This window comes from Equus przewalskii, chromosome 8 (genome assembly GCF_037783145.1).
Source record: "Equus przewalskii isolate Varuska chromosome 8, EquPr2, whole genome shotgun sequence".
In the NCBI taxonomy this organism is placed as follows: domain Eukaryota; kingdom Metazoa; phylum Chordata; class Mammalia; order Perissodactyla; family Equidae; genus Equus; species Equus przewalskii.
Window position 1 is genome coordinate 34,618,048 of NC_091838.1, and position 72,089 is coordinate 34,690,136.

The following is a 72,089-nucleotide window of genomic DNA, read 5'->3' on the forward strand; positions in this document are numbered from 1 at the left end:
TCATTGATGATGAAAACTCTCAGGAAATTTGGAATAGAAGACAACTTCCTAATATGATATAGCTTACATCATATTTAATGGTGAAATATCGGGTATGTTCCCTCCAACATAGGAAACAAAGCAAGGACTTCTACTTTTACCACTTCTCTTCAGCATTACACTGAAAGTGGTAAAAACGCAAATTCTTGCTTTGTTCCCTGTGTTGGAGGGAATGTGCCCAATATTTCACCATTGAAGGAAGATAAAGAAAAAAAAAGCATACAGATTGGGAAAGAAGAAAGAAAACTGCCTTTATTTGTAGAAAACATGATCATCAATGTAGAAAATCTTAAGTAATCTACGAAAAAATATCTAATAGAAGTAAACATGAGTTTAGCATGATTCCAGGATACAAGATCAATATACACAAATATCAAATACATTTTATGTACTATCAAAGAACAATTGCAATATTAAACCTTGCATTCATATTAGCATCAAAAATACTTATGAATACATGTAACAAAACATGCTCTGACGTGCATGCTTAAAACCTCAAAACAATGCTAAGAGAAACTAATGAAGACCTAAATAAATAGAGAGATATATCATGTCTATGGATCAGAAAAATCAATACTGTTAAGATGTCAATTCCACCCAAATTGCTTTATAGGTGTGATGAAATCCCAATCAAAATCTCACCAGGATTTTTTTTTCGGAAATTAACAAACTGATTCTAAAATTCATATGAAATGAAAAGGTTGTTAATCAAAACAATTTTGTAAAAGAACAGTTAAAAACTTACTATCTGATTTGAAGACTCGCTATAAAATTACAGAAATCAGCACAGTCTGATATTGATGTAAGGATAGATATAGTGATCAATGGAATGGAATAGAGTTCAAAACTAAACCCAAACATATAACAATTTGACAGAAATGCCAAGGTAATTCAATGGAAAATGGGTAGTCTTTTATATAAGTTGAATATCCTTATGAAAAACAATGAACATTAACCCTTATCTCACACATATACAAAAATTATCTGAAAGAACCAGAGGGCTAAATGTAAAAGATAAAACCATTGATCATGTAAAAAATAAAGAAAAAAATCTTTGTGGCTTTGTGTTAGGCAAAAACTTTTAGACAGGACACAAAAGCATGAGCCATAAAATTAAAATTTGATAAATTGGACTTTATCAAAATTTAAAACTTTTGCTTCTAAAAAGCCACTACTAACTAAGAGAATGAAAGTCACAGACTTGTATCTGATAAAGGTATTCCATCCATAATATATGAAGAATACTTACAACCCAATATTACAAAGATATACAATCCACCAGTTAATAGAGAAATACAAATTTAAACCACAATGAGATATCACTACATACCCAGTAGAATGACCAAAATTAAGAAGACTGGCAATACCAGGTTGGTGAGGATTGGGAGCAAATGGAAGTCTTATATATTTCTGGTTTGAATGCAAAATGGTATGGCCATGATGAAAATCAGTTAGTAGTTCCTCACATAGTTTAATCTATACTTATCATATGACCCAGCAATCCCTCGCCTAGGTATTTACCCAAGAGAAATAAATACATATAATCTCACAGATTCACACTTGAATGTCCATAGCAGCTTTATTAGTAATAGCCAAAAACTAGAAACAGTGCTCACATCACCAATGGTGAGCCCTGATGAAGGTGGTGCATCCATACAATGAAACACTGCTCAGCAGTAAAATAAACAACTGATATATGCAACAGCATGAATGAATCTCAAAAGCATTTATGCTCAGTGAAAGAAGCCAGATACAAAACCATAAGATGCGATTTATAGTACACTTTAGAAAAAACAAAGGGATAACATGCAGATCAGTGGTTGCCAGGGTGGTAGGGGAGAGGAGCAGGTGAGAGGGGAGCATTCTATAGCATGGTCATTGCAGACAGTCACACGAATGGATGCATTTCAAAACTCATCAAATTATATACCTACAATTGGTGATCTTTATTTTATGTAAAGTATATCTCAATAAAACTTTTAAATATTTATTTGGGATTTGGATGTTTATTGTTATTATAATGCAAGTTGAAGTTAAATAAATTTGAAAATGATAGTGTATTTATTTTCTATTGTTATGTTATAAATTACTACAAATTTAGCAGCTTAAAATAGACTCACAAAGTTCTGGCAGGCTTGACTGGGTTCTGTGTTCTGCATCTCACAGGTCAAAATGAAAGTGTCAGCCATCTGGAGGCTCTTGGGGAGAATCTACTTCCAGGCTCATTCAGGTCGTTGGTAGAATTAATTTCCTCATGGTTGTAAGACTGAGGTTCTCATTTCCCTGACATGTAGCCCCCTCCACCTTCAAGCCAGAAATGGTATACACAGTCCTTGTGCTTTGAATTTCTCTGCTTTACCCTCTATCTTCCTCTCTGCTTTTAAGGGCTCTTGTGATTATACTAGACCCACCTGGATAATCCAGGATACTCTCCCTCTTTTAGAGTCAACTGATTAGTAACCTTAATGACATCTGCAATGCTTCTTTTGCCATCTAAAGTAACATATTCACAGTCCCAGGGATTGTTGTGTGAATCTTGGGGACCATAATGTTGTCCCCACAGACAGCCCACTACCACTGATCAAGATAAAAGTTAACTAACAGGCATTCAGGGCAGCCTACTTGAGCCAGACTGGGCTAAATGCCTCAAAGTCATCACTGCAGTTTATCTTCCCAGCTGCCTTACAAGTTGGGCACTATTTCTTTGGTCACTTTCCAGCGTGGAAAATGAGCATGGAAAGGTTTGCAAGTTACCAAGATCATTCAGCTAGTTAATAACAAGGCAGACATTAGATTTAGATCTATGTGGTTGCAAAACACTAAACTGATGGCGGCTGTATTTTGGTCACTATGTCATTCTTGCTAGCTCAATTTTATTTTAATAAAAAGTAACCACAGCCTCTCACCAATCCCTCATTCAGAATTGCTTGCATTTTTCCTTCACAATACCTTGTACAGCATGCAGTATTTTTTTGTTTGTTTTCTGGGTTTTTTATTTTTGGCAAGGAAGACTGGCCCTGAGCTAACATCTGTTGCCAATCTTCCTCTTTTTGCTTGAGAAAGAGTGGCCCTGAGCTAACACATGCACCAATCTTCCTCTATTTCGTATGTGGGATGCTGCCACAGCATGGCTTCACAACTGAGAGGAGTGTCATAATATCTGGCTTTGCTAGCTACTAACTACAACGGGGAACAACCCTAGAAAACCTATTGCACATAAGTGGAAAAAAAGTGAGCTCTTAAACGGCCCACACACAAACTTACCTGTTTCAAAAGCAGCATAAACGGTATGTAGTTCCACACCCGGGATCTGAAACTGTGATCCCCAGGCTGCCAAAGTGGAGGGCGTGAACTTAACCATTATGTCACCAGGCCAGCCCATTATCTATTTTTTAAAATAATTTAATCAGCACCTGTCTTTTCAGCCAGCCCTAGCTGTCTAGTGGTTAAGATTCAGTGCTCTTACCACTGCAGCCTAGGTTCGTTTCTTGGTCAGGGAACCACATCACCCCTCTGTCAGTTGTCATACTGTGAGAACTGCATGTTGCTGTGATGCTGAAAGCTGTGACACCATTACTTGAAATACTAGAAGGGTCACCCATGGTGGACAGTTTTCAGTGGAGCTTCCAGACTAAGACATCTAAAAAGGGGGACTTGCCATGCACTTCTGAAAAAACTGGCCAAGAAAACCCTATAAATAGCACTTGAGCATTGTCTGATACAGCACCAGAAGGTGAGAGGATGGCCCAAAGACCAGGCAGGGTTCCGCTGTGCTGTACACAGGGTCACTAGGAGCTAGAATTGACTTGATGATGCTACCAACAACAAAAATCTGTCTTTTCACTAAGTGACAATTGTCCTGATGGGGACCATATCTGCCTGATTAGTATCATATCTCCATGTCCCAGTTGTTGCTTTGTTCATGGTAAAGGGCTCAATACATAGTTATTGAATGACTGACTGAATAAACGAATGAGCAAGTGATTAGCATATAAGTATACACCCCTCTTCTGTTATCCTCTCCAAATGTTGACCATTACCACCTGCCTTTAAGATGATGAGAGAGAACAATGACAGTATGAGTCAAGCTAAAGGCATGTACTTACGTCCCAGGCCTGCTCCCTCAAAAATTAATTGCAACATCCTACCAGTGCATCTCTGGAAAGGATTGCTAGGACCTGTCACCTGTCTGTTCTTCTCACTTCTGAAGAGAGCCCATTATTTTATATTAATACAGGTCATATCTTATCTCACCACTAGATTTAAATGAGTGAACAAACTGAGCTCACCCTTACTCTAGATTTTAGGAAGCATTGCCTGGACTAGCATGTCCCAGAGCTGAATTTCTTATGGCACCACACAGCACAGAGTATGGTCTGCTGGCACTAGCACACATACCAGTTTACCATGTGATTTTACAACAGAGATGGTCAAAAGCCAGGAGGTAGGAACCAGGATAATTCATGAGTACATAATTTGATGCACTGGGCACACAGTGGGCACCCAAAATATTGGCTAAATGAATGAATTCAACAAGTGCACCACATGGAATCTGATCCCATCATAAAAAAAGTCTTTCTCCCTGAAAAAGAGTAAAGGCATATCCATAAATAAAGGGACAATGAGAAGTTGGCGTCAAGATGGAGGTGTAGGCAAATTCTAAACTCACCTCCTCCCATGAACACAACCAAGTTACAACTATTCTTGGAACAATTACCCCTGAGAGAGAACTGAAAACTGGATAAAAAGAACCCCCACAAGAAGGGACAGTCCTGACTGAGGCAGAAGAGGCAGAAATTCCTTTCTGGACAGAAAAAAGCCACCTTCACAAGCTGTGGCACTTCTTAGCCAGCCAGGAGCAATCCTAAGTTACGCAGCCTTTCCTGGAGGAGCAGGGGATCTGAGTAGGGGAACGTTACTGCCATAAGGATCCTTCAGATTTAGCACAACTGAGAGGAGTGTCATAATATCTGGCTTTGCTAGCTACTAACTACAACGGGGAACAACCCTAGAAAACCTATTGCACATAAGTGGAAAAAAAGTGAGCTCTTAAACGGCCCACACACAAACTTACCTGTTTCGAAAAAAGCAGCCTAAATTCACCAGAAAGGAAGGTGCACAGTCCTTTGGTGAAAAGAGACTCACCAGATGGGCTCTGGGTGCATCTTGGTAAGAGATGAGACCTCTCCAGGGACTGAGACATTTGTGGCAACCATTATTGTGACCTACTATGGGAATGCTGATACAGATGTTGGCAGATGCCATTGAAGCTCCCCACCCAGGCCTGTTAGCCCAGGGTCTGCTCCACCCAATAGAGTCCCAATTTAATACAGCTTGGCCAGGGCAGGCTGCCTAGGAACTGGCCCCATCCAACAGCAAGCCCTCAGGCAACTTTCCAGCATGCATAGGCTGGGCGCCTGGATCCTCTGCAGGCCGGTGAGGGGGCAAGCATCTGCGGGGCAGGGTGTGCATGAAGAGCGGGTGAAGTGGGTGGGGCATTGGTGGAATGTGAGGGCCCCTGGAGTGGGGCAAGTGGGTATGCTCCAGGGGGTCGGGATATGTGCATGGGCCAGGACTGTGTTGATGGTGTGTGTGGACCTGTGGACCATGAGGTTTATCAGCAGCAGAGGCCTGTGCTTCTATTTGAGAAATAGCCACATAGGGGATCAGCCCTGCCTTCCAAAGCCTGAAACAATTGAGTGTTCCGGTGCCTGGGGCCAGCCCCACTCAGCTGCAATCCTGAGAGAGTTGACAACAGCCTTGTAGGCTGGAAGCCTACATCAGTTGTAAGCCCTTGAGCCTAGCAGCCAGCCACACTGGGGGCCTACTCACTTAACAGAAAAACTGTAGCAGGAATGTGCTACTAGCCCTTGCAGACAACTGTACTGGGGCTCTCCAAACCCGATAAAGTGACTGAAGGGTCCACAGCAGCCACACACAGCTGTAGCACAACAATTAGCTGGCCAGGGGGATTGCCTAGACTCCCAGGGCACCTACAACAAAAGAAACCCTTCCACAACAGAAGGACACATGAAGCCCACATAGGGATCACTCCTGGAACATTTGGTACTGGTGACGAGAAAGCAGCACACTGTTGTGACTGAAAAGGCATCTCTTATGTAAGTCCACGTCTCCAACATCAGGAGACATAGCTGACCCACCCAATACACAGATATAAGCACAGAGAAAGAGGCAAAAGGAGGAGGCAAAGGAGTATGTTCCAAGCAAGGGAACAGGACAAAACCCCAGAAAAAGAACTAAATGAAACAAATAAACAATCTACCTGACAAAGAGTTCAAACAAAAAGTCATAAGGATGCTCACTGATCTTGGGAGAAGAATGGATGAACACAGTGAGAACATCAACAAAGAATTGGAAAATATAAAGAAGAACCAATTCAATACTACAAATGAAAACTTCACTACAGGGACTCAATAACAGAGTAGATGACACAAAAGAACAGATCAGTGAGGTGGACAAAAGACTAGAGGAAATCACTCAAGCTGAACAGATAAAAGAAAAAAGAATTAAAGAGAAAGAGAACAGTCTCAGGGAACTCTGGGACAACATCAAGCACACTAACATTTGCATTATAGATGGCCCAGAAGGAGACAAGAAAGACATAGGGACAGAGAATTCTTTTGAAGAAATAATAGCTGAAAAAGTTCCTAAGCTAAGGAAGGAAACAGATATCCAGCTACAGGAAGCACAGAGAGCACCAAACAAGACAAACCCTGAGAAGCCCACACCAAGACACATTATAATTAAAATATCAAGAATTAAAGATAAAGAGGGAATCCTAAAAGCCACAAGAGAAAGGCAACATACAAAGGAAACCCAATAAGGTTATCAGATGACTTCTCAGCAGAAACCTTAAAGGCTAGAAGGGAGTGATACAATATGTTTAAAGTGCTGAAAGGAAAAACCTACAGCCAAGAATACACTACCTAGTAAGGTTATCCTTCAGAATGGAAGGAGAGAGAAAGAGTTTCCCAGACACACAAAAACTAAAGGAGTCTACTGCCAAGAAACCAGTCTTACAAGAAATGTTAAAGGGACTTATTTAAGTGAGAAAGAGAAGACCACAAATATGAATAAGAAAATTATCACAGCAAAGAAAGAGGAGGATTGGCAATAGTTAACTCAGGGCTAATCTTCTTCAAAAAAAATTATCAAAAAAAGCAATAAAATCACTGGTACAAGCAAAAATACAGTAAAGGTAGCAGATCAAACACCTATGAAGATAATATGGAGGTCAAAAGGTAAAAGTACTAAAATTACCTATTTCAATGATAAGAGGGTAGTAGATACACACACAAACAAAAAGAGGTTAGATGTGATATAAAAAACATAAAATGTGGGAGCAGGGGAGCAAAAGAGTAGAGCTTAGAGAAATAGGTCCAACTAAAGAGACTATCAACTCAATATAGATCGCTATATACGTAGATTATTATACATGAATTTCACGGTAATACAAACCAAAAACCTATAATAAATACACAAATAATTAAGAGAAAGGAACTCAAGCATAACACTAAATAAAGGCATCAAACCACAAGGGAAGGGAGCAAGAGAAAAAGAAAGGAACAAAGAACTACAAAAACATCCAGAAAAAAGTAACAAAATGGCAATAAGTACATATTTATCAATAGCTACTTTAAATTTCAATGGACTGCCTCCTCAAATCAAAGGGCATAGGGTGGTCAATTGGTTAAAGAAAACGACCCACATATATGCTGCATACAAGAGATATACTTCAGATCTAAAATCACTCACAAACCGAAAGTAAAGGAATGGAAAAAGATACTCCATGCAAATGGCAAAGAAAAGAAAGCTGGAGTAGCAATACTTATATCAGACAAAATAGACTTTAAAAACAAGAAACAGGGCCAGCCCCATGGCTGAGTGGTTAAGTTTGCGCGCGCTGCTTTGGCAGCTTGGGGTTTCACTGGTTCAGATTCCAGGAATGGCCATGGCACTGCTCGTCAGGCCATGGTGAGGTGGCATCCGCATAGCACAATCTGAGACACTCACAACTAGAATATACAATTATGTACAGGGGGGCTTTGGGGAGAAGAAGGGAAAAAAAGGATTGGCAACAGATGTTAGCTCAGGAGCCAATCTAAAAAGAACACAAGAAACAAAGAAGGGGACTATATAATGATAAAGGGAACAATCCAACAAGAGGATATAACACTTGTAAATATCTATGCATCCAAAATAGGAGCACCTACATATACAAAGCAATTATTAACAGACATAAAAGGAGAAATAGACAGTAAAACAATAACAGGAGGGGACTTGGACACTCCACGTACACCAATGAATAGATATCATCCAAACAGCAGACCAATAAGGAAACATTAGCCTTAAATGACACATTAGACTAGATGGACTTAGTGAATATATACAGAACATTCCATCCCCAAACTGCAGAATACACTTTCTTTTCAAATACACATGGAACATTCTCCAGGACTGATCACATATTAGGCCACAAAACAAGTCTCAATAAATTTAAGAAGACTGAAATAATACCAAACATCTTTTCTGACCACAACAGTATGAAACTAGAAATCAATCACAGGAAGAAAACCTGAAAAGCCACAAATAGGTGGACATTAAACAAAATGCTACTGAACAATGATTGGGTCAATGAAGAAACCGAAAGAGATATCAAAAAGTACCTGGAGACAAATGAAAATGAAAATACGACATGTCAAAAGCTATGGAATACAGCAAAAGTGGTTCTAAGAGAGAAGTTTCAGGCTTACCTCAACAAATAAGAAAAATACCACATAAACAATCTAATAGTGCACCTAAAGGAACTGGAAAAAGAAGAACAAACAAAGCCCAAAATCAGCAGAAGGAAGGAAATAATAAAAATCAAAGCAGAAATAAATGAAATAGAGACTGAAAAAAAAATAGGAAAAACTCAATGAAACCAAGGGCTTGTTCTTTGAAAAGATAAACAAAATTGACAAACCTTTAGCTAGACTCACAAGGAAAAAAGAGAGAAAGCTCAAATAAATAAAATCAGAAATGAAAGATGAGAAATTACAATGGATAACTCAGAAATACAAAAGATTATAAGCAAATACTATGAAAAGTTATATGCCAACAAATTGGATAATCGAGAAGAAATGGATAAATTCTTAGAATCATAGAACCTTCCAAAACTGAATAAAGAAGAAATAGAGAATTTGAATAGACCAATCACCCGTAAGGAGACTGAAACAATAATCAAAAACCTCCCCCAAAAGAAAAGTCCAGGACCAGATGGCTTCCCTGATGAATTCTACCAAACATTCAAAGAAGAGTAATACCTATCCTTCTCAAACTGTTCCACAAAATGGAAGAGGAGGGGAAGATTCCTAACTCATTCTACAAAGCCAACATTACCCTGATACCAAAACCAGACAAGGACCACACAAAAAAAGAAAATTACAGGCCAATATCACTAATGAACATCAATGCAAACATCCTCAACAAAATACTAGCAAATCAAATACAACAATACATTAAAAAGATCACACACCATGATCAAGTGGGATTTATTCCATGGATGCAGGGATGATTCAACATCCACAAATCAATCAACGTGATGCACCACATTAACAAAATGAAGAATGAAAATCACATGATCATCTCAATAGATGCAGAGAAAGCATTTGAGAAGTTACAGCATCCATTTATGATAAAAACTCTAAATAAAATGGGTATAGAAGAAAAGTACCTCAACATAATAAAGGCCATATATGACAAACCCACAGTTAATATAATTCTCAATGGAGAAAAACTGAAAGCTATCCCTCTAAGAACAGAAACCAGACAAGGATGCCCACTTTCATTGCTCTTATTTAACATAGTATTGGCAGTCTTAGCCAGAGCAATCAGGCAAGAAAAAGAAATAAAAAGGAGCCAAATTGGAAAGGAAGAAGTGAAACTGTCACTATTTGCAGATGACATGATCTTATATATAGAAAACCCTAAAGAATCCACTAAAAAACTTTTAGAAATAATAAATAAATATGGTAAAGTTGTAGGATACAAAATCAACATACAAAAATCAGTTGTGTTTCTATACACTAACAACGAAGTAGCAGAAAGAAAAATTAAGAATATAATCCAATTTACAACTGCAACAAAAAGAATAAAATATCTAGGAATAAACTTAACCAAGGAGGTGAAAGATCTCTACACTGAAAACTATACAACATTGTTGAAAGAAATTGAAGATACAAAGAAATCGAAAGATATTCCATGGTCTTGGATTGGAAGAATTAACATAGTTAAAATGTCCATACTTCCTCAAGCAACATACAAATTCAATGCAATCTCTATCAAAGTTTCAACAACGTTTTTCACAGAAATAGACCAAAAAATCCTAAAATTTCTATGGAACAACAAAAGACCCCGAATAGTCAAAGCAATCCTGAGAAATGAACATAGCTGGAGGTATCACACTCTCTGATTTCAAAATATACTACAAATCTATAGTAACCAAAACAGCATGGCACTGGCACAAAAATAGTCACACAGATCAATGGAACAGAACCGAGAGCCTAGAAATAAACCCACACATCTATGGACAGCTAAGTTTCAACAAGGGAGCCAAGAACATACAATGGAGAAAGGAAAGTCTCTTCAATAAACGGTGTTGGAAAACTCGACAGCCACATGCAAAAGAATGAAAGTAGACCATTATCTTACACCTACACAAAAATTAACTCAAATGTATTAAAGACTTGAATATAAGACTTGGAACTATTAAACTTCTAGAAGAAAACATAGGCAGTACACTCTTCAACATCAGTCTTAGCAGCATATTTTCAAGTACTATGTCTGACTAGGCCAGGGAAATAAGAGAAAAAATAAACAAATGAGTCTACATTAAACTAAAAAGCTTCTGCATAGAAAAGGAAACCATCAACAAGACAAAAAGACAACCTAACAATTGGGAGAAGACATGTGCAAACCATATATCAGATAAGGGGTTAATATCCAAAATATATAAAGAACTCATACATCTCAACAACAAAAAAAACTAACAACCCTATGAAAAAATGGGCAAAAGATCTAAACATACATTTCTCTAAAGGAGATATACAGATGGCTGAGAGGCACATGAAAAGATGTTCAATATCATCAATTATTAGGGAAATGCAAATCAAAACTACAATGAGATATCCACTCACTCCCATCTGAATGGCTATAATTAGCAAGACAGGAAACAATAAGTGTTGGAGAGGATGTGGAAAGAAGAGAACCTTCATACACTGCTGGTGGGAGTGCAAACTGGTCCAGCCACTATGGAAATAGTATGGAGATTCCTCAAAAAGTTAAGAATAGATGTACCATATGATCTAGCTATTCCACTGCTGGGTACTTACCCAAAGAACACAAAAACACGAATGCATAAAGATACATGCACAACTATGTTCATCACAGCATTATTCACAATAACCAAGATGTGGAAGTAACCTAAGTGCCCATCCAGGGACAAATGGATAAAAAAAAAATGGGGCATATTTACACACTGGAATACTACTTAGCCATAAGAAATGATGAAATCCAGCCATTTGTGACAACACGGATGGACCTTGAAGGTATTATGCTCAGTGAAATAAGTCAGAGGGAGAAAGTTAAATACCGTATGATCTCACTCCTAAGTAGAAGATAACAAAAATGACAAACACATACATAGAAACAGAGATTGGATTGGTGGTTACCAGAGGGAAAGAGGGGAGGGAGGAGAGTGAAAGGGCTGATTAGACACATGTGCGTGGTGTTGGATTGTAATTAGTCTTTGGGTGGTGAACATGAGGTAATCTACAGAGAAATCGAAATATATAGCAATGCACACCTGAAATTTACACAATGTTATAAACCAATGTTACCACACACAAAACACAGGATAACCATGTTGCTGAACCCTTTCTACAATTTTGAATATGGAATTTCCCTTCTTTATTTGCCTGTGTTTCTAGTATTACAAAGACAATGTCCCTTTGATGCTACTAAATTTAACCCCCTGTTAAAGATTAGATCAGAGGAGAAAGGATATTTTTAAAATATAGTTGCATTTCTTAAGCGCTAAACAAAGTGTGCTCTGAGTGGCTCGGTTGGCAATTGTTATTTATTTATTTATTTTTTTGGTAAGGAAGATTGGCCCTGAGCTAATATCTGTGCCAATCTTCCTCTATTTTGTATGTAGGACACTGCCACAGCATGGCTGATGAGTAGTGTGTAGGTCTGCCTAGGGTCCGAACCCGCGAACACCAGGCCATCAAAGTGGAGGATGCAAACTTAACCACTATGCCACCAGACCATCCTGGCAATTGCAATTTTAATGAAATGCCAGAAAATACATCACCAGGGTTTTCTCTGACAGTCGTCTCCAAGCAGTGAGAACAGAGTAGCACCTGCTCCAGGTACAGCCTGTCCTGGGACAGCCACTTGGTATATTCTCTGCCAATATACGAGACAAGTTAGAAGAAAAATGTCCAAAATTCCTTCCTATGGCATGTCATAAATCTAGAACAAGAATCACAGAGAATTCGAACGCCTAAAGGATAATGTAGCCACTTTGAGTTTGCAGATGGAAACATGGCTTTGCTTAGATAATTTGAAATACCGAGCAAATATAAAAAAGTATCATGACACTGTAGATTGATACGTGACCGCAGTTTTTTGTAAGTCAAACATGGTTAATTTCTAACATTTCCATAAGGTTCAACCCATTGAAGAGGCTGTGTGTAGATGGATATCGACTTTAGTTTTGTTTTCCAGAATCACAAACATGAAGGACCCTTAAAGGAAGTGAAATCCAATTTTCTCATTTTAAAGCTTGTGTTTGTAGGATTAGGTATAACCAAAAGTAATTGAAAACCCCCAAATATCAACGGGATAAATGAGATAGAAGCTTATTTCACATTGCTGTCCAGGAGTGCCCACAATGTAAGGGACACAGCCCCTTCTAGTTTACCCCTCCACTCTGAGTGGCTCCAAGTCCCCAGTGAACCTCATGGTCTAAGATGGCTGCTGGAATTCCAGCCATTAAATACACAGAAGCTGGTCAGAGAAGAGGCTTACAAACCAGGGAGAGGTCAGGTCTTGGAGAAAAGTGGAAACTGTGCTACTGGGTTTGGACATTATTTTACAGGCACTGAGAAGGCATCTCAATATTAAGCAGAAGTAAGACATAGTTGGATTTGTGTTTTAGCTAAATCACTCTGGCAACCCTTTGGGTGGCTTGAATAAGCATGAGATGGAAGAAAGCAGGCTAATGCAGCAAAGAGGACAGTTAAAATGGGAGGTGCAGCTGTGTAGGCAGTGAGCACAGCCAACACTTTCTGAGAAGGTAAATGAGAAGAAAGGATAGAAGTTAAGACAATGACAAAAAGATAATGTGAGGTCAACAGGATTTTGACTTCCTTCTGGCTGTGAATAAACAGGTATGAGAAAAAAGGTAGCCTTTCTTTGGGAATAGCTACAGAAGAAGCAATGTCTTCACGGGAGAGGCAGGTTTCAGACAAGAAAGGTGGAGAGAAGGCTCTGTGCAAAGATGGGTCACGTAAGGTAAAGGTTCACAATTGAGGAGGGATTTGTTGAGAGCAGTTGAAAGGTGTTAGAGACATCTAGGCTAAGAAATAAAGTCTAATAAGGGGGTGAGACTACTTGGAGACAGGCAATTCTGGGAGCTTCCTTTTTCTCTAAGTAATCAAGAATGATGGAGGTGGGGAATGTGGTTATGAGAGCCTGGTCTCAAATATTCAGACGGGTACAGGTCATTTTCTGGTCACCATTGGCTCAGAGGTCCAGGCAGTGGCCTCCGGCCTGGTATGAAAGGATAAGCCTGGTCCTGTTTGATGTAGGAGGCGTGTGACAGCTGCAGAGGGCCACAATAAGTACCAGAGTGCTATGTGGCACTCCAGACTCCCCTGGAAAGCGGCAAGCGCTACTGTCCCTGTAGTTATGCAGATAGCACGGTTTGCCATGACCTAGCCAGGGGTGCCCATGACCCAGCATTCAGTGGGAGGAGCCTGGAAGGTTCTACCAGATTTCTTGGTTGGCTCTGCGAGGCCTGGAGGAGCAGCTTCCCTATTCAACGTGCTGACATTATTGAAGTTGCAATAATTACTTACCACATGCCACATCTTAATTTATAACCTTGTAAATTACATGTAAGATATAAGAATCCTATCCTTAGTAAACCTTAGGCATTTGCCTTACCCTTCAGTCACTTGGTTACGGTTTAAGAAAAATCATCTAGAAATGTAGTAACACCAGTGAACATTGAGCACATATTTTGGGAAAAGGTATTCTTTCCCACTCAGCCTCCTTCAAAGGCCCTGCTGTATGTTCAGAAGGGCCCTCCCAGATTGGGTGCTGCAGGGGAATTCAGGGCTCATACCTGCTCAGGTGAACTCTCCTACTTCTCTCCCTTAACACAGACGATAGAACATGAACTGTGTGGTCAACCTTCAGAGGTATAGACAGATAGATGTTAGATACAGAGACAAAAATAGACATAGATATCTAGGAAGAGAGAAAGAGAGACAACATGTAATTGACAGTCTAGTAGGGAGGAGAAATTAGAGAAAGAAAGTAATCACTTATTGTGACAAGTCCTAGAAAGGCAATGGTCCTGGGGCAGAGAATAAGGATGTGTAGGGACGGTTTCACTCTACATAGGCAAGTCAAAACCTGTCTGAAGAGCTGCCTTTGGGGTGAGATGAAGAATATGCAGAAGTCCTGGGGCAGACAGCTGGTTGGCTGGAGGTACTGAAAGCAGCTTGTCACCACAGTGTAGCAGAACAGGGGAAAGTGGTAAGAGAGAGCCCTCGAGATTCAACCACCCAAATGGTTGGCTAAAATCACCTCCAAATTTCTCAACTCTATCTCTACAAAATAAAAATGATAAAATTGAATTTAAATTATGTAAATAACTAACCTTTATATTTGCCTTTTATTAAAATAACTTCATAATAGATTTGTAATATACTTGGAAATCAATTCTATGATATCATTTCCTAAACAGCTTCCAAATGCCTGCATCATAAAAGGTCCATATTAAGCAAAACACTTTCATTAATTCAAGGTCCAAGCTATTTATCATGGCAAAATTCCAATAAATTGTGACTCAAAGGGAAAATTATTTTGCATATAAAATTAAAGGAAGTATTTATAGCATTAATAATCACTTTAAGGTACTTTTGTATTTACAAAAGCATCCATCACAAAATTGCTTGAATTTTGGAAAGTTCTATGATCATTTCATGCACAGTAAAAACTGTATATAGAACAAATTAAATGCAGTTTTTTATTATTCTATTATTGATTGATTTGATATGACATAACCGTTCAGGTTTGACTTACTCTGAAAAAGCCCTGGGGAAAGCAATCCTGTCTCTGCTCAACACAAATGACTAAAAACTACAAATAGAAATCTCAATTTGCCTTGAAACATGATTAGCTGACTCTGTCAGGCCTACAGTTAGTTTCTAAAGTCTAGAAATATTAAGTTCAAAAACTCACAAGAATGTAATGAACAACTTAAAGTTTACCGGTATGTTGACAAAACATGTCCCTAATAAATACCTTGTTTTCCCTGAGAAAGCTTTGCAAGAACTTTTGTAAGGTCAACTCTGCTGCCCACTGTCTTAGAGAAGAGCGTTTCACATAGCAATGCATTTGGAAATGTTTTGCTAAAAGAATAGAGGGAAAAAAGAACTCAGGGAGAGAGAAGAACAGGAGGAGGGCACCTCACAAAGTTTTCTTATCAAGTTAAGGAATTTTTGCCTTGTAGAACAGATTTGAGTCCTGTGTAGTATTATCCTTACATCATTTTTTCCACCATAAGGGGACACAGCTGATGGATCCTAGGCCTGAAGTTTGTGAAGAACTGATTAGCTCACCTATAGGTGCTCCCCAACAAGTTCCCTGTGTATGATGTCTGCAGAGATGCCTGGACACACCCATCAATGTGCTCCCCAAGACACGCCAGCAGGGCATCCATTCAGAACACATACGATGTGGTTCTTGACAAACCTACCTGTGTGAGACACTTGGGGCCCATGGCTACTCTTGGTAACTAATGACAACTGCTCTTTCAGCTTCTTCTCTTTTGGAATGAGCACAGCAACAGTCTCTATGAATTAAACATTTGCCACAACTCTGTAACATAACAAAAGCCACTAGGGTTTTACAGGTGAGTGTAATTAGAACAGGTCCAGTCCTTCTCATTTGTTCTCTGTAATCTCATTAGAAATGTCACAGCTGCTAGACAAGAGGGCATATGGGAATACTATTTAACCAGAGAACTGTTGCAAACTCATAATCACTATCGTTTCATATTGGTTATCTGTACTCAGAGAATTTGCGTTAGGATAATACAGTCCCTGTCTTCACCAAGCACCCTTGACTCTGGTTTCAAACAGCATCCAACCTTTCATTTGACAAATGAAATAAGGAAGAAAATCAGAGACCTCAACACTGGAAGTCTTTCATTTTGGATTGTTACTCATGGTTGGCAGAATTTTCCTGCCTTCAGTCTAATGATGGCAGTATGTATACTATAAAATAATTTGTATTCAAAGGTATTTTCCTCTCTGAAATAAAACGTGGACATGAAGAATACTGTAGGTTTTGTGCTCTTGGCTGAGCTAACCCATTTTATTGCTGTCTCAACTCAAATATGGTGCCCCATCTGTGTTTAAAAAGAGCAGAAAGTCGTCCCACATTAAACATGTAAACACTATCCTTTGTTTGCTGTCGCAGAACCCATCTTTCAAATAACTAAAGAATCAATTTTTCTGGGATATTTTCCAGAAAAGCAAGATTGGGCTTGCCAAATGGTAGTTGTCAGCCTGTCCCTATTTGGGAGGCTGCCTCTTTAACTAGCTTCAACATTGCCCGTGTCTTTTCCAAGATTCCACTGACAGCCTCCACTCCCACTCCCAAGAATGTATGCGGGGGGAGGGAGAAAAGAACTAATCCAAGTTCCTCTTCCTCTCAGTATAACATCACCCAAAACTTGAAGATATCTTGTTCCAGACTCCCTCCTGGCATCACAGCAAAAGGACCAAGAGTGGCTCAGCCCAAAGGCTAAGCTCCTCACCTTCCTGCACCCCGTAAAACAATCGTCTGGATAACACACCTGCTAATGCTTGAAGCTCCTCCAAGTTCCCCCAGATCTCCCTGAAGCTTAAGGCTCGCTGGTGTAACATCCCTCACACAGCGTGCACAACATAGTTTTATATCTTAATGATTCACGGTGCAGTCCACCCAAGGGGCTGTGAGCCCAAAAGACAGAAACCACTGAAAATCAAAACTCCGACATCAGCAATCAGAACACAGACTGTTAACGAGCTTAGGCCGGACTGCCAAGTGGGGACCTCGCACCCCCACCCCAGGAGCCAATAGGCGGCCGGCCCAGTCGTTGTCATGGCCACGCCGTGTGTTAGGGCCACGTACGCACCCCGCGGGCGCCCGGAAGCCAATCGGCGGCCCGCGGAGGCGTTGCCATGGCCGCTCAGTGTTAGGGACCCCGCCCTCGCGGTGGAGACCCGGCCCGCCTGCTCTGGCCCACGGCTCGTGATGGTCCGGATCTCTGCGCGCCCCTAGTCGCCGGCCGCTGCCTGATTCCCTGAGCGCCAGGCATGAATCGCAAGAAGCTGCAGAAGTTGACGGAAACCTTAACTAAAAATTGCAAGCACTGTAAGTAAGAATCAAGTGCTGGACGAGCGGAGACTCGGTCAGGTCTCGTGTCCTGCCGGGTCCTAATGTCCGGTCTCAGTCTGCTTCCCGCCTCCCGAGTCTGTGTGCTGCTGGAGTTCCGTCCACACCCACGCCTTCAAGAAAAGTCTGGAAGGAATTCTCGGGGGTTAGTGCCCCGGGGCAGGCACCACGCCCTCCCATGATCCCAAGGACCAATATCCAGGCATCTAGTACCGCACTCCCACGCAGACACTTGCTTCTTAAACCCTCTGTGTAACTTACTTTTCCATTATAGAAACGTGATTTCTACACCTACGAGACACAAGTGGTTTTAGCCTCAGACACAGGTGTAAAATAAGTACTAAAAAATCCACCAGACTCAAGAAAAGTAGCACAACCAAATACACCTGCTTTCTAGCTCTTTTCAGATCAAATAAACTGGCAGAGTCCAAGTTCTGGAAACTTAGCAAGAGATCCATAAGGAAAATGGTTATCAATGGCTGAGTATCCTTAGGAAAGATGAGTTGAAGTGGCACAGAAACCTGTATCTCAGAGCAAAGAGATTTGTTTGGAAACCAAAGACCTCAGCAAAGCTAAACACATGGTGGAGAATCTTCCCCACTCTAGACTTCCACTTTCCGATTGCTTGTGGGGTTGCAAGGTAAAGGAGACTTTGCAGACGACAAGATCAGCACTTATTAAAGCTATCTGCTCCAATCGCACACCCTAAAAGGCAGTCCTAGAATTTAATAGTTAACTTTAGGATTGTATTCAGACTGAAAAACAGAATTGTACTTGGGCAAGGAAGCTATGGATATGGTTTAGATGAGGAAGATGTTGTCTGATGAGCAAGCTTTTAAGTTATGTGCTGATTGCAAAACCACTGGCTACTTCAGGAGATAGGAGAAGCTCTATTTCCTAGAATACCCACATTGAGCAAAGGAGGAGGAACAAACATGTTTTAATGTAGTTCTAGAGATTATTGGCTCTGGTGCCTTCTAATCATCTTTAGTATCTAATGTAGTGAGTGGTAGGAAATGCTGTAAATAAAAGTTATGATGTGTATAGCATCTTAAACTTCTTAGAAAAAAGGCATCCTATAATTTAAGGTATTATTATGGTTATTATAATCTGATGAGAATTTTGTTCTGTTGTTATTTTTCTTAAGATACTTCCACGGGGCTGGCTCCGGGGCCGAGTGGTTAAGTTCGTGCACTCCGCTGTGGCGGCCCAGGGTTTGGATCCTGGGCGCGGACATGGCGCTGCTCGTCAGGCCACACTGAGGTGGCGTCCCACATCCCACAACTAGAAGGACCTGCAACTAACATATACAACTGTGTACAGGGGGGTTTGGGGAGATAAAGCAGGAAAAACAAAAAAAGATTGGCAACAGTCGTTAGCCCAGGTGCCAATCCTTAAAAAAAAATCAAAGATACTTCCATTTCTGGGAAAAGACCAGATCTTCTTAAAATATCTAGTTAAAATTTTGAATAAATAATACAATAACTGCTATACACAATGCTGAATTTTATTTAGTCCCTGTTCAGTTAGTTAGCAACGTATTGCAAGCATTCTGTGAATAATCAAAAAGTGAGTGCATTAAAAGATAAGTGAAAATGTGTCAGGAAAAACAGTCAACTCTTTTGATTTTTGTCCTTACATAAAATTTTTAGAGTGAGCCTTAAAAACCTTGATGATTACAAGTTGAATTCTATAGAAATAGTTACAAGTCATGGACATTATAATTTTAAATTTCTTTAAACAGAGGACCTTTCCTGTAATGTCAGATTTCCCTTTAGTTGTCAGATGATAAACCCACCAGGATGAAATCGATAAATTTTGTAGAATTTTTTTTTTTTTTCGGAGAAGAAGAAAGTATCTTAAGTGATTGTCTAGTTAACCCACCATTCTGCAGCTATGGTCCACAGAACACACTTAGACCAATCCAAGAAGATGAAAATCCATTCTTGAATTTCTCTTGATTTCATTTAGTATTGTACTCTAGAATTTAAGAAACATTTCAGCAAAAAAAGTTTTCTTATGGCTGATCTATGATCTTTCAGATAATAAATTAATCTCATATTCTTTACTTTTTATTTCAGCTGAGATGGAAAAATGGCTTATCAACATCTCCGCTGCTAGCATCTCATATATATGAACAGAGTGTACCGTTTTTCATGCAGACATTTTTCCCCAATTACTAACAGCTCGTTTTCTTTTTAGAGTTTTTTTTGTGTGTGTGGTTAAATATATAGAACACAAAACTTACCATTTTAAGTGTACAGCTCTGTGGCATTAAGTACAAACATTTTATTGTGCAACCGTTACCACCATCCATCTCCAGACCTTTTTCATCCATCCTTTTCAGCTGGAACTCTGTACCCAGTAAACAGTAACTCCTCTTTTCCCTCTTCCCCAAGCCCCTGGCAGCCACCGTTCTACTTTCATGTAAGTGAAATCAAACAATATTTGCCCCTTTTTGTCTGACTTATTTCACTCAGCATAATGTCTTCAGGGTTCATCCATGTTCTACCATGTGTCAAAATTTCCTTCCTTTTTAAGGCTGAATAATATTCCCTTGTATGCATATACCACACTTTGTTTATCCCTTCGTCCATCGATGGAAACTTGGGTTGCTTTAACCTTTTGGCTACTGTGAATAATGTTGCTATGAACAATGTCATACAAGTATCTTGAGTCCCTGCTTTCACTTCTTCTGGGTGTGTGTATACCCAGAAGTGGAATCACTGGATCACATAGTGTTCCTATATTTAAATTTTTGAGAAATTGACATACCATTTTCTACAGGAACTACTATTTTTAAAATTATAACTGTTATATTCCTTTCTACTATTTAATCAATTTATTTACTAATCATTTAATTTCTAGAATTTTCAGTGTTCCTCTTAAATTGTGGTACCCAAAACCAGAAATCACACTCAAGCCTGTCCTGATCTGTAGGATTAGGTGTGATTTCTTTGTTCTTATGCTGTCTTCTTTTATATGCACACAGGTTTTGTCCTTGTTTTTAAAAGTACGCAGCCATAATTTTGTCTTGTTTTGAAATAATATCTTCCCAATCTTCCATCTATACTTCATATTTAAACTTACTTTTATGTTTTTAATGCCAGTCAATAATAGTTCCACCTACAAACCTCAGATGTGGATTGGAACACAAATAATTAGCTCAAGTATTTAAAACACCACCCTTTATGCAATTATGTGTATGGGCAAGTATGCATGTGTGTGTATATCCTATAAGTAAAAATTTCCTTCCTCCAGAGTACTACTGAATAGTTAAGAACCATAATGGGTGCTGTAAACACCATATGCCTAAACACTTCTTTGTTGGAAAATAGGTGATTCTCATTTCCAAAATCTGGGTTATGAATTAACTAAGGCTAATGTGAAATGAAATTTTTGCCTGGTTTTCAGAAGCCTGTATCTATTCCCAAGGAAAAGTTAAGTTGTAAATTTCATGAATACCTATAATCAAAATGCTGGGAAAAAAGTTACCATTCTTGAACATTACCATGCTTACTTTGAGTCATACTTCTACTGCCTGGTAAAGTTTAAGACCTGACTCCATAATCATTATTCAGGTAACTTGGCTAATATTATCTTCTTTTTTCCCTAAATGTGACTCAACTTACATGTGTTTAATATTCAGCTCCTGTTTAAGGGAAGGCTGTTTCTCTCATTTTAGTGGAGAGTCCTCTGTAGTGGCCATCCTCTATTGACTTAAGGATCATGTGTCTCAAAACAGGGTCTTCTGTTGAAAACTACGTATTTGATGGCTTTGCTGTTGTTTGTCTATAAATTCATTACTGCAAAATTTAAGTTAGAAATTAAAGATTAAAATGTGTTTTTGTTATATCTTACTTTTACTCTTTCACAGTTGATAAATTTGAAGTGAAATGTCTTATAAACCTTTTCTATACCTTGGTGGGAGATGTAACAGAGCGGCAAGGTGTGGTCATTGGACTAGATCGTAATGCATTTCGAAACATCCTGCACGTGACATTTGGAATGACAGATGACATGATTATGGACAGAGGTAAGAAGAAATACAATATTCAAATGGGCCAAATCCAGCCATGACTCAAAAAAAAAGTTTGGAGTTTGGACATATTCTTGATAGGAAGCTTAATGTTCTGTAGTCCCAATTTCACTTAAATATAAAAATTTAATTTTTATATTTATATAAATTTATATTTTATATAAATATATATTCATATTTTGTATTTAAGAAGAGGACAAAGTCAGCTTGAATAACTAGGTTTCCCTTACTTTATATCAGAAAACCCAAAATATTTTTATTTATTTCAATAAAAATTAAGATATTATCCCGTCTATCATGTAATAGCATTACTTTTCTTGAATGAGAAAAATATAAAATTTTATATTAATATAAATTTAATATACCAATATATTTTTTAATATTTATTGATTAATATATTTAGAGTCTCAGAATTTACTTTGTTCCCACAAAATATGAAGGGAAAATGTGTAAGTTTAAATAAAAGCTTTTCAGTGTTACACTATTTTAGTTTCCTCCTTTGTCAAATGAGAATGTTGGACTATATGATCCGAAAGTTTTGTCTAAATTTTAAAAGTGAATAGTATCAATGTAGATACGTTACTCAAAGTAAAAATGCAGCACAAGTGTTGTATTTTACTTCTCTCTTTTTAGTATTCCGAGGATTTGATAAAGACAACGATGGTTGTGTAAACGTATCAGAGTGGATTTATGGATTATCACTGTTTCTTCGAGGAACTTTGGAAGAAAAAATGAAATGTAAGGTTTCAATTTATCCTATTGGCTTGTATATTATGATTAACATATCTAAAGAATTTAAATCAGTGTTCTCTAACACCACCAAGGAAGTAGATTTGTCTGTTGGTTGGTTGGTTTGAATCCTCATTAGCCTCTTTTATGGAGCAAATTCAAGTCAATGATAAGGGTTGAAAAAAATTAATGAAAAGGAAAATCAAGAGATTCTGAGGAGTAATTCATGCCAAGCAAGACTGCATAGGCATAAATTACACATGCCAATTATACACATATGCATTTACATACTAAGGTATTAAGTATTTTACATATTTCATTACTTGCCTTGTAGCCATAAAAGCAGACAAAATTGATTCAAGTGTTCTGATTTTTAATTAATTCCAACGAGCTCTGTTCAAGAGTCATATTTCAATCAGTTTTCCAAGAGTTTCAAGGTGAAAATGTTCAAGTATTATTCTTTGGCATGCTTTTTCATAGCTGAGCGTAAAGAGACTTTTTCTAAGGATTGGTGAATATATTCAATAGGTATACATTAAGCATTTACTATGGATATTAGATTGCACTAAGGCCTGTGGGGTTGATAAGAGCATCAACAAGGTAGACCTTGGCCTTGAAAACTTTATCAGAGCAAATGTTACCCTAGTGGTGGTATCACATTCATAATTGGTTATTTTTTTAAAAGATTGCTTTGAAGTGTTTGATTTGAATGGTGATGGATTCATTTCAAAGGAGGAAATGTTCCACATGTTGAAGAACAGCCTTCTCAAACAGCCATCTGAAGAAGACCCTGATGAAGGAATTAAAGATCTGGTTGAAATAACACTTAAGAAGATGGTAAATATGGGTAATTTAGAGTTTTATATTGAAATTTGCAGGCAAGATATGGCATAGAAAATTCAAATTATTGTAACTGTCAGTTTCCTGCTTGGTGAAATAAAACACCTCGATTGTGCTCTTTTATTACAATGTTAAAAGTTCTTTTCAGTTTCACTATTTAGTCTCTTGTTTGCTAACACCTTTCTTCTATTAACATTTGACCATGAAAAAGACAGTACGTATTTGCACTAAGTATTTTACATGTTGACTGACATATGACTGGTCACCCCCTAGGACCATGACCATGATGGGAAGCTGTCTTTCGCAGACTATGAACAAGCTGTGAGAGAAGAGACTCTTCTACTGGAAGCTTTTGGACCATGTCTACCTGATCCAAAGGTAATGATAGTACTTTCACTGAACAGTGACCAAAATATAATGTAGGATCAACAACCCAGGACTACTTGGTTTGGTGAGTTATGGGTCAGATGACTCACATTCACCCACAGAGAATAGCTTCTTTTTTTTTTTAAAGTGTATTTTATTGTATTTATTTTTTGTTTATTTATTTTTTTTGAGGAAGATTAGCCCTGAGCTAACTACTGCCAGTCCTCCTCTTTTTGTTGAGGAAGCCTGGCCCTGAGCTAACATCCTGCCCATCTTCCTCTACTTTATATGTGGGACGCCTACCACAGCATGGCGTGCCAAGCGGTGCCATGTCCACACCCGGGATCTGAACCGGCGAACCCCCGGCCACTGAGAAGCGGAACTTGCGAACTTAACCGCTGCGCCACCGGGCTGGCCCCGAGAATAGCTTCTAAATAGAGAAAGCCCACTGAAGAAGAACCTGGTGGTTCATTTCATAGTACTATTGTAGCCCAGTGCTGTTTCTTTTCATTCATTAACTTATTCATTCATGTAAGAAACAATTATTGAAGCTTAATGTGTGCCAGAAACACAGATGAAAGGCTCAATGACTGCACTCAAGGGCTAATATTTTCCTGGGAAAAGCCAACAGGAAAATAATTACACAACAGGGTGATAAATATTACTATAATAATAGTTAATGACTTGTACAATGCTTCATCTATGCTAGGCAGTGTCATAAGCACTAAGCCATATTGCCTCATTTAATCCCCCTAACAGCCCTATGAAGTAGGTAGTATTATAATCCTCATTTTGTAGGTGAGGAACTTCAGAGAAGCTCAGAGAGTTTAGGCAACTTGCCCAAGGACACTCACCAATTATGGAGTACTCTGGGTACCCTGGTGCTAGGTCCATAGTAATATGTATAGCGTGTGGTGGTGTAATCAAGAAGAGAGCAACTAAACCAGCGTATGGAATGGCTGGTAGGACAGGGAAGGCTTACTTAGGTTTTTAAGGACATAATAGTCAGCCAGGTCAAAATGGATAAGAACAGTCTAAGCAAAGGGAATGACATATGCATGAGAGAAAGAGAGAGAGAGAGAGAGCAAGAGATACAAATGAATCTGTATTGGAAGAGTGTTTGGTGTGTATGAGACTGATGATGAGGTTGGAGAAGCACAGAAGGGCCAAGTCCTTTGGAGCATGGGGCTTTGATTTTGTCTTGAACGTAATGAGGATTCATTGGAAGATTTTAAGCAGGTGTAGTGATGTGATGTATAAATATCACCATATACCCACCCCCAATCTCTAGTCTGTATCTCCAGCTGCCTATTCAACCTGTCCAAAAGGTAATAAACTCTTGGTTTTCCCCCAAAACTTGCCCTTCACCCAGTGTTTCCTATCTCAATAAATGACAGCCCCGTACACTCAGTTGTTCAATCAAAAACCTAGCAGTCATTCCTAATTTGTGTCTTATAACACTATTAGCTACTCCTTCAAAATATATCTTTAAATGTAGCCTCTTCTCCACATGTCCATTGGCCACCAACCTAAATCAAGCTGTCATCATCTGTCACCTAGCCTAGATCATTAGCTTTCTTGCTTCCACTGTTGTCACTCTAATGACTATTCTCCACAGTATCTAGTATATTTAAAAAAACATAAATGCTATCACGCCCCTCTGCTTACTCAAAGCCCTCCAGTGGGTTCTGAAGTCTGTACGGTGGCCCCTTTGTCTCTGTCCAACCACATCTCCTACTATCTCCCATTTCTCTTACCCCTGGAGCTACCCCAGCTGCCTCACTGTTCCTCCCTAGGTGCCTTTACACTTACTGTAGCCTTGGTCTAGAACGTCCCTTCCCTAGACATTCACATGCCTCAGATGCTCACTTCATTCAGTCTCTGCTCAGATGCCATTGACCATCTTAATTACTCCTCCCCCCAATCCCCTAACCCTGCTTCTTTTTTCTTCATTGTTCTTATCACTACATAGAATATGTTTACTTATTGTCTTTCTCAACACATAGATGTAAGCACCCTGAGGGCAGGAAGTTGGTCTTTTTTTCTGCCATATCCCCATATACCTTGTATAGCACATCGTAGGTGCCTAGTAAATGTTGAGTGGATGGATGGATAGATGGATGGATGGATGGATGGGTAGATGGATGGCTGGGTGGAAGGACAGCTAGGGGGCTAGATCTCAGAAGTGCCTGATGGAGAGTTCTGGATGTCTCTCCTCCCATCTGCTCAGGAACTGATTCATCATTTGCCTTTATCTTTACCCTCTATCTTCAACCTTTTCCCTCGCTACTAAAACTTTCCTATCAGAATTTAAACAGGTTGAAACCTGTCCTATCTGAAAAACAGAACAAAAGGAAGAAAGAGAGAAAAAGGGGAGAGAGAAAGAGAGAGAAATAAGGGAGGGAGGGAGGGAGGGAGGAAGAAAAGGAAAGGAAAGGAAAAGAAAGGAAGGAAGGAAAGAAAAGGAGAAAACTTAAAGTAATTCCACACCTATTTCTATTTCCTATCCAATGACTTTCTTTTTCAAGACAGCTAAGTATCTTGAAAGAATTGTTCATATTTGTGACCTACACTACCATTGCTTCTTCCTGTTCACCTCTGAAACTGCTCTTTCAGTGGTCGCTCCCCGCCCCCCCCCCCCCCGACCTTGTTAATAAATCCCAAGGGTTCAGCTCTTGGGTTCTTGTCTTACTGAACCTCTTCTCTTCCCTAACTCCGGCTCTCAGTCCAGCTTCTCCTGCTTCAGGAAGCATCTCTGCTGCCCACTGCAGCCTGGCTCTGACATAATTAGTCCTTCTGGACTCCCCAAATCCACTGTGTGCTTACCCTATTGCAGCCCTCATTGCAGTGAATTAAGCTCTCCAGTTTCTACCACTGGGCTGGAGGCTCCTGGAGAGCTGGGTCACATGGTCTTGCTCATCTTTGTCGACTCAGACCAACATTGTGTTTGGAATATAGTCAGAACTGTCCCTGTCTGTGAGTGAAAAATGCATGAGCATCACAAGTTCTTGATTCCCACCCTTCTTCAGTTATCTTGTGTCTCTTTGAATATTAAGAGTTTGCTTTGTTATTCCTTTTTTGGAAGTCTGTACTAATTTGAGCACTTTTATTTTACAGAGCCGGATGGAATTTGAAACCCAAGTATTCAAAGATCCAAATGAATTCAATGATATGTGAATACCTAAGTGTCTGTGTTGTCTCAAGTGAGTAAACAAGGAGGCGTACACGAATTGTGTATTTTTTCTACTTAGCTCAGAAAGATGGTGTTAAATGTTTGGGAGTGTTTAGGGTTAGGGGATGGGGTTCACTTACATATATCATTCAACTTTAGTATAAGATACAAGTAAAATAGATGGAAGACAAGAAGTTCCTTATTAGATGCTGTTGGGTTTGGCAAGACAAGTTAGCATTGCTAGAGATATTTTATCATGTAAACTGTTGAAGCACATAGCTGTCATAAAAATGTTTGTATTAATGGAATGAATAGAAAGATTATAAAATCATGAATTATTAGGGCAAATATTCATGTCAGAAAGATGTTGGGTTTTATGTTTAACAATCATTGAAACTACTGAATTTCCTTTGGAGCAATAAATAATTAAGATGCCCTCAAAAGAATAATGAAGTGGGCATTTAGCATTTAAACACCTTTCTGCTAGGCATTGAGGGGGATTCAGAGAGATGAAAGAAACATGGAACCTGTTTTAATATGATCTATATTATTGTTTGAGACTTTGCCATCACCGTGTGACTAGACTTGAAAGATCTGAAGACAGGGGTCTCAGCGTACCCATCTGTCTGTTTGTCATCGCAGTTAGTACTGTCCTCTGCACAGAGTGGGCCTTCAATAAATACTGTGGATTGAAAAGCACAAAGTACCACAAGATCAGTCTAAACTCTCAGTGAGCAGAGGAAGTCTAAATTCTCGGTGAGCAGAAGAGGAAATTGCTGTTTATGGGGTTTAATAGATAACACATGGGTACAGCTTTCAGTTTATCTCTGGAGTCATCTCAGTTGCCTTCTCCCATTGCAGTTGGTTGGAGAGACCCCTCTCTGTTCTGGCTCCCTCTCTCTCTCCACCTCAATCCCACTCTTCATCCCCATGCCCCCACCTGGATGCACCTCAGTGGCACCCACTCCCCCAATCTGGGATTGCCATTGTTCCCTCCTTATAGGGATCTATCACACTGTACCCCACCGGCTATTAGCTCATGAAGATAGACCTGCCTTCCCCTCTGCTTCCCACTATCGAGCAGGTGCCTCTGGGCATAGGATGGAAGTGTGAGAAAGAGAAGGCCTAGTTATGTTCCTCTGAGCTCCTATTTACCTCCTTAGTAAACACATGCAAGCAGCTAAGAGTGGTTGTACTCAGACATCTCTTCTGTCCATATGGAAACATTGAAAGGCTGCTTAAAATCCCTTTTGTTACTAGATACATATTATTAAGTTCAAACAAAAGAGTACATATATGTAAAAAAAAATGGACTGTTACAAATAAAGGGAGTAAGCAATTCCATGAAATAAAGGATGTTTTACATCCAAATATTTTCTTAAAATTTTAGATTCTTACATAGATGGACTTTGACACAATTTTTCTATCTTGAATAAGTATAAATAATGCAACATACAATGCTTTTGATTTTTTAAATTTTGTTTTTCACATTACAAAATAATAGAGGTTCACTGAAGAATATTTCAGAAGTTTAGGAAATTAAAAAATAAAATTAAAATATTCATTAATATTCTGGTATAGATTCTTTCAGGCTTAATGCACTTGTAAATATACCTATATTTATGCACAGAGTATCCCTATATTTTTTAGTTGATTACACTGAAAATGCTCTATTGTAAGCAGCTTTTTTATGTACCACTCTCTCAAGAACATTTTCTCAGGTCATGGAATATTTGTCTACAGCCTGACTTGTAGTGGCTATGTGGTGTTCCATCATGACAGACCATTAAACCACTTCCCCGCCATTGGCTTTTCTGTTGTTCTCACATTTTTGCTGTTATAAGCAATTCCCAAAATGAACCCTCCTTGTGGATAAATCTTTTCACATGCATCATTGCTTGCTTGCTTACATGTAAGTTTGTAAAAGTAGGAATGTTGGGTTAGAGGCCTGCATAATTTTGAGAATTCCAGCATATGTTTCCAGATTACCCTCTGGGAAGGCCTACTGTGTCTGATGCATGAGAACGCTGACTTCCCTTCCCTGTGGTGCCCCTTCCTTTGACTTCTTTGCCAATATCATGGACCATAATTGACCATGGTTTTAATTTGTCATTTAAAGAATTGATCTTATACAGTTGTATCTAAACTTTTTATTGTAGGTTGAGTAAAAATTGACTTCCGTGTGAATAACTGTTTGTTACTTGATGTTATTTAAAACTAAAAGATCTGTTTTGAAAAAATTCTGAATATTTTTTGTGAAACTTAAGATAATGTCTGTACATGAACATAAGGACTTGTGAGCTCTGTTCAAGAGCTTCCCCTATATTATAGAACACACCCCCTCTGCTGCTCCTCCTCCTAATCTGCCCAAATCATTTCCTTCTGCTACTATATCTAGATTTCCGGAGTCTCTTAATTTCACTACTGTAGCAACTCATGAATGATTTTAACACTAAAAATTCACTCAACTTAATAGCAAGGTCATCTGAGTACCTTTGAGGAAGAATTTTCCTCCCTCTTACTCTGAGCTCAGTAGCTGCTCTAGGCCTCAGCTCCCCGCTGCCAGGCTCGCCCTGACTCTTCCTCCCTCTGAGTACAGCCAACTGTGCTCAGCCCTGTTTCTGCCTGCCTTTGGGGCAGCTGGGTTAGGACTACAGATGAGCAGGTATAATTTGGAAGATTGAGCATAGCCTCCCTCTCACTGGCTCCTCAAAGAATTGGCTTCGCCTTCTCCTTCCAGCATGCAGAAAGCCGCTGGGCCCCTCTGGGAGAGGTGAGCATTGCCCTGCAAGCAGCATGGAGAGATTCTGTTTGGGAAACAATCAAGTCCTTTTTTTAACTACAGGATTTAAAAACTACCACTGAAAACTGGTAGTCCTGCATTCTTAACATGTGAATATCTTTGGGTACAAGATTGCACTTGTAAGAAGCCAAGCCTGAAATTGCTCGCATCATAAAATCATCCAAAATATTCACTAAGTTCTCACTTTGTGCTAAGCCATGGGGGTTAATATATTCTAAGTCAGTTGCCCTGCCATTGCCTCATTCATAAAGTAGAATGAGGACTCTATGCCATGCGATGGCTCTGTCACCACCTATCACTGCTTGGATTTACTGTGACAGTCCCTCTCCTGCCCTTCTCTACCCCCAGAAAAAAACCTTATATCTTTCTTAATTAATGGATATTGTTGAAGAGAATATAGTTTCAAAGTCAAATACACTTTGAAACTATAAAGACAGCCATGTCTGGAAAATGTTCCTCTGAGCTGCTCCTTAGATTGTCCATTTTTCCTGACAGCATTTTATCTAATTGTGTCCATTTCCTCACAGAATCATCCCCTAACTCTCCCACAGTCATCCAGAGCTGATGGTTAATTCTCACCAAATGTGGCCAAGAAAGGGTGGGAATTGCATTTGACATGGAGAGACTGTAATAGATACATAATAAAATAGAAATTTAACCCGTACATGTGTTAACCACAATTCATCAAATTGTGAGGATTGGTTGGTACTATTTCAAAATGAGGCAGAGGTAATCTATTTGTCTTTTCTGGTTTAGTGACCACCCTCTCTGTTAGAGTGAAGAAGATGACCTCTTGAAGTGTTTTCCAGTCTCAGTTACCACTGAAGGAGAAGCCAACCCAAATATATACCAAAGTAAATCAAAGCCCCTTTCTCATGAGATATATGTATCTCAAGGAAACTTGCTCAGTTTCACAGGGAGAGCAGAAAAGGAAGGAAGTCTAACCATGAAATATCCTGAGTGAAACAGCATTCTTCTCCATTGGAAATGTCTTATCAGAGTGCCGTTACTCTGCACAGCAATTCACTGCTCACAGTTCCATCACTGGTAATTTGTGGCTTTATGTGTACCTCATGTCTCCTACCTAATCCATCAGAAAAATATTCCTCCCCCTAAGACACACATCCTCTTGTTTATTTTTACCTCCCTCCTGCCTCTTCAGCTCCACACTGCCCCTATTATGTGGTCCCAGCCTGACTCACTCAGAGTTCCCTGCATGAGAGGCTTGTCAACTTAAATGGTATTTGAATAAATTGGGCGAAATGCAGGCCATCCTCCCCCTAACCTGAGGTGCACCTTCCTGTCTCCTGTCCCCATCTCCAAAGTCTTCATGTGGACCAAGGGACAACAGTGAGGCTGAAGATGGAAAATAGCATACAGGGAAGCAGAAGAATTTACAGATTCTCTCTGCAAATGGCATTCAGTCACTACCTCCTGGTCGGAGCAATTAGCCCCAAAGCACAGGGCAGTCCAGAAGATTAATTAAAACTATTCAGTCAAATCTTCCTTAGTGAATCCTTCAGAAATATGGTAGAGTCAGAAAGTGGAATAAAATAATCCCCATAATCTCAACAATACATTATTCAAAAATCCAGGGAACACTTTTGTTCAAGGTATTATGCTAAACACTACCTTCATTATCTGGCTCATTTCTCACAACTATCCTAAGACGTAAATGTAAGCATTACTTACCATTTTCATCCTACAGATTGAGGAAATTCCTCAATGTCCCAAACTGTTAAAGAGCAAAGCCAAGATTCAGACCTCATCTAGTGCTAATGTTAAAGACCTTTCTCTGAAGCAATATCTATTCTTCTTGCCATCCATACTCCCTGAAGCCTGGAGTAATTGAGAGCTCCAGCTTCCTGAAAAATCTTCAGATAGCCCCTTGAAGACTACCTGGTGGTGCTAGGTAATTGATACGTATGTGAGTGACACCATTGATAACTCTCTCCAGGGCACTCTTTTCATCTGAAACACCTTGGAATTTTATTTCTTTAGTTAATGTTTCCAGTTTGGATGTAAAGGTATCCATCCATACCAACAGGAATCTGGATGTTCAGCTGGGACCTTGTCTTGCCAAGAGTCCAGATGTTCACGAATGGTGGCTAGGCTGTCAGACTCTGTGGCTCCAGGGTCAGCATGGGGGCAGGAGAAGTGAGATGATCTTCACGTGACCATGGAAGGAGAGAGGAGAGGCTGAAACTGCTGACAGTTTGTGAGGAGAATGGCAGAAGTCCTTCAGGGAGAAGGGAAAAAGCCTGGACTCCTCAAATGGAGAAGGACAAGGAATGTTTCTTTGGGCCATCTTAGGCAGTGTCAGAGAAAGACTTCTGTGTGGAGAAGAAGGAGATGCCAGTGATAAGAGGCCATGTGATCAAGCGGCAAACACAAGATATTATGATATAGCACTTACTAGGTGCCAGTAACTAGCCCAAGGATGCACAACTAGCAAAGGGGTAGCTTGGATTTGCTGCCCAAGCCCCTAACCATGTTCTCGGTCTGACTGCCTCTTTTTTTCACAAAATATCACATGGCCTTGCACAAATCACATGAACTTTGAAGTTTGATATAAGTGAAAAGTGATTTATAGATTGGTGGAAACCATAGTTTCCAAACTGGGATGATATTGAGAGTGGAAGAAAATGCTAATAATTACATCAGTGCGACATAGTCTGGGGTTGTCTCAGGCAAAGCAGTACATATAGTCACCGTGTTCACAGGCTTTAAATTATTCCACAAATCACAGTTCATGTAAAATGGGAATAATACATACTCTCTTTGCCTCCATCTCACAGGGTTTTTGTAAGAATTGAATGAGATAATGTCTATGATACCATTTTGTGAACTGTAAAGTATAATATAAATACACAGATTAATATATGTGTGTGTTAGACAGTGAAGTGTGTGCCCTATCTTGGAGTGTGCTTGGGTTCTTAATAGGAGCTCATATGTAAGGATTAAATAAGAACACCAACACCCTAGAATTGAAAAACCTTGGCTTCTGGGTCCTTCCTTGTGACCAAATGTGCTATATTGCTTACGTTACTTAGCCAGTCAAAGGAAGTTGGAGGATATCTCTAAAAATATCTTTAATAATCTAATGTATTCAGAGAAATGAATCTCATGAAACTATGATAAAACCCCAATGTAAACATTACTAGAATTTTCCTAAATATTAGACTCTTGGAGTTAGTATTACTGAAGTTACCCCTCCTATTAACACACGCACGTACACACACACAGATCTCCCTCACCACAAACTCACAGACATGCACATGGTAGTTTATTCCATTTAACAGACACTTTGGAGTTCTTTAATTTCTCTCTTCTCCCATCAAGATACCACTAATTCTGAAGTAATCGGCGCCATTCTACTAATAACTATGGTCCTGCCCAACCACATTCAAGTCTTAATGTGTCTGCTGTGCTGGCTCTAAGATGCTAAAATATTAAAGAGAAATTAACAGGATACATGGTTTGTATGAAAGCACAGAAGTCTAAAATCCCATTGAGTAAACATTAACTTCTATCCAAGTTATATGAGCTCCAACTAGCCAAATTCATAGCTTGGTCGACTTGCTGTGTTCTTAAATTGGATAGTGTAAATTTGACTAAGTGAAAGCATGCTGCTTGCCTCTTTGAATGTCTAAATATTACTTGGTGCTGTACTTTGATTCATGTAAATGCAGAAAAGAACACCGCAGCCCTAGGAATTATACTCAGTCATTAACTAGGAAGCGAGTGCACCCTCCTTATTTCCAAGGACCCTGAGAGTCATCCTGTTTGAATTTATACATGATCTGTGCATGCTATGACATCCACTATCTGCAGAACATATATAGACGTCAAAAGGATATGCAAAAAATGGCATTGTCCCTACCTACAAGAAGCTCAAAATTTAGAGACCAGAATTGCTGTTGTCTTGTAAAGAAGAAGAAGAAGGAAAAGGAGGAGGAGAGGAGAAAAGAAAAAGATTAACTGAGTAGGGGCAAAAGTTTGCATGGCATGAATTTTTTTTAAAACAGAGAAGTAAGTGGGACAGTTAAGGGGCGACAGAGCTTTTTTCCCTGTTTTCATATTATTACAGACAATCAAATGGCAGATGTAAGAGTGACAGCCTCCCTTTGCAGAGTCTATTGAGAAGTCAGTGGAGTGGAGGAGATCTCTTCCCGGGCAGAGCAGGATGTGGAGCAGGCCAGGGCCTGCACACCCAGCACGAGGTATGTGACTGAAAGGCAAGGAGCTGGCCTGCGGCAGGTGCAACGCAGCCAGTGCCCGTCAGCCCCAGGAAAAGAAAACCTGCAGGTGCAGTTGGGACATGTCCTGAGTCTCCAAAGCCACGCGTTTTTCTGAATAGTTGTCCTATCTTCATTGTCTGCCTGCAAGATTATGGTTTGCAGTGGGAGGGGATGAGAGGGAGGGAGTGGTTTGGTGGAGTCTCCAGTTTTGGCGGCTTTGATGACACACACAGGCAGCTCCAGAAGTGAGGTGCAGTCCTAGGAGACTGAGACTCTGCACGGGGAGCGGTAGTGGTGGGGATGGGCCCACCAACCCCACACAGCCCCTTGACCCCCTGAGAGGGCTCTCCTGTCTCCAGAGGCCGTCATGGACACATGGAGTTTGTTGGCCCTAATTCAGCACTGCCCTCCTGTCCTCCACACTGGGCATCTTTTTCCCTCCACCTTCATCCATTCTTGGGCAGAGTGAATAGCTATGCATCCCAACTCAGTGCTCGAAAGCCCCAGGACTTAAAAATGCTACCCAGATTGTCTTGGCACATCCCAGGAACCAACGGGGTCTCATACACACTGTCAGTACTCAGTAGTTCTTTGTTAAAGGACCTTTTGGCGCCTCTCATGATCTGTAATGAGAGGCAGTTTGCAAATAGGAAACTGTTTTGTTCAGCTGGAAATGAGAGAGAAGTGGAGCCGTGTGTCTTCTGTAAGCTCCCAACACTTGGTCAAACGGAACTCCCATCCCATTCAGAAAAGACTGTCAGAGACTGGGAGTGGGAGGACAGGATGTGGGAAATACTTTTATATTTTATTTAGCATATTTTATGGTTTTAGAAATTTAATTCAAGGTTTTAGTAGTTGCTATAGCAATGACTATGATCAAAGTAGAGGAGTAATGGACATAAGGGTGAGGAATTGTTCTATGGCTTGATGTTGAACCAGAGAAAAGATCTACTGAGCCAGAAAAGAAAGTGCTGGGCATGAAGAAAGCTCCAAAAAAATTAGAGAAGACAGCAAGAAACAATCTAGTTCTTTCAAAACAGTACCCCAAAGAGCAGGGCAGGTCATGGCACACCCCAGAGACTCCATCTGGAGAGAATCCAGAGGGCGAGGAGGTGAGGAGGTATGGAGGGGCAGCTGGAGGGGTTGAGGGAGGGCTGGGCAGAGGAGGCCAGTACAAGAGGAGGCAGGGCAGACCCAAGCTTATCACCAGATCCCAGATGTCCTGTGAAGCTACATGCTGGGGAGAGGCTCTGCACATTTGCTTGGATCTCCTCTGACATCCAGATCTATGGAGCTCCTGGAGGGCAGACAGCATCTGGGTGGGGTGGGGAGAGATGCACCTATGTGAAGAGGGTGAGGGATTATTCCGCATTGAATTCCTCCTTTCTCAGGTGACTGGATTCTGGCCACCCCATGCCTCCCCCTCTCATTCTTGGCCTGCCTCAGTCCACCTGAGGCATGCAGGCGGCTGCTCCAACCACATGCCCTGTCAGGACCTGTTGCTTTGTGAGGAAGAATGCAAGAATATCAAATCCCTTCAAATGCTGAAAGGGAGAGTCCTGCTTTGTGGAGGTATGGGGGTGTGAATAGTTATAGTACAGAATCAGAATATAGAACAATTAAAGAATGGACCCCAGGACCCAGAATAAGAGAGAGAGAGAACTGAGTCTTTTTGCTCCTTGAGTGCATGAAACCAGAGGTAGCGGAAGTCCTCTGTCTCCTAGCTCCTGGTGAGTAGGTGTAGCACCGCCCCCACCCCCACCCCAGCAAGGCTGCTGCTGCCTTTCTGAGCTGGAGGGCCCCAAGACCTGAGATTTGCCCAACCGCCAGCACCCACAACTGCATCCCCCAAACGAGCAAACACACGTTCTGGTAAGGCCACTAGGCAAGAACTCCTAAGCACCTTGCCAGGAGATGGGGTGCCCTCCTTCAGAACCCATCTGGACACACAGCACTACCTAGAAGCCTTTGTATATGCCCAGAGGGGCAGCACAGTTAGGGTTAGGGGTGAGCTCTGCAACCAGGCAGGACAGGAGTACTGCTCTCACTGTCTGCAGCGTGGCCCCAGACAGGTGCCTTGACCACTCTGCATGCCTCACTTTAACAACTGCCATGTGCAGCCCTCAGAGTATCTGCCACATGGGGTTGTGAAGACTTGAGTAAGTGCCTAGATAGAAAGCAGTTAGAGTGGTGCCTGGCACATAGTAGTAGATTCTTAGTAAATGTTAGCTCTTACCACTATTACATGCAGATGACTTATCATGCAAATATTTGTATGCTTTGGCTGCATTTCAGGGACTTTGAACCTGTCTTCTCATTCAGTGTCACATCCTCAAGAATAGCTGTGATATTGGTTGCTCCTTGGGTCATCCCTACAGCATTCAAATGGCATTCATAAGTGCCCCTGACTTCCAGCCTGCTGCAGCTCCTCAGCAGGACTGGAATTCCTCCAGGATCTATGTCCTAAATGGGCATGCCCAGAAGGAGCCAAGGCAGGAGCAGTTCAGCTGCTGTGAGGAGGTGATTAAGAGAGTCCTCATTATATGCGGCAAAAATATCTTCCCTGCAAAAATGCTCAGCTAGGAATGCAATGGTTTACTTTCATAGGATGCTGACTCTTGGTCAACTTGGAATCCCTGTTGGTTGAGCATCCAGCGGCTTTCTCCTTATAAAAATAGTGTCCTAGAAGTGCGCAAGTTACTTCGAAAGAACCCTTTCTTAGACCTGTTATTAACCACCAAATTGTAATCCATTGCTATGTGAGTTTTAGAGTGTTTTGTTATCTGGGCTTAATTTAAGCTATGGTTGTGTATTTGTGCATGTGAGTATGTGTACATACACATACATGAACTCACACTTACACCCAGTGGGACTTTCTCCTCTCCAATTTCTGTCTTCACTCCTCAGCTCCACCTGTTTTTCCACTTACTTGCATATCTTGCCTATGAAGCCTCCAGATGTGTGCACATGATCTTCTGCTCCTACATGAAGGAGATGACCTCTCTTTCATTGTTGACTATTTCTAGTCCCTACACAGAAGACTATGGGAAAATAGAAACCATGTGGGCTCAGATAATAAAGGAGAGCTGGACACAGTCTTGGGATCACAGGTAATAGATAGGCCTCTGGGTCTTTGAATGCAACCTTCAGCCCAAAGGCTGCCCCTGAGCACTGCCTCCTTACGCCAGTCTGCAGGAGCAGCACTCTGCCCATTTATGAAGGCAGCAGGCACAGGAGAGTAAGCTGGCACATGCCGACTGCCGAGAGGATGGAAGAGTAAACCCTGAGTCAGCTAGGCCACACAGACTCTACATGGTCATACTAAGTTGGTTCCTTAATTTTCTCCACTGGGAAGAACACATAACCTCGAAAAATATAAACAGTTGAAGTAAGTGCTGATATGATATGGCCCACAATAGTAATCACTATATGAGCCCGTATAGAAGCTCATATAGCTGTCGTTTCATGGATAACATCAAGCTAGATAAATGTGAGGGAAAGAGGGAGGTAGATAGGGAAAGTAAAGAAAAAGAAAAAAGAGAAGAGGCAAGAGGGGAAAAATTAAATGCTGAGAAAGAGGAAGAAGAGCATGAACTTCACCCTTGTCTCGAGATGGCCAGGTGTGTCGTACAGCAAAATAAAGAGCTGTGTTTACCTTCTCTTTAGGAAAACACCACTTCTGATGGATATGAAGGGGGAAGTAGCTGAGCACAGGCTCCAGGAATAATAAACAAATCAAGACTTCAGGCTCTATGGGGAGCAGGAAAGGGCTGCCTTGCTCACAGTAGTGTCCCTGTGCATCCCATTCTTGTGGCCCATGGCCAAGCCTGACAAATCTGAGGGTAGAGTAGGATGATAAAGAGCTCTTAGGATTGGACTACATGCTTTCAGGCTCACCTTTTCCCTCTGGTTATGACATAAATAACAAGTAGCTGGGGGAAGTAAGCATGGAGTGAGCACCTTGACCTCAGAATGGAATGAAGGCCACTGTAGGGGTCCAAGAGTATAGTCCATGTTTCAGTGGAAGTGAGAGCATGTACTCATCCAAGGCAGTTCCCTTCTCTCTGGAAGGTAAATTTTGGTGTACTGATGGCACTGTCTGAGAGCACCAACAGTTCAGGGGAAGCTGGCTAGAATACAGAGTCTCAGGCCCCCAGTCATGCAGAATTAGAACTCTCAATTCACTAGATCTTACAGTGACACATAGGTATATGTGAGGAGTTCAGCTCTAGATGGCCTGGAAACCAACCAAGCATGGTCCTCAGCGTAGTAAAGACTTTACAATCACATCACACATTGCAAAAAGAAATCACTTATTTGACCTGGAGAACTGAAAACTAAGGTTTGATTTAATTGCACTGAGTCCTAAAAGAACAACAAAAAAAAATGGGAGTTGTTTTAATCCAAATCCTAACCTAATTTTACCCATACTCAAAGAAATTTAAAAAGAAAAAGGAAATGGTCTTTATTGGAGCCAGAAATAATTTGGTAAGCCATAATAAGGAAGAACATCTTGATAGACTGTGAGTCCAGCAATAGGATACATTATTTCTTTATTGGATTATGAGAAGATGGCCTAAGTAAGCAGCAGTCCTGGAGAGTTGAGTAGATCATGGACTTATTGACTGGGAAGGAGTAGAACTGATGTGCTTTTGAGGGCCTGCTAGTAAATCAAATATTTAAAAGAAATTTTACCTCACTATGTACATCAAATGGATGAAGTCTCCCTAGTTGCCTTTCACTCATGTGTCCATTCACATACAGAGGCACATGTACAGAAACATCAGGAGCAACATGGGAGTGTGGAGATGTACCAGAAATCCCCTTGGTATGTCATTATATGTTCACGCCATCACTGACATCCTTTGGGTGCTGAACAGCATGGCCCTCATCCTTAGTAATTTGTGGCTTGCTTTGTACTCATGCCGAGATTTAATCCCTCAAGAAAATATTCCTCCCCCAAGACACACATCCTCTTGTTGATCTTCACCTCCCCCTGCCTGTTCAGCCTACACTGCCCCTATTATGTGGCCCAGCCACACACATACACAGAGTACCCTGCCTGAGGGGGTGTCAGGCAAAAGGACATTTAAATAAATAGGTAAAATACGGGCTCTTCTTTCTCCCCTTTGCCTGAAGCACACTTTCACAACCTCCCCTCTCTGTGCCACCAACACCCACTAACAGTCTCCACTGCCAATCACCTGGCAATAGTTTTCTCCCAGTCCTACACAAAATGGAGTTTGAAGGAAATACATATGCCTAGGTGAAAAATTCCAGTAAAGAAGGAAACAAGACTTTTAAATTCCTGTCATTGGAGAATCTTTTGAGTACGTCAATCACTGTTTTGATCAAAAAAGTTAGTAGTGCGTGCTTAATCATTAATAGCAAAATCTTCTCATTGTTCCAGCACTGAGTAACAAATCACAAAAGTAATATTATTGAAAACTATCAAGTCAAATCCTCATTAATGAGTCAGAGAGACAGTTAATAGAGCTCGAAGGAGTGGGACCATCTGTGCATTAGCAGAAAAATTTACCGCTCCTTCTCTCATCCATGCACATTGCTAATGGGATCATACTGCTACTTATTTCTTAATGTATCTCTCCTTGTCTTTCTGAACAAATCCATCCTGTAGATGTCTCTCAGAGCTGGAAGAAAATTATTCAGATTTTCAGGGTCCAGTAACAAATAGCATTTGGTTTTACAAGAAGCTTATGTGTTGATTCTGATAGAAAAGAACAACTAGCCACCTCCTTAAAAGAGCCTTCTAATCTTAACAAATCCCTGTTTCCATGAATGATTGGTTTTCTCTCTCTCCCAAGATCACCCACTGGTTTATACACAGCTTGAACCCGTATATGTCAGATCAGTTTGCTTCTTGAAAACCATAATAAGGAAAAGAATTCACAACCAACAGACTGAATGAAGACAGCCGAGGTCTCACCATGGCCTGTGGCAGGGAGGGAGAGGTAAAAAGTGTGGTGTTTGTCTCTCTCTTTTCATAGCCATGTTGTTATAGACAATCAAATGGCGGATGTAAGAGTGATAGCCTCCCTTTGCAGAGTCTGTTGAGAAGTCAGTGGAGTGGAGGAGATCTCTTCCCGGGCAGAGCAGGATGTGGAGCAGGCCAGGGCCTGCACACCCAGCACGAGGTATGTGACTGAAAGGCAAGGAGCTGGCCTGCGGCAGGTGCAACGCAGCCAGTGCCCGTCAGCCCCAGGAAAAGAAAACCTGCAGGTGCAGTTGGGACATGTCCTGAGTCTCCAAAGCCACGCGTTTTTCTGAATAGTTGTCCTATCTTCATTGTCTGCCTGCAAGATTATGGTTTGCAGTGGGAGGGGATGAGAGGGAGGGAGTGGTTTGGTGGAGTCTCCAGTTTTGGCGGCTTTGATGACACACACAGGCAGCTCCGGAAGTGAGGTGCAGTCCTAGGAGACTGAGACTCTGCACGGGGAGCGGTAGTGGTGGGGATGGGCCCACCAACCCCACACAGCCCCTTGACCCCCTGAGAGGGCTCTCCTGTCTCCAGAGGCCATCATGGACACATGGAGTTTGTTGGCCCCAATTCAGCACTGCCCTCCTGTCCTCCACACTGGGCATCTTTTTCCCTCCACCTTCAGCCATCCTTGGGCAGAGTGACTAGTTAAGCTAGTCTCAACTCAGTGCTCGAAAGCCCCAGGACTTAAAAATGCTACCCAGATTGTCTTGGCACATCCCAGGAACCAACGGGGTCTCATACACACTGTCAGTACTCAGTAGTTCTGTGTTAAAGGACCTCTCGGCCCCTCTGGGAGGACTCCCCTCTCTCCTGATATCTGGGTGCCATCAAAAACTTAGACTGGGATCCACGCATTTGAATCTAACCCTCTACATTCTCCAAAAGACTTTGATCCTTAGTGTCTAATATTTCTGTCCGTAATTTCATGAGAAAATGGGAGACTCTGTACTAAGCTAAGCTATCAAAGCTTTAGAAGATAAATGTAAAATTCAACAACAACATCATTGTGGTTTAGTCTATTAAACCACCTCAGTACTATTACAGGGAAGACAGGGCTTATGATCTAAGTCCACAGAGGGGAGCCTGGGGCGTGGCCTCCCACAAGATGTGGTTACCACTCAAAGTCTCACACCCCTCTGCTGTCACTATCTATCTGCTTTTTTTTTTTTTTAATTTTCTATTTATTTGTTTCATGAGTTTTTTCTTTCTGCCAGAATGTAAATCCATGGATGCACAGACCTTGCCAATCTTATTCACTATTGACTTCTCTGACCTTGCGTGCAGTAAGCACTCAATAAATATTTCCTGAGTGAGTGCGTGACTCCATCTCAAGGCATGCATTATTGGAAAACCTCTTTTTCGCATTGAGTCTCAACAGAGTTTGTGTGCTCATGGTAGTGTTGTATTTTGAGAAAGTTGATATGATACCACTCCTGTCCAGTAGTTTCCACACAGACATCTTTGCCACATAACTTATTGGCCATAAGGCAACTTTGCCATAAAAGATAAAATCATGAAAAATTAAAGAGGGGCATTAATTAAAAAAGACATAATGAAACATGAAAAAGTGAATAACAAAATTAAAAAGACTTTATAGCAAAATACAAAATATTTGAAAACATTTAAACTGTGTGCATGTAGATTCATGGTGATACTGTGCAAAAAAATGATTTTATTTTTGTTTGTGGATTGTACCTAACTAAGCACTTTTCTTTGTTCTATGGGAAATGTAGGTCCAACTCTGGGCCCTCTTTTCTCCTCCAATGTAGTGCGTTTCAGAGTAAGAAAGCAACTGTTGGGGCAAATCATCCTTACCTGTTGGCTTGATAAAGCCATCAATAACTGGAAGAAATGCTAACTGTTTTAAGACTACCACGTCTACTTGTCACTGTATTGACCATTATAAGGGCTAGCTAAGATTTATGTTACTTGAAAATGCGAGTAACTGTGAGAACTTTGAATGAAGAAATGAAACCAAACTGACAATGAAAACCAAAAACAGTCAACCAGTAATTTTATTTTTTGTGGCAAAATTGTCTTATGGCCAACTAGTTATGTGGTGAAAATGGTTGCAGCAAAGATATCTGCAGTAAAACTATCTGAACTGACACCATCGTGTAGTCAACAGTATACAGGGAGGGGCTGACTGAGTTTTCCACAGTCCAGGGCAGCCCCGATGGCCTGTGTATGAAATCAAGAGCAGGAGTCAATGTTTTTATTCTACCCAATATTTCAAGGGCCTCAGTGACATCCTGTTCATTTTGGTCACCAAACAAAATTGAAAACAGCCCCCTAGAGAACAAAAAGGAGTTATCCAGGGACACCTGTACACCTGGAAAAGTTACTAGGATAAATATTTCTTTGCCTAGAGAAGAGTAAGAGCGGTTCAATGCCTTTACTTGAACTCGTACACGTGTAAGTTTCTTACATGGAATAGATCTCCAAAAATGGAGCAAAAGTAAATAGACTCCAATTGAAGTGTATAGTAAGGTTGTTTTGACTTAAATAAAGATTATTCTATTGATAAAACTAAAACAAGCTATGACACTCTTTAAGAAACTAACATCATTGTGAAATGTAAAAATTAAACTATAAAATATTTTATTATTCCTAAGATGAGCCCCTGCAGGGCTGGGTAACTGAAGGATTCCTTTAGGATGATCATTCTGTTGATCTTCAGGCCCTGGGTAAAGTTAAAATGTTGAGAGTTTCAGAACTCATAGGTTTTTAACACATGGCTAGCCACGAAATCTTAACTTTTAAAATTAGTGAATGTGCAGGTCAACAGAATAATAAACTACATGGTAAAAGTTACCCTGACTGAGAAAAATCTTCCTTCCTTAGCAAGTATATGTTACATTCTTAGAAATGGACAATGTCTGTGCCAGTTAGGAGAAGGTGTTATAGCAATTTGATGCTTCTGAAAGGTTGCCCAGATTCTCAGCACACACTAGAACACTTTAACAAGACAGTGGACTTCTGGAGTTTCTCCAAGTCACTTTTGCCATGATGCTCACATACCTGGCCTGCCCACGTCCTCTCACACCTCCACACCTTTTTCAGAAACAGCCTTCCTTCTACCCTCTCTCGCCTGAAAAACTCCTACTCTCTCTTCACATCAAATTTCACCTCCACTATAAACCTTGCTGGTCCCTGTCAAGCAGTCTGGCTCCTAAGCCCATTGTCCAGACCTCTCTTACACCATCAGATAGCATTGCACTCATTTATCAACTTTGATTTCACTGAGACCAGGATTATAATTCACCTCAGTGCCCTTGTCTGGCATATAATAATTCCCCATTAAAATGATGGATATATGAAGAGTGTTCTCAAACTGAACTCATAGGCTCTAGAGGACTCTAAAATTTCCCCCAAACATTCCCAGAATTCAGATCTTCTACCCTTGTGAATGACAAATGTCTATGTAGATAATCCATTCTATACTAGCCTCATGGTACCTAACCCTCTCAACAAGCATGCCACAGCACAGGCCTGCTCATCACTGGAACATTCTCCTCCAAAGTTTTCATCTGATTATTTTAAACTTTGAACATAGCGTCCTAAATTTCTACCTCTCAGTCTCCAGTCTCATTTCATTTTATCTTCCATGTCATAAACACCTCCACTACCTTAATCCCTATATTTTCTTCCAAATTATCAACTTGCATTGACCTTATTTTCTTCTCTTTCCCCAGCATTCCTTGTCCCTTTTCTTCATCTGGGTAACTCCTCCTCATGCACCAGACTTGCTTCTGGCCTTGCCTCTTTCAAGAAACTCTCTCTGGTGGCCCTTGGTGAGATGTTAATACATCCTCTTGTCACCCCATTGCTGTATTCAGCCTTTTATAATACAATTTCCTGTCAGTGTATCTTTATAGTCTACAAAAGATAAGCTCATCAAGGGGCAAAATATACCTTATTCATATGCAATACCATGTCAATAAATGACTGTTAATCTCTCACCTTGTGTAAAAATTCTATAAACAGCCTGGTCAGGGTCTGTAAAGCTGAAGGATTTGCAGAGGAGAGAAAGTTTTCTGGATCCTTGGAAAGTTAGAGCATCCTAGGAGTATTGTTAAGATCCAATATGTCCAAACCTATTCAGGTCTTTCTCTACAGGCTTAAAATTCCAAATGAGAGAACAAAATACTTCTTCATTCAGGAGCTGACATAGGTGAAGAAGTTTACTTTCCATTTCCCCTTTTGCCCACAGTGCACTGCAACCACCAGCTTCTTGAAGACGTCTGTCTGTCTCAGGTTAATCTTGGGTTTTTCTACAATTGACAGTTGACATGAACACTCAGCACAGGTACTGTGGGGTGCACAGCCACATAAGAAAACAGTAGGTAGTTGAGTATCTTAGGGGAAATTTCAAAATATTATTCACCCCAGTACTCTCGGTGAATTACATTATGAGTCCATCCTTCCTTCCTCTGCCAACTAGGAGTCTATTCATCCTTGAAGGTGTACGTCAAACTCTACTTCCATGGCACACCTCTCACCCTAGATTCATTAATAAAAAACAAAAATTGAAAATGACAGAGGTATGCAAGAATTCCTATCCTGTCTTTTGGGTCCTTGATGCCATCCTTGTCCTTATCACCAATTTGGTACAGTTTTGTAGATTTAAGATACCAGAGAGACTACCACTACCCCAACACGTATTCATATTTCAGCATCAACCAGCACAGTATCTACCATGCTATAGGTGTTCCATAAATATTTATCAGTTGGTTGATAAAAAGAATACACTAATCACTGATATAAAAGGAAACATCTCCCAGGAAGCTAAAGGTCAGAGATTCTAGTAAACAGGACTGCCATTTTTTAGAGTTATCCTGGTCACCCATGAAAAAAAAAACCTATTTCTCGGAAGTATTTGTTCAAGAACCACATACTGAGTCAAATGGTTGGCAGTGCTGGTTAAATAGTATCTATGTCCTAACCTGGGTAACTGCAGGATTTTTATTATTTGTGTGGTCTTTTTGTACTTTGCAAATCACTTTTATATCCATGACTTCATTTAATCTTTGTGACCGTCCTGGAAGTGGATGGGGTAGATGTTATGATTAATGGATGAATAAACTGAGGCACAGAGAGGCCAGGAGACTTCAGCCCCAAAGTCTTCATAAGAGAAATTAATATGGGCAAGCTTGCAATGCTGGCCCAGAGTGATCCAGCAGCTTAGTAGGATAAATAAAATTTACATGCACCCAAATAGAAGAGTGGATAAATGCTGAAACAGAGGTCTGACTAAAGTGTTATGAAACACGAATAGAGATACAAAGACCAACTTCTCTGACATGCGCTCTCTACCCCAAAAGAGGCCCTCATCCAGAAGGGGCCTGATTTCACAGGACCTGAGAAAGCACTCCAGCACGCAGACCTTCCCAAATGCTGCAGGTTCTGAAGGGATGAAAGGGGCCTTGAATGTGTGCACTACAATAATTATGTTTGTTTTAATGGAGCAATGAGTGCTTCTGTTGTGCTGTGGTGCAAAGGCCTAATTATTCAAACACAGCCATTAGTTCCCACACAGCAAAGATGACAGCAGATGTTATAAAGATAGCATCTCTTGGCCATTTGCCCACCGGGCCCAGCCACAAGGACACTTCAAAAGCAATAGCAGCTCCTGCCAGGAGCATCCCACCACATGTCCTAAGACATCAGAGCCCAAAGTGGACTTGAGACATCTGGAGGGAGAAAGGGGTTAACATGGCAGTAACAGCCATTCCTGCTACAGGTCTCAGGTAGATGAGGCAGCAGCTGGGCCTGGTTAGAACTGAGTGATCTGGGTTTCCTGGAGCCCTGTGTCCCACTGGCTGTTTTCACGCAGACAAGCAGCTCCCATCAGGACACACAGCCTGTGTCAGGAACTCATTTCAAACTTACAAAGCTGAAAGGAAATCATTCATTTGACTGGAGAACAAGATGTACCCAGAAACCCATCCAAATTCTTGCTGCCACCACCAGGAAAAAATATATATATAACTAGCTGAATTTGTGTGGTATACTATTGCTCAAACTTGAGTACTCAGAAGCAGGCACAGGCCTGCCTGCATTTTTCCTATCCCAGCCCTATGAGTAACAGTTAGGAAAACACAAAGGGCTTTAAAAAGTTCAAAGAACTAAAAAAAAAAAAAAAAGTGACTGCATCATTATCACCACAAAACTGCTGAATGTTTAGACTTCTATAAACTGAAGTAATTTTTAAGTTGAGAGACAGTCAGGGGTTAGTTTTTCTCTGCATCAACCATAGCAAGGAGATTTCCTGGAAGTGGAATCCCTTAAGGCTTTAGTCTCTTTGTTTCCTATGCATGCATGTGCATAAGTGCATGCAAACACACATACACATCCCTGTCTCTAATAAGCAAGCTGCCTGGAAACAAGAGACCTGGAAAGAAGGAGAGAGCTCTAAGGAAATACTCCTCTTGAAAAGATTTCTGCCACCTTGTTCCTGAATCACATTTCACTCTGGCTTTTCATCTCACTTCCACCAAACCATAGAAAGAATATCTCCCAGAAAAACTGCAGTGTGAAGGGTTCTCAGTTTAAAAATAAAAAAGTGGAAAAACTGCCATAACAATGAGGGAAACGACACTCCATTCCTGCTAGGACAGACTCTGAACAGAGCAAAGATCTGCCATCATGTGGAGACTTCTGAAGGAGTGGAAGGCGGAGGTGAAAAGTGCTAAGGTCCTACAGGATGCCCCTCCACAGCAGCATGTTGTTAAAAAGTCCTTTTTGGTGAAGGATTTCCCAGGTCCAATGCATTGCTCTTCTTTTTTCCATGTAGAAACGGAAAGAAAAATCTAGCTAGGAATGAAGTTAAAGAACTTGCTTTTTAGCTCAGGAGGAGGAATATGAACTCCAGAAAGACCCACAGAACTCAGAAGGGCTCTGGAAGTATACGATTAAAAAAAAAAATAAGCACACAGTAAAAACATTATAAATAACAGTCGAAATATTAACTACAAGAAGTAGCAATGAGCACATTGGCATGGCTGGTTTTGTACCAGCTGAAGCAGAGGAAGGTCAATCATGGCTCTTTACTAAGAACAGAAAGAATTTTACACATCTGAAAAGAATCTGGAGATAGCACTTAAACATATATTTTAACACTAAAGCAATAAAATACCAAGAAATCACTAAGTGCCATCCTGGGAGGTCAGGTTGAGTGGAGACAGTGGAGACCATGTAAATCAAAGGTTGGTCCTGTAGATGAAAGTGGGGCCCAGGCAGCTCTCAGTCCTCGCAGCTCGCTTGTGGGTGTAGGACTGAGAATCAAATGAGGGAAGGTTCTGTTACTACTCCATTTAACAGATAAGGAAACTGGGGCCAAGTAACAGGTAATTTAGCAAATAAATAGCACAGAAGAGCTCTGACCCACAGCTTGCCGTCTTCAGGCCCAGCACCCTCAACTTCTGCACAAAACAGCTTTGTGAACCAACGACCTCAGACCTGGAATCACAAATGGAAGATGAACTAATGCAACTAGGTGAGTCTTGGGTCTACATTTGCAAATACCTCCTAGAAAAGTGGCCTCCCTCTCTCACCCGGTCACGGTCTATGTCCCATGGCATAGCTGGGAGCCCAGGGACAGGGTTGTGGGTGGGACGATGCCACTGTCTTTAGTAGGTTGATGCCCTGTGTGCAAAGAAAAGCTCAAATCGCTAATGCCACCCTACAAAGTCAGTACTTGATTTCCCTGACATGTTTCTTCTGAACAAATACCATATTCTACATTTTTCTCTTCACTTTCAACAGGAAAAACACTAAAGCAAAAGCAGGGTAGCTTTAGCTTCCACAGGCAGCAATATAGCAATGGGTGACATTGAGCTACAGATTTTTTAAGACCTTGATGAAAAGAGACTGAAAAAGATGTTCCAAGAATCGACACAGCCCATCCAGACTTGGTATGTGGGTCCAACTGGCACTATTCTTAAAGGCTGGAGTGCTCAGCCCCCAAGAAGCAGGACCCAAATAATCATACAACTGCTCTTTAAGACCAAAGGCCAACCCATGCTCCCGTGCAGGGCGCAGGATTCCTTTAGCAGAAAGGAATATTTTCCACTGTCGATCTTTGTAGGAAGAGGCCATTCTCAGAGTGGGTTGAAGTGAGGGAGCATGTCTCCTTTGTGGGGCCAGCTATCAGAACTGAGGTTTTCTGGGATGGGGAGTAGGTGGAGGTTGAGAGGAGGCAGTAAACAAAGGGATGGTGGTGTTTGGTGACACTTATGGAGAGCACCCTGGCCAGGGTTCTTACATATCTTTGTGCACGCACTGCTTTTGCTTCTGTGAGGCCTATAAACTGCCTTCTCAGAATAACGTTATAATACACAAAATTAAATATGATTAAAGAAAAGCAATTATATCGAAAGAGGTTGTATCCATACTCCCATTGGTTAAGAACTCATAAGGGAGCTCAAGTGATCTAAATTTCAGCATAAAAAGTACATGTGGAAGAAAAGGTATTATGTGGTCTGATTTTGTAGTCTCAGTCTGTCATAGGCCATTTGGCTTGCCGCTTCTGATAAAGGACACCTGGCTCCTACAGGATTCGGGAGTCAGAGCATCCGAGTCACACTACCAAAGCCACTTAGATTCTGTATCACACTGGAATGCCAAAGGATAGGCTCAAAAAACTAATGAAGCTATGATCTCCAAGTACAAAGATATTTATATAGAATCATGTTTTTAATAAATTGTATTGAATAGGTTTGTTTTTATAGGACATTAACACATTATTATTTTATATTGCTTTTCTTATGAGATACTCAAATCATAAATAAACCCAAGGATATTCTCTCAGGGACAGATAAATATAGGATATCCAGGATTCGGTGTTAATTTTGTTTTATACATCTTCAGAGTGGTGTTCTAATGACAAACACCTGCTGTTACTTAGAAGTTTTGAAATGGAACCTGAGAGCGGCCCTATGCACCCTGGGGCCCCAGGGTCAAGAGGAAGCACATTCAGCAGGCTCACGCACCTGCTTACCTTCTCCTGTGGAGCTCTACATCCTGAGAAGGGCATCCGCACATTTGGAGGCACTGTCATTACCCACAGAGCTAAGTACACAAGCAAGTCCGCGCCTGCCACTAGTTGCCTCCAGTAATCATAGACCCAGACACACGACTCTGGAGGAGCCAGGAGACAGCCATCACCCACTTGCAGTCCGACAACCACCATCAGGACCCTGGCATGCCTTGACCCACCCCACTCCATCCCCACCCCACCCTGAGTCCCAGGGTCCAGTCAAAGTGCCAGCCAGAAGGTGCAACCTCCTCTTCCCTACCTGTAGCCCTGGTCTTCACTCTCCACACTCTGTGGGCCACAGTCCTCTCTACCATCACCACCCTAATATATGAAGATACGAGAAAGGGAGCTGTGGAGAAGGGGCTGACCTAATGTTCAAGGCCTTTCCTGGATCCTAGCCAAGTGAGAGCTGAGGTCTCATACAATGGCTTCTCTGCAGCAGCTCTTTAAAAGAGGCTTTTGCAATTTATGGTAATGTTTCTCGTTTTTATATTCAGTCAGTTCTTCCCAGGTTAACGGGCAGCTCTGATTGCCGTGAAGCCCAAGGTCCAACGGTAAGTCACAGTGTGAACTCACTTCCTAGTAGCACCTGGGGAAGACCTGAACCATTCTGAGCCTCCTCTGTGGCCAGGAGGGCAGTGCTGGCCCAAACTCTTCTTTACATCTAGTTTTCAGAGCGTGCACAAGCCCACTTTTCTCCTTACTCCTTCAGCCTATTTTCTCCTTACTGACTTCTCACACACAGTGGCTTCTGCTCTGTGGGGAATTGCATGAGGATTTCTCTGCTCCTTTCATGAGCCCCAAAGATTTTTATACCCAAGCAAACCCTTTGTAAGGTCTATTCCAGTTCCTAGTCAAAGCATCGGGGGTTCATATACTCAAGAACTTAGGAAGAAGTGCTGGAAGGAAAAATCTCCAGATAATAAAGTCTAAGCAATGTTTAAGCATCAAACCCATCACTTCTTTTCTTTTGGAGCTGCCAAATGGAAATAATATTCCGAAGGCAAGAGAATAAATTTCTCATCTCTATGAAAATCAAGCTTCCAAGAAAGAGAAAAAGAATAATGAAAGAAAAGAATCTAAGACCAGGTAAACTCAGGAAGATATTCTACCTTATGCATCTTATTCTTCTGCAGAATGCCATCGTGTCATCCACCTCTTCAGGAGAAGAAAGCCCTGCAGAGAATGCTAACATCTCATTTTCCTATTACTAATTTTTACAATGCAGGAGCCTTTGATCAAGGCAGTCTTAACCAAGAGCTGGAATGGATACTTATCTCTGGCTCCTGACACTGTCCTGCAGGCTCACGGCCCCAGGTGAAGCCCAGACACCTGAGGTGCCTTTGAGTAGTGAAGACGCTAATCCTTCCCTAAAACCGCAGCTCTAAAACCCTGGCAGAGTGCACTTGGCTTTAAAACATTCTTTTGTATGTCAAACCTCTGGCCTATTGCTTTGAAAGGACACCCACACCAAGCTATTTGTGGCAGTTCTTGTGGCTGAGCACTTTGCAAGACACTAAAGAAACTAATCTCCTCCCCTCCCAAAATACACAGGCAAAAGTGTGTGGATATGCTGCAAAGAACATGGGAATACAGGTACCTCTTCAAGATCCTGATATCAGTTCTTTTGCATAAATACTCAGATTTCTGGATCATATCGTAATTCTATTTTTACTTGCGGAAATGATCTAATATTCATCAACAGATAAAGAAGTTCCATACAGTGGAATATTTTTCAGCCTTGGAAAAGATGATCCTGGCATATGCAACAACATAGACAAACTTTGAGGACACTAAGCTAAGTGAAATAGGCCTGTCACAAAAAGACAAATACTGCATAATTCCACTTATTTGATGTGTCTAAAGTCGTCAAACTCATAGAGAAAGTAGACAGGTGGTTGCCAGGGTTTGGAGGAAGGGGAAATGAGGAGTGTTCAATGGGTATAAAGTTTCAGTTGTGCAAGACGAATAAGTTCCAGAAATCTGCTGTACAACGTTGTACTTATGGTTAACAATATGTACTGTAAACTTAAAAATTTGTTAAGAGGGTAGATCTCACGTTATCTATTCTTATCACAATTTTTTAAAAAAGCAAGCATGTGGAATGACAGCTCCCAGCATTCCCTCTGCAGCCTTGTAGAACGTGAAGCCTTTGCTCACACCACAAACTCTGTCTGGAAGATAATTTTCTCCTCAATCCTCTTCCTGCACCTGTGAGGTGAATGGGCCCTATTCCTCTGTTATAAGGAGAAGGCCACTGAGGCTGTCAGATGCTGCATCTCGAAGACCCTTTCTCTGCCACATCATACTGAGCACAGCAAGCATGCGTGGCATCCTCCCTGTGGTTACAGACCCTCAGGTCCCTGGCTTGGGGAAGATGGTGTTAATTTGTGATGGTGGTTTTGAGGAGTAAAAGAGTTATTTATATTAGTGTGGTATGTACTTAGAACAGTATCTAGTGTTAGCTATTATTTGTATTGTCATTAATATTATATCATTTCTTAAAAACATTTTCTCTGGTATGTTTTGGTTCCCTTAGACACTATTTCTATAAGTTTATGTTGTTTTCCATAGGAAGGCTTGGTTAATTCTATGTTGGGCCTGAGTTTAAATAATCAAACTTCCTTTTTACTAGTCTCACTTAAAAACCACAGTCATTGAATGAAATTTGTTGAAATGTGGCAACTGCCCTGTGAAATGGATACTACAAGGGTGTGGTGACCCTTCATGTATCCTGGTGCCAATACTTGTGTGTGATTATTTTATTTGTTTTTGTGGTGTGTTTTGTTTCTGGCTGGAAGGGAGGTGGGTTTGAAGAGGTTAGCAATCAGGATCGTTTTCCAGGAGTCATTCTTCTGGAACTGGATCTTGTTCCTACAAAAGTTTCCAAGTTTCTCTTCCTATTGCAGTAACTGGAATGTATATTCTCTCTATATACAGATCAATTAAAGGAACCTACAGGAATCACTATGGTAGAGTCAGTCTGGGAACCCCATTTACAGCATGGGAACTGAGCAATCAAGCTTTTCACAGTGACTGAAGCTGCAGGTTTAACAATGCCAAGGAGGGATGGGCCCAGTCTTCCCATGAATTCATTAATTGTGTTTATTATACATATTGTCTACCTATGTCTTTGAGGAATGGGATCAAAAAGTATGAGTGACAACATCTTGAATACAGAACTGTGGTTCCTGCTCAGTCCAGGTTAAAGGGAATTCTGTTTCTGGCACAGCTACTGGGGTCCTAGCTCTTCCTAACAGTCTAACCAGCCCAGAGAAAATCTAAGCAGTACATTCCACCCTACTGGTGAAGCTTAAAGTCAATTTTATAAATATACATAGATCACCTAGAGAAAAAAGTAATTTAAGTAGGGAGAAAATTATTTATCTTTGTTTGAAAAAAAGTCCTGTAAATATTTAAATCTGACTGTGGAAGACAGTTGCATAAATGAGTGGACGTGGCCAGGTTGCAGAGCAGCTATGCTTCCCTGTCACTGCTCCATTAGAGACTGAAGGGCTGCTTCCCAGCATGACGATAGCTCCCATGGCCCCAATACCTGGCCTGGTCCCAGAAGGAGTTTGGGAAGGGCCTGGCCCAGTTTGTGGGGAAATCTCTGCCCCAGCATTGGGATTCTCCTTTGTCTATCCTCCAGCAACAGCTACTGGAGTACATCCCCTTCAGACACTATTTGTTTATCCAGTCTTTACTTCCTGTCATTTGGACAGTCTCACATATATATGCAGACCAGCAGTGCCATGCACTAGGGCTTTTGCACACAGACCCAAGTGGTCATCTAATTCATAATTAAGTAGCAAATGCTTTATAAGGGAGCATAACAAAAAAAAAGTGCATATTGAAAGAACTATTTTGTTCACTTCACTTGAATTTCACTTGAATAATTACACTTGAATAACTACACTTGAATTTCACTTGAATAATTACAAAATCCCCTAGAAAACTTGAAAAGTAGCCTACAGCCTCAAAGATTCACACTAAGGTAATGTTTTTTGTACTGTCTTCATATCTGTATTTATCCATTGACTGGAATTTACTCAATAATCACTACTTGAGTCCAAGGTCTACTTTTTATTATTAACCTCGTGGTTGGTTTTACCTGTGTTAACTGGTTTGAATCCGGATGACACTTTATCATAATGATAGACTATAATAATTTTAGATACAAATTACCAAGAATAATACGTGTTATTTTACAAGAATTTAGAAGGGCCCAGTCCCGTCCCCATACCCATGGAATTTACAATCTACTTTTTGTGTAATGCCATGTTCACTGTCAATATACAACCCACAATATCTACTATTAATAATTAGGTCAATTAATTGTCTCACTATTGCAATATGTACACCCATTTTGATATATGTCAAAAAAAGTCACCACATACATTATGAGTTTCAAAGGTAATTCCATGAAAAGGAATCAAGTAACTGATCTTGTTAGGAGCCACTGTCAACATGTTCTTCAAGTAAAATATTACAACTTCTTAAAAGGCTTTTTCTAAAACTATACTTATATTTAATTTTAATTGGTGAGCCATTCACCAAACTCAATTGGGTAATTAACAAGTGGAAAATACATGTTTTGCCAACAGCAGTGGTGTGCTGAACAAGCTCATAGTAGCTCCACAAGAAACACTTGTCAAATTTTTAGAAGTTTTTTTTACCTGTTTGTTAACCTTTACCGTTTTAAATATTAAATTATATAAACTTACAACTTCATAAATGATATTAAATGCAAAAGTAATAACTCACAGTTCACCAATTCCTAAACATTTTATCCCATTTTACCATGTCCTGTGCTCTTAATCATGTTGGTGTGGTGGAAGTACGACGTGATGGTGAGCTGACATGCAACTAGTCCTAACTCCATGTTCTGTCTATCCCATTGGTAGCACGAGATGGGCCATGGTAGGGGTATTATTGCCACAGAAATCAGCAAACATCACCAACCAGGGCTTGATTTATTGCTTTGTTGACTGCATGGGCTTAAAAAAATGAGGAAGAAAATGTTTATAATGCAGATTAAATTTAAAAGTCTGTTGTGTATATAGCTGTTACATTATGAAATAGGGCTCCAAAATGAGGAAATATTCTTCCAGTGTACAAAACCTATTATCTGATTTAGCAAAGAAGTCACTTACCTCACTGAAAGCACGTCAAATTCAAACATCCATCTTCATTGTTTACTTTCACCTTACTCGCTAGCATAATTATGAAAATATCAACCCATAGTCATGTCAGAATCACATTTGTACATCTGCTGCAGTGCTAGGTTGGCTACAGATAGGAGATTTCAGCAAAAATCAACAAAAGCATTCTTTGAGAATCAAATGGAATTTATAATAGAGAGTAATGTGTATTTTATTATTATTTGTAAATTGTGTGCAATGTATCTTTATACCAGGATGGTTGATAATAAAGTTATGTGTGTATTATATGCACATGTTTTTTTTTATTGGGAGCTGGTTGCTAAACATTTACCAGTCCATCACTGGCTAAGTATCTGTATTAGTTTTTCTCTGTGTGTATGAAAATTCTAGCCAATCTAAAGGAGATCTATTTGCTTAAATATTTTCCCAAAGGAGGCAATAAATGATATTTTGTGTTTATAGAAAGAAATAGCTCCAATTAAGAAATAAATTTCTTTGGAGATAATTACCAAAAGACAATTTACCAAAATGCTAGTGCTCAAAAACTATTTAGATACCCCCATTCCAGTATCATTGTGAATCAAAAAATATTGTCCATGTTTGTCCATTTAAATTATATTCTCATCTAAACATGTAATGATGGTATAACCCTCATGATTTAAACTGTTGCTTAAATAGATATTTTTCTCCTAACGTTTTCATTATCTTTTTTAATTTGCACACACACACACGTATCCTTTGCTTTATTGGAGGAGAGACCAGGGATACACCAACACACTTAATGTCCAGCTTCTTCCCGCGAGCTCAGACTGGAAGATCAACCCAAAGGGGCAGTGAAGAGGTACACGGTCCCGTCCCTGGCTCTAGTGCCAATCCAGAGGGGCATTGCCTAAGAAAGCCAATAGCATGTTCCAAAAACAGAGACAAAGCTGCAGTGAGAGGAATCACTGAGATCATGCCAAACTGAAACAAGATATAGATGATGCCAAGTAGGCAAGGTACAGCTTAAACGCTGTTCCATAAATATCTGGAATACAGAAGAGACAACTGAAGTGAAATAATGAGCAACATACTCCTGTGGACAAGTTTCTCAAGACCAATAATGAAAATGAAGTTACATTTCTGTGATTGTTTCTTTTTTTGCACCTAGAAAAGTGCTTCGCCATAGGAGGGTTCAATATCATGGAGTAAATGAATGAATGAATGATATGCTGGGCCTGCCACCAGGGAAAGCATAGTTGCTTGAAAGCTTTATGTTTAGAAAACACGTGGTATGAAAATTTGCTTATGGTACTGAATTTAAAACATGTGAGGTCTGTGCAACCCTTAAAGCAGGAATAGGAAACCATAGCCTCTGCACCCACTCTGGCCTACCACCCGTTTTTGTAAATTAAATTCTACTGGAACATAGCCATGCTCACGTGTTTATGTGTGTCTATGGCTGCTTTTGAAATGTAATTGCAGAGTTGAGTACAGTTGTTGTTACAGAGACAGTATGGCCTGCAAAGCCTAAATATTTACTATCTGACCCTTTAGAGAAAAAGTTTGCTGATCCCTGCCTTCGAAGAAGTAACTAATATTTATTGAATGCCTATTGTATGTCATTGGAAATAAATAAGACATCTTCCCCCTGCCCCCTACCTGGCCAGCCAGGAGTTGTAGTTGGGAAGACAGAAACATAGATGCTGAATGTCAGGCCTAGGACTTGGCCATAAACTTGAAGAAGATATCCTGCTCAGGATATTGCAAGTGAGGTCTCAGGTTTCACAAGGAAATGCTGTCACTCATCTCTCTGCTTCTTTGATGTGACTGGGGTCCTGCTGTCTCAGAATGGGGGTGAGAGACTAAGGATGACCCCAACATACCTCTGCAGTAGGAGAAGTTAGGGTTAGGGTGCCAGCTCAGACTACAATGTATCTTGTTTCTCATTTGACGATTGACCCTGGTCCGTGTAGTCCCTGGTGCAGGGAAGGGGTAAGTGGTACCTAATACTATAACGTATACCAGGCACTGTGCTAAGCACTTCAGGATAATCACTTCATGTAATCCTTGCAGCAAGTCTATGCAGCAAGTCCTCCGGATTTCTTGCATTGCAGTGGGGACATTGAGGCTCAGTGTAGGAAAGGTATCCAGTATCCCACTAACAATAGGTGGTAGAGTGGGGATTGCGTCAGTCTGACTTCAAAGCCAATACATTAGGCATTCTGCTCGACTCTGAAGCCTCAGGAAGGAGGGATTTTTCCAGAAGTAGGAAATAGGGAGTAGTAGATGTAGTCAAAAGTAGCGTAAAAGTGGAGGGAAGTGATCAATCGACCCTGGATGTCACCACTTTGGCATTACTGGTGACCTTAAGTGTAGGAAGAGACCCTCACTTTCTGTCTGGTGTCTGCCCCTGATGCTTCCTTCAGTCAGGTGGTTTTGAAGAGTAGGCATTCTGGACTCTGTCTCATTTTTTGTGTCAAGATCCGTCTTCAAGGCAAAAAGAGTCATAAATGGGCAGTCTGCAAAAATGAAGCGTATACATTCAGGTAAGAACTGAGAAAGGAAGAGTTACTCAAAGACATCCAAAGAGTATATTTCCAGGGCAAAAACTATGCATTTATGTAGAACTCCCATTCCCTAATTAGTGAATCAGGTAGACCTGGGTGTGAGGCTGACTCCATCAATTAATAATTGCTCAATGTTGAGCAAGTTTCATATCCTCTTAGAACCTCTGTTTCCTAATCCACAAAACAGGGATAATAAGGCCTAATTCCCAGGGTGGTTGTGACAATAAAATGAGGTCATGCTTGTAAAACAATTCAGGATGGTGCTTGGCGTATAGCAGGCTATCAATAATGCTGTTGTTCCTGTCACTAATATTATTAGGACTAATAATACTAATTATTATTGGTATCACAGTGGGTCAAATTCAATGCTAAGAAATCAAAATATAAAGGTGAATAAGGTGCAGCCTCTGCGCACAGGGAGTTCATGGATGTCGGCTGAGTCACGGACAGCAGGAGGGAGACATGAGCAGCAGAATTCCTCCTTCAGTTCAGCTGCCTATGAAGGTTCAACTCAGCATATTTGTGCTGCTTCAGTTTATCATTTATAAAAAGGGATAGATAGTAACGCTTATCACAATTCTTTCCTAATTCTCTTCTCCTGGTCCCTTGTGTTTCTAGGGCTACAGACCACGCCCACTGTGCTGCCATGCGCAGCTCTCCATCTAGGCATCCCTGCCAAATCTCCCTCACCAAAATTCACCTCTCTTGAGTATTTGCACAGATGTTCTAATGGGTGGCACTGGCTGAACAGATCCAAAGCACATGTTTCAAGACTATTGACACCTTACCCACATAAGCAACATATGTGTGGATTTCCAATAAAGTGTTAAGCTAGTGGGGCCCAGAGGGCAGGTTTGATGGTCACCTACTTTATGTAGCCATTCCAAATGGATAGAGGACTCTCAACTCTGATAGAGAGATTCAGACAGTGAATCCAGAGGCCTTCCATTCATTCTGATCAAACCAGCGCCTGCTCCATGAGAATCATCAGATCACAGTTCCATTTTGTTCACTGGCCTACAAATGTTAAATATTAAAAACTCAATACATTTGTGTTGCTTCAGTTTGTTTTTTATAAAAAGGAAAGGATGGGGCCGGCCTGGTGGCACAGCGGTTAAGTTTGCTGGTTCTGCCCTGGCGGCCCAGGTTCTACCGGTTGGGATCCCAGGTGCAGACATGGCACCACTCATCAAGCCATGCTGTGGTAGCATCCCACATATAAAAAAAGCAGAGGAAGAGGGGCATGGATCTTAGCTCAGGGCTGATCTTCCTCAAAACAATGAAAAAAAGAATTAAAAAGAAAAAAAGGAAAGGATAGTAATACTTACCACAAGAGTAAATTCCAAGGTGGTTTGAAGCTGATCAGAGGAAATATGCTCTTTAAATAAAACATATGATTATACTACCTACTGATGAAGATGAATGCTTTGTGCACAATCTATGTGCCCATTTGTGGAAATTTCAAACAACCTCCAAGAGAGGCAAATTTAGAAATATTGGAAATTTTATTTTCTATACACCTATTAAATCCCACCCTGCTAAAAAATATGGGTCAGTAAAGAGGAAACAGCTTACTTGTGTTTAACCAGCTGTACCAACAAACATATATAGATTTAGTTTTAACCAGTAGTGTGCTAGTAAATGTTTAACAGTAAGTTTTTTGAGGGGCAAAAGAGTGAATCCCTGGTCTGGAGCATTTGCCCATTTCTGTAGTGTAAATACTCCCACCAGAGCTCAAGTCACTGATCACAAAATTGAGAGAGAGCCCCAATCAAACTCTTTAGAGCTGGTGCAAGTGGCTCCAGCCACCACTGAAACTATAAGCTCGGCCCACTTTAGGCTCAGTAGCATGGCAGAATGGAAAAACCTCTGGACTAGGTACTGGAAGACGTGGCTCATATCCCAGTTCCGGATTACTATGAACCCACGTAAGTCACTTACTCTTGGAACCTGAGTTTTCTCATCTGTAAAATGAGTAATAACAGCTGTCCTAGAACTTTCATGAGGTTGTTATAAGGATGAAAGAAGTTTATTGAGGTAATTTAAATTATGAAGTTCTATGCCATTGTAAAGATTTTGCTATTATTATCAAAGCATTCGGCACATAGCATGGCAACCACTATACATATCTTAATTGGAGTGCTAAGAAACCTAGAACTTCCACTGACACCTCAAGACGTTTGCTGAGTGTCCAGAGCAGTGATCTAGCCTAGTTCTAGTATTTTTTCAATAGTAAAATTTGAAACCACTCATTAATCTAATTATTATAGCAAATTCAGGATTATTCTAGAGTTGCTCTAAAAGCCCCACAATCATTTGAAAGGATAGCCCCATACTGTCATGTGGGGAAGAATGCTTAATGCCCAATTGCATGAAAGCTCTTAGGATAAAAGGTACTGCTCATGAAAAGACAGAGCTAGAGCTGTCTCCAAACTTCAGTGACTGATAAAGCAGATTATTGTAACCTTTCTCCTGGAGCTCAATTTAAGAACAGTACATTATATGAAAATTTGAACCCCAGATCCCATTAACACATTTCAATTAAGACCTTAAAAACATTCTGGAAATTGAATCTGGATTCCTACTGGGCATGTGATCTTTAAGACTTTATATTCTATAACCTGGGAAGAATGAAATAAACCTGGTTCGCAAGACACCCAGGAACTGTTGAGTCAACCAACCTTAAAACTGTTTTGTTTCTGGACTTCTTTTTTGTGAGATCACAAATTCCTTTATTGTTAGAGTTTTCCCTTACTTGCAGCTCAACGAATCTTTACTAATCCCTTTCCTTATGTCAAAGATCTTAAAGATAATATAAGCAGTAGTCTAAGCTCATCTAAAAATATATGTTGCATCTTGAATAATTTACTGTGAGACAAAGTGCTATCATCATATACAGCATGAAAGTTAAGTAAGTAGGATCTCTTACACACTGAAAATGATGTCACCTACAGCTCCAGGGGCAGCATAGCTGGTGGTCCAGAGTGCCTATGGGCACTTGAACATGCTGAAGAGCTGTCTAATCTCTCATCTGTAACTACCTGAGAAAAGTTCTAAGCAAAATATATTTCTATCTCCTTGGTTTATCTTTAACTCCATCTGAGTGTATTTTTCTAAATTAATAAAACTCTAAATAAGAAACAGGAAAATGAGGTCAGGAAAATGATGTCACTTGCAGAGCTTGCCTGGTACACATGTGGACTAACCCATCAGGATGACCTCTCTAGATAAGAATCCGCCAATAAAATGACCTCAAGGTGCTCTATCATGTTTAATAATGATATTTGATGAGGATGACTTCATGTGTCTCATAAATACAATTAATTATGTTATTCTACTTCTAAAATATAGTGGGGTTGGGGACGTGTCAGGAAAGCTTCAGCTTCACACCAGAGGCCAGAGGTTCAAAAGTGCAGGCAAAAATGACAAATGTATTTTTTTAATAATGAAAAATACAGTGTCAAGATAAATTCAAATAAACATATCAAGAAACATCTATTGATATAATAAAACTTTGAGGAATATAAAGAATGCAGTGATAAAGCATCTAGGAGAAACGTTTGCATGTTCCCAAGATGCAGGAGAAATTCAACACAGTTCATCTGTATAAAACATGGCCCTGTGAGTATCGCCAAGGTCAATGAGACCTAGAACAATTAGCCTGATCTAAAACTGGGTTTGTTCATTTTTCTTATTTGTGCTAGTTCCTCCCTTTCTTGTATATCTGCCACTTACTTTTACTTCCCTACTATCCCTCTAACTTTATCTCCCTAGCACATACTTTATAATTGTCCCAGAAGATAAACAACACATATGTTATCAAGCCCTGTTTTTAGGAACTAGTTCTTCTGAATTCCTGTTTCTTAATTAGATCTCAACATCTTGGTTTCTTTATGCCTTGACTTTCAGTGGTAGTATGCAGGACAGATGCAAGTTTAGATGCAGGTCATCTAAATCATTTTGTTATAAATTAGTCAAATGTTCCCTGACTATGACTTGTCTTTCTGTATTCCTATTTCCTTCACAATTTTCCACAAGCTGTTGTGTTTCCACAGGTGAAATTCTCACACAGAAGAAAGTTCATTGGTAAGTTATAGAGTATATAGTTCTGACTGAAGGTTAAAATTGCATGTTCAGGATTGAGGATATAAAAATATAAGTCTTTTAGTGAATTAATAGATTTTAAAATCTACGGGCAAATATTAAGGTATTTTAAGCTTCAAATCATCTCTTGAAACAATAATCATAATTGCTCCCTAGGTGTGCAATTGAAAATACTGTATGACTTTCGGAAATACTGATACTTTTTAAAAAAACAACTTATGTAGTCATAGAAACAGGAATAGGTTAATAAGAAAGAGACTTTTTAAATCTTTTAATAAAAAATAAGGCAGAGTTTCAAGTCAGAAACAAATGAGCACATACTGTAGTTTCTGATGACCAAAATTTCAAAAGCAGGATTTGCAAAAGGTTAAAGCAGCATTATTACAGTACTACTAGGAAGAAAATGTTATAGTTAAAGTTGCATAAATATTTTCATCATAACTCCCATTTATCTTATTTTCCTTCATGTATAATTTTCTGAAAAACAAAGTATTTTCTCCTAAAAACTTTCCATGCTATAATTTTCCCTTTCTCCAGGGGTCACTTATTTACATTTTGGAAAAATCTGAGTAACATCTGTTCAAGGACTTTGACTTTGAGGGACGAATGAAGCGGAAGAAGCACAAAATAGTACACACATGTCTAAAAAGTATCCACTCATTTTAACTTCGGATCACTAATTAATAAAGAGAAAGAGTTGGATTTATTCACAGACCTCAATAAGAAAGGTAGTTATGTAAAATAATTGAGCCTACATGGAAAACTATTTGTATGAGACAGTGAGTTTTTCTCCAGACACATTATACTCTTTATGAATCACTCCCCAGAAACGTGTGTTTGGGTGCTCTATCTTTTCTTCATATCTTTAATTTAAGATAATGTATTAATTCCCTGAAAATAAATACTGAGAGACAGCTATATTGTCTTGATGTAACATTAGGCCACGTAATTATTAGCAATACCTTGAATTTTTATAGCTTTTCATCCTCTGAGGACTCAGAGTTCGTTCACTTTATATTACTGCACTGACTCCTGGTAACGCAAAGAAGCGCTGCGGTAGTTGGAGAAGAGGCTACACAACAAGCTTAAGACAGCTGGCAAAGAGCATCAACAGTCACTGGGGCTCAGAAATGAAATCCTGTGTGTCTCAATTGCTGCCCTCTTTCTGCATTCATTGGGCTCCATTTAACCTGTATTTCCTTTTAGAACATCCTAGAACCAGGAGACTCAGGGGAGTCAATGAATACGATTTACTGACCTTACCAAAATGTCACCTGCATTTTTAATGTCTTAAAATTGGGGAATTACTCTGCCTAGTGGCTTGATACCAGAGGTCACTGCCAAGCCTATTAAAAGAGTTCAATTCTACTACTTCCCTACAGCATCCATCTGACTGAAAACACTGCACTTGTTTTCCTCAATAATTTTCAACAAATTTGAATATTAATTCTAAATTCTAAGCTATGTATAAACTCATGACTGTAATCAACTATACATTTCCTATATAGAGTGTCAATCCATTGCTGTCATTGGTTTGTAAACAGCTGGCAGAAAAGCATTCCTATGAATGCTGGAAGTGTGCATAGGAATGACCCTCAGGCATAACACAGTGGAACAACTAATGTAGGCTGGAGAAGAGCTGTGCAGTCACAAGAGGTGGCACAGTCATAGTGGAGGGCTTTCTTTGTAGCTAGCCCACATCCTGTAGCTGCCATCCGTGTTTTAGGGGTGAGTACAAGGTGTTTGGGAGCTCATGAAAGGGAAAACTGATGCAGGATTGAAGGGTCAGGAAAGGCCCAAAGGAAATAGCTTCCAAGTTTAGACATGATGGACTGGCTAGTCTGCTAGGGAAAGACTGAAGGGAAAGCTTTGCAGGGAGGCAAAAGTAGCAGCAAAGATAAAGGATTACATATTAGACAACTGGCACCAAGAATTGTCGGTAGCTCACTATTAATTCTGAAGACTAGTTCAAAAGGACAGCAAAAGATGAGACTGGAGAGTTAAACAGAGATCATTATTTCTTGAATAAATAAATGAATGACGGGCCAGCCCTGTGGCCAAATAAAGTTCCAAGCACTCTGCATTGGCAGCCTGGGTTTGCTGGTTCAGATCCCTGGCACAGACCTACTACACACATCAGCCATGCTGTGGAGGCATCCCACATACAAAAAATGGAGAACTGGCACAGATGTTAGCTCAGGGCTAATCTTCCTCAAGCAAAAAAAGAGGAGGATTGGCAGCAGATGTTAGCTCAGAACAAATCTTCCTCACCAAACAAAAAAAAAGAATGACATCTCTAAAATGTTCCTGATGTGTGATTCTAAGCAAAAACTTAAAATTTCTTCATATAGTAACAAAAAAAGGTCCAACTATGAAACCAGTCATCTATTCCTAAATTAGTAGGCAAAAACATATTACCCACAGTCTCCCTTCCTCTTGTGGAAGAGGCTTCACTTCCCTTCATTAACAAGATAGAGGTTCCCTTTGCACCAAAACCAATCACCTCCTTGCCCAAGGGCCAGTGTTTACACAATAAGTACAATTTCTTTTCATTGGTGATTTTGGGCCCTGGGGTCATATTTCTTATACTCACAATGTTTTGAATGTGATATTCAAACCTAACTTAGGCCTTTTCTTCCAAAGCTAAATTAATATACTAGAAGGCTGAACAGACAATCCAGGCAGAAATGCCTGAGAAAGTTCACTCAAGTGCTGCAAAAATGTAAACTGTTTTCCTCTGAGTATGGGGATTTAGTGTTATTACAATTTCAGATTTTTATGAGCACTTAAAATTTTTGATCTGAATGGCATCTGGGCTCCTAAAAACTTATTTAAAATTATTGAAATATCCATGCTCTAGCTAAAATAAAAAAGGTTACCAAATCAGAACCATTAAGAGCATGGCATGAAGGAAGAGTAAGTTTTTGGATATGTTAAGAAATAATCATGAAATTACCAAGGAAAACTAATCAAAATATATGGATGTAGGTGGGACCAAAATAATCTGATTGTATCAAATAATGCTAATAACGTTGCATGATACAGTTGAAGGAATAGCATCATTTCTTATGCCACTTCTATCCCATTAGCACCTAGAACTAGTGGTTTTAGAAACCAGAGCCCATCCCAGGTGTCTCAGCCCTAGCAAGTTTGCACTGATCAAGATAATAGTAATTTTCTGATCTTGTGGTGCGTGTAGACACAGGCATGTTGAAGTTTTGCGAGAAGACTATATTTATTTTTCCCAGTAGGCCTTCTAATTTAGGGGCTAAAAATGAAAGTGGTTATAAGCGAGCCTCCAGCTCTCCCTCTGCATCATCTTCAAGTCTCCACAGATGCCCAGGTCCTGCAAAAGTTGGGCCCTGGCCTCTAACATTGACACATTATTTTATTACCACCACATGTTTTTTAAAAAAGTTAAGAAACACTATACTCAGATTCTCTAGAGCATGGGAAACACATATTAAGGAATCAGAAAATCTGTTCCAAAAAACCCAATATTTTCGTCTTTCTTAGCATTAAGAATACCTGATGTTCTATTGATTAATAAATTTTAGAGTATAAAATTTCATACAAATAAAATATAATTTTTTAAGTCACTGCCTTGTTTTAAGTCTAGACTTTACAGAAGGTTTTTCTTTTTCTGCTCTTAGCTACTTCTTCTCCTTCCATTCAGTGTCTTGGCTTATAACCTGCTCCCTAGGCCTTCCTCACAACAGAGAACTTCTAACTCTTCCAGTGGAATAACCAAGACCAAGCTCACATGCTCCAAATCATAAATCTGTTTCCATATTCAAATCCTCTGTTTGACCCAGATTAAGATTTGACAGATAAGTCAAGTCTAATTTGATCATACTTTCTAAACATGCAAGAAGAAAAACAAGTATTCTTACTAAAAATGGGAACAGTTGAAAACCTGCATCTTCAGATATAACCATGAGGGAGCCGAGATTCCAGGACTCTGTTGGATGAGAAAATGGGATGAACTCATGACAGGTTCTGAAGTAGAAGCTCCAATCCTTCCAGGCTGAGGGTGGAATCTGAAGAAGGAAGCATCTTGGTGGGTTATTCTTCCACGTGGGGATGTAGGAAAGTTGAAAGGTTTTCTAAAAACTTAAGGATAAAGGACACGTGAATCCAACATCTCTGTCACTTTTAACAATTTTAATAAATAATTTTTATGGATTTTCTACCAGCTTTCAGTTATATAGATTAAATTACAGGATTAGTTCAATCAAAATTTCAGAGAAACAGCTAAAAGCACAGGCAGTCAGCCAGCAAGAGTGCAAGCTAATCAACCTGTTTTTCATTTCTTCTTTTTTACTATTCATAGACTATAAAACATGTAGGCAGGAGGCTGAGAGTTGGAAAATGCATTCTACTGCTCTGAAAAATGTCAAGAAATGCTTCCTTTGTAAAGTATATTAGTAGCCAAGACATTAATTACTTTTCTCATTGTGTATATGATGATAGTTAATAATTAGTATTGTGTAAAATTTTAGAACACTAAGTAGATTCTAATGTCTATGAGTAGGAAAAAAAGTATCTGTGTACCCACTCTGTAAGAAGTTGTATTTTATATATATATTTAAATATATAATATATATTTAATATCTCTGATATATTTAAGAAGGCAAAGAAGCTTTCAACTCAGAAAAAATAAATTACACAGAAAAGTACCCTAGCCACTGAATATTAGTCTAGGATGTAATTTTTTCGTCAGATGGACAAAAGAATGCAAACACGCATCAGTATTCACACACACCCAAAAATGTGAGGGCTCTGAGGAAGGTTTCAGAGCTTGAGTAAGTACATTGATAATTTAATGATCATAAACATCATAATGAAAGAAAGTTTAGGTTAGACAAAAGTTTAATGATGATGATACTGCACATTTGTGCTAATTTTATATACTTCAGTACTGACCCTTCTCACAGACTCCATATAGTATGCCGCTTAGGATTGCCCCCACATAATGATGAGTTGAAGTTGACACAGGACACCACTGCGTCTTATCCTAAACATTCCACATCCATCATATATTGAATGGCACATGTTTATGTAATCTTTCTCCAATTTTGAGCTTTTTTGTTATCTTTTTGTCTTTAGAATATAATATTTGACATTAAAGAAAGTTTTTTAAAAAAGAAAAAATTTTATGGGATGTTGAAATCATGGATGATTTTCATATATTTTCAGATAGTTATTTTGTTTTAAATTTTGTTTTAAATTTTTAAAATGTGGGGAAAACAAGAATTTATTTTTATGGCATTCCTTGGACAAACTCAAATTTTAGATCATACACATTATTCTTTTGAGTATCTCCATCTTAAACCTGACCAGTGTTGTTCTAAGAGCAAGGCATTGAAGGGGAGTATTTGCCACAGACCATTTCCCATTTTATTGTTAGTTTTCCAGGGCTGCCTTCTGGCCACTGGCCAATTGATGATGGGGAGAAATCAATAAATAGGGCACCATCTCTTTTCTGTCCTGGACTATTAACATTTCCAGCCCTGATAGCAAAGGAGTGGCATTGTGGGAAGTATTAGTCTCTGTATCTGTAGAAAACAACACCAATGGAGGAAGTGAGCCCTGCAGATCAGCTTCTCTTCTCAGCTAACACGTACATGACCATTTTCCAACTTTTATGATTTTTATAAGAAAAGTGTACTTTTCCATTTTTACTAATGTAACAATAGTTATTTCTTCAAACCATCACGTACTTATGATCTTCTCTGTGACCCTAATATAGGAAAACTATGCCTCTTCTTTTGGAGAAAACATTTAACTGAAAACTGTCTTAAAATACCAGTATTGCAGCAGACCTCAGAAAAGACTCACTATGAAGGCAATCTATTGCATATCATTTTGTTTTTAATTTCCACGGTCGAAAAAGCCACTACATTTTTTAAACAATCTGTTTTAATTTTTTATGAGTTCTTCTATCTCTTTTAATTTGTTTTCTGTAAAAATATAAATTACTTTGCCATCAATATGTCTCAAAGCAACTTTAGCCTTTTCTTCTTTAGGTTAAAATGACTCCTCAACCTCAATATTGGAATATTGAACATTCCAATATTCAAATTACCTTATGATTTTCTCTTATAATCTTCTCCTGTTTTTATACATCATTCATAAAATTTGAAGATCAATACTGGAATCCTATTCCAGGAGGCAGGGACTAAAAAGATTACAAAGAGGTCTTCCACTTGGAGAAATATATTTAGTTATGGTACTACAAAGAAGCAGACTTCAAGGGAAACAAACTTTCAATTCTTATAGTACATCAGGATCAAACAACAGTGATGAAAAAGTTTATCCTTTGTTTAACAAACCTTCTTGAGCAACCAACTATATGCCAGGCACCATTCTGAGCAAAGAGATTAATTAGGCAATTCGCACCCAGGAAAAGGCTCAATTTTCTAATGTAAAAGTGAGATAATAAAGTCCCCACCCAAAAAAAGTGCTAAAGCAATGATATTATTAAATATTCCTGATAGAATATTTTGGCAATATTCAATCATTAACCTCAACTCTGATTCATAAAGTTCATAAATTGCTTAATTTAAATTTTATATGTGAAAATTAAAGTATGTATTGTATAATTTTATATAGCAGGATGTTGACTATTTCTTCCTAGAAATGCAGCCAAACCAACCAAGCTTCTTCATTTCTTCGGTCTGGGTCCAAGAAAACCAAGACTGAGTTTGAGGAAAAGAGAAAATGAAGCTCAAAGTCCACTGCCAGTTCTCCTTACAGGTGTCTCAAACAGTGTCGATACAACACAGCCAAGATCCCCCTTTGTTCCTTGCAGGGTGTGCCAAGGATGGTGGCAAAGGCTGTAGAACCGAGGACTCCTCAGGGCATGGGCCCCTGAACCCAGGCTACCAGGTCCATCTCCCCCAGTACTGACAATGGATGCAGCTCTTCTGTCCTCTATCACCCAGAAGTCCCTCTCTTGACCTGCATGACAAATATGCACTGCATCTTGTAAATGACAGTGACTACAAAGTATTAAGGGGAAGACAGGACCACTGCCTGTAAGGACCACATGTTACAGTGACAGAGAGAGACATCCATAAAACTAACACAAGTAGATGCATAACTACTGCCTAGGGGTGCCCGCATTAGGTGGAGAGACAGGTAGACAGTTAACACCAGGACGTGTGTAACGGCAAGCTCCTGAGGACAACAGCATGGGTGCTGCAGTTGGTGCTGGTGGGTGACCAGGGTCAGGCCACACTATAGGGAAGCAGAACAGCAGAGTTTCATGAAGAGAAACTTCCAGGAACAGCACTGGAGCTGCACCTGTCCAGCTGGGGAGTGGACCACCATTTTACAAGCCTGGGGTCTCAGGGAGGTGATGCACTCCTTGGGAATCTTGTGAGGGCTCGGGATAAGCAGGGCATACGTTCCTGGAACAAGAGTGTTGCTTTATTTCAGAACACGTGTCAATTTTTTATTAAAACATGAAGGTATTATGTAGTAGAAGTAAGAATTATTGATATTTAAAAGAAAACACTGTGGAATTTGATACCCATGAGGCCCCTCTGGTCAAGCACAGGGATGCCTCAACCTACCCTCTCCTCACCCTGCCAGCTTTTGTGTGAAAAGTGTGGAATCTCGTCAGGTCCCAAAGTCAGTCAGTTCTACTTGAAAGCAAGAGGCCTCTCCCTTCTGGTAGATAGAATTCCATCTAGAGAGAAATTATTACTCATGACTATCCACAGATGTATAAGTACTAATACTTCACCCATTGATAAAACTAGCCAACCTGTCCTCAACTTGGCTATTTACCATGGGGGAAAAATGCATTAAAAAACAGTCATAAATGGATCTTCCCCACTATTGATGGCCTGAGGCCCTGGGGGACTTCAGGATTAAAACCAGATAGAAAAAGAAGCAGATAGTGCCTCAAGTAAAGCAGTCTTACTAACAACTTCAATAGAAGAAGAAATCAATTGAGGTATTATTGGAAAGCTTTGTTAATCTTTCGGCTCATAAAAGGATCTATATATGTTCTGTGACTGCTCTACTGAGTAATGTGTATGTGTGTTGTGTTTAATTTGGGAGAAAATTATTATTGGCTGCAAGGAACTAATACAAATTTTCAAGACAAAGATGAAATAATAGATTTCAAATGTCACTCTAAGAAAATTCTTTAAGAATGGGAAAAAAATGTCTCAACTAGTTATAAAATAAATATAGTAATTGGATATTTCCATTTGTGTGCTGCAAATCAATGCAAGTTGTCCAGGTGTTGCACAATATTAGGTCTCTTCAAGTCCCAGGCCAATAGCATTGTGGGAGAAAACAATGTGCAAACTGTAAAGGCCCAAAGCCCTGCGCGCACCCTGGCAAGGTGTTGTCATCTTCTTGTTTATCTGCTTGTTATCCTCTCTTGTAAGTAATAAGTAAAATGTGTTGTGTGTCTTGCTGCCTATGGGTCCTTAGAATAATGATGAGAAGGGATGAAGACAAGAGAGAAGAAGGGCAAGAAAGCATCCACAATGGTAGAGAAAGCAGCAGTTGGAGGAGAAAGGGCTTGGCAGGCCATCTGAGACTGCGACAGATTTTTCACTTTGTGTCCAAAACAAAACAATACATATGATTAATCAGCAACTCATAGCTCCAGAAAGCATTGTACCTGATAATCTAAGAAGCACATTTGAATGCACTTAATTTTCTTTTAAAATATTCTAATCTGTATGACTATTCCACTCTGCCCCAGAAAGAACTTTGAGTTTTACCGCTGATGATTTGAATTTAGCCTGGTTTATATGCCCCCAGCCCTCCCTCCCCCAAGCCCCTGGGAGAAAGGTAAAACTGAGATTAGAACAGAATCTCTATTCCTCACTCAGTGTTTCCCAGGATCTGAAGTGAAGCCAAGGCATTGGAGAGGAAGCCTGAAGATCCAGGCTCTGCCACATGTGACTCAAGCACTTTTCCTTTCTGTTTCTTACTTTTTTATACTATGGGCTCCGCTAAGATTGAAGTGTCAGTATTAATAGTGAATTTCTTTCTTACAGAGTTAAGTCAGTCTACCATATCTCAGTTAAGCCCTGTTTTTGCAAAAACTGAATAAATAGCGAATGGTGATTGCTAGTAATTTTCACTTTGATAAAGATTGATTCTACTACTGTAGAAATCATATGGTGATTCTGAGAGTGACGTTAAAGATTAAATACAATTCCATGACTGAGAAGTGAAAAAGCTGTTTTTCTTAAATTTCAGATTTGCTCTTGACCACTTATGATGGCAAATGAATGCACAGAAGGAATTCTCAGCTAGCAACAAAGCATCTGTCCAGGTTTGGCATGGCCTTCAATTCATCATGGTCTTTCTTCTTTTTAAAAGTTCTAAACTCTACAAACCTCTTGGCACATTTTCTAGGCTCTGTTAAGCTTCCTGATGTATTGTCTTATGAATCTTTTTTCTTCCTTAACTATTCAGGATGTTTCTGGTGACAGAGCTCATGACAGTTGATACTCAAGGAAAAGACATTCATCTGTAGTTGCTACAGGAACATAACAAAACCAGGGATAATTTAATGATAAAAAAGCAGAAGTTGTTAGAACTAAGTGAGATGAGATTGCAACAGAAAGCTCACCACGGGCAAGGTCCAGAGGTGCGGCCCATAACTATATAATTGCAGCAGTCCATGCCATCACCTGAGGAGCAAAGTGAGCCCTGCCTCTGACAGAATGTGCCTGGTCACTGGATGCTGACGGCTATGCTCAAGGTCAGATATGTCTTCAGTTTAGGCTAATTTTCATCAAAGACAGAGTGTTTGTTGATTAAATTCCCCACATGCTGCTATCATCAAATAAGAGAAACAAAATTTTCTCTCAAAAGTTGTTTTGTTAGCCTAAGATTCTTTTCAGATTAATTCTGGAAACTTTCTACTGGGATTTTAATTATCTTCACATAACCCTGTCCTGAATTTGCTAATCAATTTTATTTTGACCCTTCCCTTTATGGATCAAAGATAAAGCATAGTGCTTTCTTTGGTGAGCATAGTCCCTTGGGACAGCAGCCTTGCAGAGATTCCCTTACACATCATTGATGGACCCTAAGGAAATGAGCTATGCAAAATGTTTGGCTTTCAGATATCAGTATTTTTATTTTATTTGCATTTTCCTAACCTTATTGGCATGTCCAGTGATTTCTGGACCTTAGTCATTGTAATCACAGAGGCACTAACAACAGCTGAGAGAGCATCTCATGCAGACCAAGCTTCATGCCCAGTGAAGAGGTCAATGAAATTATGTGGGTTCCTGTCCTCGGACTTCCCCTTTGCAATACCAAGGAACCTTACCCTACCATATAGGCTCTAGATCTGCCTCTCTGTTCCCCTTGTAGATGCAAACAAGGATCAGAGAGGAAGAAACATAAGCAGGGCTGCATGGGAACTCTAGGAGAAACCTGCTTGAGGTCAAGGATGAAAGTTTTGTTCCCAGGCACAGCCTAGGATGCCAAGTTGCAGCCTGGAATTTTTACAGCAGAGTTTTAAACTCCTGACAGTGAGAGTTTATAATGGAAATGCTTCCAGACCTTTAACTATAGTGACACCACTATAATGTTTATAAGTACCTTATACTCTTTCCAAACATGTGTGCTCATTACTTGTGTCTCTGCTTCTGCCTCACTTCGGGGGAACCTCTCTGTGTAAACACAACAGATTGGCTTGCTTATACTTTCAGACTCTAATTGCTCTCCATCTCTATCTGTCAGAAGAAAGCCAGCCCCAGGGGCCAAGCAATGAAGCCTCTCCCATGGCATGTCACATCACACAGTGCAGTGCTCTAAAATGCACAGACATTTTTTTTCACTTCTGGCTATTGGAGTTAGTCAATCTGCACAGCCCCTAGCATTTTCTTATAATTATTTCTTTCAGTAATATACCTGAGGGAGAACTGACTGGCAGATTGGAGACGACCATGAACCTGCTAGGTCTGACAGAATCTGACCGTTAGGCAGATTCTAAGTAAACAGGGGAAGAGGCAGTGCACATGTGCACATAGTGAAAGGCCACTCAGAGTGCTGACAGCTTATCTGGTCCAACATAAGTAGGTTTCCAGGGAAATGGATTGCTTAATAGTGATGAGGAATGACAAGGATTTCCTAACCCTTCTATGCAAACTGCCCAGAAATTATATGTCTGTGTACAAAGTCATGCTGAGCTGCTGATCTGTGACACAGCATGTATGGCCTGCAGGTGAAGAGACAAACAAAAGGAAATGCATCCTCTTTCTGGAC

The 72,089-nt window shown here is 40.1% G+C and overlaps 1 protein-coding gene across 6 annotated transcripts; it reads left to right on the forward strand.

Annotated features, from left to right (window-relative positions):
- Window positions 1-17,526: 17,526 nt before the first annotated feature.
- CLXN (calaxin) lies at window positions 17,527-54,462 on the forward strand. Of its 6 annotated transcripts, XR_011543080.1 has the most exons (13): window positions 17,542-17,760; window positions 21,659-21,817; window positions 22,454-22,558; window positions 23,235-23,386; window positions 23,663-23,767; window positions 26,873-26,958; window positions 30,487-30,777; window positions 33,821-33,953; window positions 35,363-35,543; window positions 39,797-39,943; window positions 44,186-44,281; window positions 47,379-47,470; window positions 51,953-54,462. XR_011543080.1 is itself a non-coding variant. In XM_070630626.1 (6 exons), exons 1-6 carry the CDS (start codon window positions 17,703-17,705, stop codon window positions 26,930-26,932), a joined length of 639 nt encoding a protein of 212 aa, XP_070486727.1. In that variant the 5' UTR covers window positions 17,527-17,702; the 3' UTR covers window positions 26,933-29,114. The 6 variants fall into 6 exon arrangements, 1 of the variants encoding a protein (XP_070486727.1); XR_011543077.1 differs by lacking the exon at window positions 30,487-30,777; XR_011543079.1 differs by lacking the exons at window positions 30,487-30,777; window positions 39,797-39,943; window positions 44,186-44,281; window positions 47,379-47,470; window positions 51,953-54,462 and adding exons at window positions 34,911-35,083; window positions 36,879-37,085.
- The last annotated feature ends 17,627 nt before the right edge of the window (window positions 54,463-72,089 follow it).

What these genes read in the sequence shown, in the direction of transcription:
- CLXN (XM_070630626.1), top strand. Translation starts at nt 17,703, where the DNA reads ATGAATCGCAAGAAGCTGCAGAAGTTGACGGAAACCTTAACTAAAAAT. An exon ending in TGACATGATTATGGACAGAG is followed by an intron (nt 21,818 to 22,453) that starts GTAAGAAGAAAT and finishes CTCTCTTTTTAG; the next exon opens with TATTCCGAGGATTTGATAAA. An exon ending in TTTGGAAGAAAAAATGAAAT is followed by an intron (nt 22,559 to 23,234) that starts GTAAGGTTTCAA and finishes TTTTTTTAAAAG; the next exon opens with ATTGCTTTGAAGTGTTTGAT.